We start from the raw sequence: 72,089 nt of genomic DNA, 5'->3' as shown, positions 1-72,089 counted from the left end.
TAAATTTTTCTTTAACTGATTTATATTTATTTCCAGTTTGGGGCTGGAGTTTGAGAGAAACCATTGAATTTTCTGAACTCTACGACTCTTAAAATAAAATTTGTTTTTATTCATTTTATTTTGTAAATATTGTGTTCTTCACATTTCTTCTCCTAGTTGGTCTAAATTACAAGAGAGAGAGAGAGAGAGAGAGAGAGAGAGAGAGAGAGAGAGAGAGAGAGAGAGATTAAATGAGCGAGGATCCAAAGTCATCCTGGTAGCAGCAGTTTGTTCATATTGAGGGAAGCAGAAAAACAGCCTGCCCCTCAGGGTACAAGAGATCGGAAAAGTCATAAGAATGAAAACATTACAGATCTGAAGTGATATCAAGAATGTAAAATTAATGCAGAATGAGGATAGAGCCACACAAGCCACAGTTATCTTTGGTGACCTGCACTGAACAGGTCATAGTAAAGGGATATGTTTTAAAATGTATTGATAACAGGACACACGGGTAGTGATTTTGTTGGCCAAACATGGTTATTGTATGTACTGCATTAAATATATGGGCAAAAAAAAAAATTACCACAGGAATAGCATTTCTTTGATGAAACAAACTAGGAATAGTGCCACCTAGTGACAGAACTATGTTACTAGAGGTTAATTCATAACAGCAGCAATGATGGTACCTACTTAGAAATCATGTCACCCAAAGTAGATTTGGGGAGCAAGAAACTTGCAGTCTCTAAGACAGGGTTCTTACATTAGTGAAGGAGTGTTGGAGCTGCAACAGAATCACTGCTCCTTCTCATGCCACCAAGGTAACATGAGAAAACCCAAAGAGGTCCCAGACCACATAGTATGAGCTGAAGCTCATACTGAAGCTTCTCTTGTACCACCACTTACCTTTTGAAAACAGGGTTATTTGTTATATGAGAACGAGTCATGCCTAGTGTGAAGAACTACAGTTCCTGGAAGCATAACAGCATGGCACATCAGTGTGCCTGCACCCACCTGGCAATCTGGTAGAAAACTATTGGGAAAGATGTGCTGCTTTCCAAATGCTGACTAAGAAACTCATATTTGAATATATCTGCCTATGCTATCCCATTGGACTATGGATCCATCTTGGCTTATCATTTCCTTCTCTAATTGGCAGCAGTGTTCCAGGATCTCAGTCAGAGAAATATCTTTCCCAACACCCACCACCTGATGACATTTAAGTGAAAATTCCTGGGACTGAACCTGGCACTTTATGCATACAGAGAATGCCCTCTCCCACAGAACAAGGTCCCCAGGGTAGATTGGGCTGTTAAAACAGTCTTGGAACAAACTAAGCCAAGTGACCACCATAGGGACTGATCAGCTCAGACTTGAATAGTGATGGTGTGGGAACAATGGAACCGATACCCTTTGTTGCTGCTACTGGCCTATTTAAAGCTGAGTAACCCCTGAGACATTGCTAGCACTTCATCTGCCCCATAGCTACCAGCAGCACTCTATGGCAGAGGCCATAGAAACTTTCTAGTCCACTCCACCCTCCCGACTGACCTGTAAATACTGACTCAACTCACTATTGAACTAAAAGAAGATAGGCCAGTCTGATAGATTATGGCAAAGTAGTGCATATTCAGCATACCATTTGGAAAGCCTCTGTGGCTGCGAGCATAACAAATGAATCGAGAGATAGACCAACTGATCTAATTTTCTCTTCAATGTAAATCCCTGGAGATTGAACACCAAAATGTTAATAGCACAGCAAATAAATCTTACTCTCCTCTTAACTTGGGGATCTCCCTGGAAGGAGGTCAACCATCCTCGCATTTCTCCTCAGCAAATTCCGCAGCAACGCAGAGCCTTCTCCCTTGTGAGATTTAATGTCGTGCCATCTTCAGTTTTGTACAGGAGATTTCAAAATCTACCCCACTCAGCAAGGAATTGCCCTTGTGGGAAGAGCTGTATTGAAACGATTTCACATATGCTCTTCCATTGCTCTTATGATGAAATTTGATCAAAATTTTTAACACCTACCTTGGAAAAACAAGACTGGATTATCTGATCCTGTAAAGGTGTCTTTTGTCCTTTTTCTCCCATCATAATTGAGAAAGTGGCCAAATTCTTTCAGAGTGTCATAAACGTATGACATGACAAAACTCAGGGATGAATATTGTTTACGATTGTAACATTATTTGAGCTACATGTAATATTTTATTGTATAATTTAAGTGAGTATAATTTAAGTGTTGTTTTTTTTAATTCCATTAAACGTTTTGGTATTGGTATTGGTTCAGCATACCCAGGGTTATTGTCCCTAATTTATTATCTCATGAGCCCTAAAGGCTGATGCGTGGCTTGGTAAACAGGTCCCAGGACACAAGCTCGCTGAATGCTGTCCATATATTTATTTCTTCCAATGCCCCTAGTACAGCTGCAAGATGGTTCTGTGCTTGAACAACGTACTCTTGGCAGCCTGTGAAACTGTTTGTCTCTTATAGGCATGTGAAGGATGTAGGGAAACATAGCAAAGGGGCCCTGGCAGGTGGAGATGCTAGGAGGGAAGAGACACAACATGTTGACATCAATGAACATGGGGAATTATGCCAGTGACGAATTTCCCACACACCAGTCTGGCATGTACACAAGAGTAGCAAGGAGGGACCCAGAATGATTCCCTCCTCTAAGATAGCTCTCTACATGGGAGTTGGCACATTCCCTAGCATCAATACAACGACAGGCCCCTGACACTAATGCTCTGAATCAATTAGAAAGATGTGGCAAGCACAGTAAACTCTGAGCACAGAAGCATGTATATGCATGCCTCTTTGCACTCTTATGAGGAAATAATCAGTATAAACAACACACCAACTTCTTTGTCTCAGTAACATCACCAGATTACCAAGTAGCTGTTGGCCACACATTAGCTTTGGTACACAACTGTTTGGAGATTTGAAGGACAGAGAGGTGAAAGAGCAGGCGAAAAAGGTCAAGTCAGATAAGTAAAAGTCCATATTTCATGGAATTACTGATTTACTTATCACTTTTCCTTGTGGTTTGACAGGCATCCAAGTGATTAGGTTAACTCCTTCAAATAGATTTATAGGCTCCGGAGAATTTTTATTCAACTTACCCTTGGGGGAAAGTCTTGGCGTAATGTCTTTATTGCTGGCGGTTGTGATTTTTTAAAGGTCTCAAGGAATAATGAGGGGCAGAAAGCAGTGACAAAGGCATTTGGATACTTTCAGTGTTTCAGCAGCAAATACCTACAGCATTCACATGGGATGCCTGTTGCCTGACGATCCCCAGAATTCTCCTCTCTCAAAATTCAAGAGCATGCCTGAATAGCATTTCAGTCACCAATGCTTCTTTAGTGCAGTATTTCATCATCCACATGCATCCCTGGCAAAGATGTGTAGGTAAACAACTATGGCATGGAGAATCCAATGGGGGGAAAATGGCAACATGTTTTCCCCTGATAAACAGAAGAACATGCTGTCGAGTTGCAACTGATGCATGGCAACCCCACCTATAGGGCATTCCAGTCAAGCGATGAGCAGAGGTGGTTGTCATCGCCTTTCTCCATATAGCAACCCATCTTCCTTGGTGGTCTGCCATCTAAGAAGAGCCTGTGGGCAAGCTTTGACAAGCCTGGGCTAAGCCAGGCTGTTTGGACTACTTCCCCCCAATATGCTTATTATAAATCCATACCATTGTCTCAACACATAGGAAAGAAATGCTAGAAAACCCAGAGAGGGCTTGGAATTCCTCCATGCACTGAGTTTGGAGGAGAATTCACATGTTGTGCCTTTATCATACAACGGGCCATTCAAGGGTGAAAGCAGATATCCCCTCGCCCGCCTGACGCCAGATAACCCGTCACATTCCCTGTCCTCCAGAGACCCATTGGCCAGATTCCTACAATATGTTGCTCTAACTTTGAAATGGAGTTGTTCAAAACAGCCTGCACACTGGCCTTTTTTGGTACCTTTCGTTGCAATGAGCTGATCCCATTTACATCCCACCCTTTCCCTTTTATCCTCAAAACAACCCTTTGTGGAACACAGGCTGACAGTGACTATTCCAAGGTTGCCCTGTAAGGTTTATAGTTGAGTGGGGACTTGAACTCAGGTCTCCCAGATACCACTCCAGCACTCCAACCACTACTCCACAGTCTCTCCAGGGTTCACACTTCACTGCCAACATAACCAGTTTCCCTTAAAGTTACAGGACAGAGGCAGGCACCTCTGTTTGTCTCTTGCTGAGTGTGATGAAAAGTTTCATCTCGTCTCAGCCAATTTGTGATAATTTGGTAGAGTTTTCAAGGCAAGAGACAAATGGAGGTGCCTGTTTCTGTGTAGAAGCCCTGGACTTCCTTGGGGTCTCCCATCCAAATACTAACCCAGGTTGACCCTGCTTAGCTTCCAGTATCTGATAACACTGGGCTAGCCTGAATGATCCAGGTCAGGGCAATGTGTTGCATAGCTCTAAGGAAAGTTAGCTTTGTCCAGACCTGAGGGATGAACTACATGTGGTTCTGTGATTAGAACACCATAAGCATTTTTTATTTTTTTTAAACACCTCTTGGGGCTGAACTTAGTTTCAGATTAATATTAATAATCAGGAGATATAATAATCAGGAGACACAGTCCACAAAACTGTCTTATATCACAGTCACAGTGGCAGGTATGAACTGCAGTACAGTCTCTCCAGGTTGATCCAAAGAGACTGACCATGTGCTAACATTCAGACAATTGGGCTGTTATTAAACCCAAGCCCCCAAGTACCCTCAACAGTGCTTAACGTGAACCACAGCTCCACAGGTAACTACTCAGCAGGAACTAAAGCAATTATGGATAATTTCATTGTAGGAAAGTCCTGTATCAAGGAACTCTGAGTTAACCTCAGGGCTGAAGCTCAGGGGGAGTGGAATGATGATCTTGGGCTTTGAAAAGAAAAGGTCAGGAACTGAACTATGTCATTATGTGATGTGAAATTTGAAATGCTGCAGCCTCGGTTTTGCGGGATCGAGACACTTTGTTTTTGTTTTAGAGTTTTGTTTAGGCTTTTTTTTTTTTTTTTGCTAGTTCAGACTCAAACTTTTCAGGCTTCTTCTAGATAACTTTCATATCCGATGATTGCAGTCATAAGGGAGCAAAAGGCCAGACTAGGAATTACTCTGCCAGCACCCCATCAAAGAATCCTACACAATTCACATTGCTTGCACCATAGGAGGCACCAACAGTATATAATAGCTCTAGGTTACCTATAGTGTCAGGTCAAATACACAGGGAGTTGTACCTGAATCTAAGCTCAGAGAGTATGTTTTACAGTTCAGGGGCTCTGAGCTTTATGGTTTGGGCTGGGAAAGCTGGATTCAGAAGCAAAGCAAGCAAGCAGAAGGCAATTGTGTAATCTTCCAGTGCTCCCACTATTTACATGGGATCTGGCCAATCCATACATCACATCATGATTTTGCTTTTCTGTATTGCTATTCAAGAATGAGATGTGTTGACGCTGTTCTTGGTGGCATTCACATGCCTGGATAAAGAACAGTTATATAATTCAGCACTGGCTTTGTGGACAGCTCCCCTTTGTCTGAGTGGTTAAGTTCACATATTGAGAAAAAAAATGCTGGCGATACCTCCAGCCATGTTCACAGCTGTAAATGACTTGAAGAATAAAATCTGTGCCTCTGTCTCTAAAACACCGGAACAAGCAAAGATTTATTATTATCCAACGTGCAAATTTTAGAATTCCCATCGCTTTATTCATGTTGGATGCTCCTGGATGAGAACACCTGCCGTGGCAGAAAATATCAGGTGTGCGGCATGGCTCCCCTTAGTCGATGTCATCATTTTTCACAGAAACAATACACAGGCCCCCTACCACTAACAAGCTATAATTTAGGACACCGAGTCTGTCTTCAACCTAATCCCCAGAACTCTGCCCCTTCAATTATTTAGTCCTCTGCCAGACAGTTTCATTAACCCCCTCCTGTGCCATAATTTGCTCTGACACATGCAAAGGAATAAAATTTAAAAAAAAAACCACCCTGCACTTCCAGCTGCTCCATAAAGTGACCGCAGTAAATAGAATTAAAAAGGCCTGCGGTAGACCATGGAACTCAACTGGGAAGTGAACTATGAACCTTTGTGCCCTCCGGCTTGCCTCGTTGGTAGCAGAGTATGGGGAAAGGAGAGTGTTCTCCATTTGCTGACTTTCAAGTTGAACAGAGAGGCAAATTAATTGCCAAATGTCACAGAAATAAGGAACAATTCAGCGCCTAAGGCAATTGTAGGACATTAGAGGCCTTCTGGATAACCTTCGTTTACTAAGTGAGCCCTTGACACTTATAGAGGGCTTGGGCTTTAAGATGAACAGTTTAATACATGATATCCAATGCTTAAATAGCATGACTCCCAACACAAGAGTGACATTTTGCTTGTAACTGTAGCATGCTATACATGTTCACTTTCACAAAATCAGTTACTGCTTGGAAAAAATAAACAATTCCTTCCTAATTATTTTTGTGAATATTTCTTCTTTAGAAATGACAGGATCTCATGTTCAGGACACTTACTGACAAAAGCAGATGGACCATTTTTTAAATGAGTGCCGAGGAGGAGGAGGACATTTTTATATGCCGACTTTCTCTACCACTTAAGGAAGAATCAAATTGGCTTACAATCACCTTCCCTTCCTCTCCCCACAACAGACACCTGGTGAGGTAGGTGGGGCTGAGAGAGCTCTAAGAGAACTGTGACTAGCCCAAGGTCACCCAGCTGGCTTCATGTAGAGGAGTGGGGAAACCAACCTAGTTCACCAGATTAATGCCCTCCACCCTTGTGGAGGAGTGCGGAATCAAACTCGGTTCTCCAGATTAGAGTCCAATGCTCCAAACCACCGCTCTTAACCACTGCACCATGCTGGCTCGTTGAAGCACAACAGCAAGCACCTTGGTGCCTACAAGTTCCACAACGGGATCCCTGGGCTAAGATTCATTTGTTTTGGAGAGGCTTTGATGTAAAATTGTTATTATTATTTTAAATCTTTCACTGATGCTGTGGCAGCTACTGCCTGCAAATGTTCATTTGATATGATGCTCGATTGTTCCTGTTGATGTTTGATTGCATTATAACTTCCTGAATGCATGCCAGTAATAATGTCTTCCTAAAGCTGAAAGGCAGGGCACAAATTCTGTAACAAACACATTCATGGACAAACATGAACTAGGAGCTCTTCAATAGGTACATCAATTAGGAAAATGTTCACTGGAAATTAAAAGTTTGAACATGATTGCCCCAACCCATATACTATTTCAGGAGGTGGGAGTGTAAATAAACATTTGTCATTTCATTGTTCATTACCTAACCACATGGGCATTCTTCACAGAATATCCTTCATAGTTGCTACTCCATTACTGATGGAGTAGGAACAGTGACAAAAGTTTATAAGATTATACAGAAGTACAGCTGAAGAATTCATCACTCTAACAAAGTGAGTGGATTTTGCTAATCAGGAAATCACCAAAACCTGGCTACACACAGATAAGTTATGTGGTTCTATGTATTAGGGAGACTAGCAAAGTATGTAGTTGTTGTTGTTTTTTGCCATCAAGTCACAGCTGAGTTATGGAACCATCATAGGGGTTTCAGGGCAAGAGATGTTCAGAGGTGGTCTGCCATTGCCTGCCTCTGTGTCATGACCTTGGTATTCCAGCTTAGAGATTCCTGGAGGAGTGTGGGTGATTTCCACATTGTTTATCCCCCTTCTCCATGACTCCTGGGCTTCCATCTTGTTCCCCAAATGGTAAAGTTGGTGGTCCCTGTGGATCACCACAACCAGGCCATCAACAAAAGACAGATTTTACCCCCAAATCCCATGCATGTTACTTTCACAATGCCATGGAACCCTGGCAGTTTGAGGACAATCACAAGCTACTTCGCTTCCTTTTGGCCCTTAGGCTGTAAGGAAGCATGTGGCTCACTGCTTGCTAGCCTACGTCCTTACAAAGAGAAGGGAATGCAGGACTTTTGCCATTCTCCCAAGCGAAGAGAAGAGCAAGGAAACTCCAGGATCTTGGGTCAAACACTGAAGAAGCTGAGAAAGTAGCAAGGTATCTTTGCCTCTTTCCAAAAGGTTCAGAGGCTATAACTGATGGCGCCTCATCAACACTTCAGAAGCATCTTGAGAGTCAGACTCAGAGATGTTTGGAGAACATCAAGACATCTCATTTGCATTGCTTTCCTTAGAGCAATTAGAGCAAAACGTAGAGGCTTAGCCTGAATCTGATAAAATTCCCCTCTTCTTCAGAGGTGTGGGCCTTTTTTCTTTGGACTGCAGCCATTTCTAATGTATTGGTTGTCCTCTGGATCCATTTGGGATGTTGTGGAGGAAGGAAAATCCAGAAATGACCTGGTAAACACACTGATCCCTTTGAAATTGAGCTTATGTTTACAAACATCTCAAAACTAGTATCCGTGTTCTATGTAATGTTGGGATGATAGTAATTCATTTTTCACTGAATATTGGGGTTCCATTGTAAGAGAGTAGGTAGAGGAAATTTCCAAATAAGATATACTTAGACCTTGCCTTATGTTTGAAAACACTGCAGACAAGTCATGGAAAAAATCTATCTTTCAAAGCAAAATTACTTTTTAAAGCATTTAATTCTGAGAATTTGATATGTTACACCCAATAATGGCCACTGGACCAAAGACTGCACAGTCCTAAGGAGTAACGAATGAAGCATTTAAGCAATTAAAGAAAAACATGAACCATGAGGGACACCACTTGGACACAAATGCCCCAAGCTTTAAAACATGTTTTAACTCCTGTTGTGGAAAGAAATACGAACATTTCAGACTGGCATTCATGTGAGTAATGCTCTGGAAAATATAAAGAGAGACATTCACTAACAGAAGGGGGAAAAGAAAAAAAAACAATGTGTCCTTCAGGGGAGAAAAGTCCCCAAGTCTCTTCCATTTATCTGGAAAGCTAAGACATACATTATTATAGCCTATAGCTGAGGGATGTTTCCTGAAGAGCTGTACAACTGAAAACAAGAGGAGACAGTTGTGCTAAGAAGGAAGGCATGCATGTATCAGTGTACCACATTTGTAACTGACCCTAGTTCCATGAAGATTAGTGCTGTGTGTCTGGCTCCCTTCTTTATCATTTTTATCCTAACAACCTTGTGAGATGAGTTAGGCTGAAAGGGAGTGACTGGTCTAAGGTTAGCAGTACGCTGACTGGGAATGTGAACTAGGATCTCCTCTAACATAGTCTGACACTCTAACCCACATATTATAATCACTCTCAGTGTCCAAGGATTTATCAGAGGGGTGGTGTCAACAATCCTGTTTCCCATGGAATGTTAGGTCACCCTTTGCAGAGGTTCCCAAACTGTGCTCCATGGAACACTTGGTGCTCCACGAAACATCTCCTAGTGCTCCATGAAGACATTAGAAAGAAAAATACTACTGTCATTTAGTTTAGTATATAGGTGCTAGGTAAAAATTAATATCCCATGATGAATTTCTCTAAGTGCTCCATGACTCTAAAAGTTTGGGAACCTCTGCTTTATAGAATTGTCAAGTCTTGGGATGAGTTAAGTTAGCCTCCTATGAAGAACACTCTTTACCAACACAACCAAGCTCAAAAGCAATGCAGCTGTGATTTAACACTTTTGTATCCCTTAAGAACATAAGAAAAGCCATGCTGGATCAGACCAAGGCCCATCAAGTCCAGAAGTCTGTTCACACAGTGGCCAACCAGGTCACTTCCTTACAACAGCTTACTTACAACATGATCAAGGATGTTTTTCATGGGTGATAATTTCTTTCACACATAAACCCAGTGAGGTAGAACAGTCTCCCTGCCATTAAGAGCTGAAAACAGACATTTGAGAATAGATGTGGTTACCACCCAAAGCAACTACCTCCATCTCACCTTCCTTTCTCTCATGGTAATATCCACTAATACAAAATACATGACTGGTCATTACTGTGCTGTATGTTTCCCTGCCCCAGAAGCAGCAGCTAATTAAATGGTGTAGAGCAAGAGAAGTATGCACCATATGTCCTTCTGGGGAGAGAAGGAGGTGCAAGCCTGCTATTTTCAATGGAAGTTATGTGTCTGCCTAATGTCTTCTAGCTTAGCTATGGCCACACAATTTGCCCTTCCATATTCCCTGTTACTATGCATGGGCATGAAAGCTGGACAATAAAGAAAGCTGATAGGAAGAAAGTAGATTCCTTTGAAATGTGTTGGAGGAGAGTGTTACGAATACCGTAGAATGCCCCCCAAAATATCTACCCATAAAGACTCTCATAATTCTCTCTGAAATCAATAGACCTGCTTGCAAGTATGTACATGTATGATTGCACCTGGGGTAAGCTATTACTTGTTCGGCATCAGAGGAAAGCAGAGCTAATAAACCAGGCAATAAGAGCCCCACATTTTAAAAAGAGGGAACTATTTAACCTGTATTTTAATCATTTAAGGAAACAAGCACATGCTGCTGCACCAAAGCTTCACGGCCATAAATTTTATGTTAGAAAGTCTGTAACTTAAGGGGAGGAAAACAAAAGGAAATTCTTCTTCACTGGGGCTACGAAAACATTGGCTGTGCATGTGGTATTGTGGAAAAAATACATTGATATAAATCACTTTTATCTTAATTTTATTGATTATAATTGTGAAATATGTTCCCCAAGAATATGAGCACAGAACAGATGTTGGAGGCTTTATTTTTAGTATTATTGTATTCCATTAAAATCCATTCTTTTGGCAACTCTGCATTGTAACAGGAGTTTAGTGCTATGGGAATTGTTTTATTAACCACTAAGATCCATTATATTAAAAAAAAAGTTCAAACTTTTTGGAGAGAAAATACAAGGTCTCCATGGAGATTTTGTACTTTCTAAAAAAAACACTCTGATAGTTGTCTAGCTCAGGAAGGCTGAAGGGCAGACTTTGTGAGGTGGTTCCCCGCCACTCTATTTGCTAGTTTTTCATTCCATTTTTAATTGGAAATTCATTATAGAACAAGATGAGACCTGAACTTGTTTTTAATTTCCTTTGTCTTTTGTCATCCTAATTTGGGTAATTTTAAATCATGCGACAGTAATCAGGCGTGATAACAAAGGAGCACACAATGACCTAATGCTCTACATGTCAAGATAGAAGAGGAAAATATACAAGAGCGGGACGAAAATTCATGTTTTGACCTGTATGTGATCAGTAGCTTTGCTGTGAGCCAGTTGAATCTTTCCAGTGATCCATTGCAAATGTTGTGACTTTTGTGTGTGTGAGTGTAGATTCACATTTTGGTATTTATGTATGTTATGCATATCTGATACATGTTGCAATCTAGACTTTTGGATTATAAAGCATACCCAATTCTCTCTCTCTCTCTTCCCTCCCCTCCCCATACACACTGATATGCAAAAATGGGCAAAAAATTTGCAGAGCTTGGGGGGGGGGGATGGCAGGAGATACACATCTTAGAATCCTATGCATGATCAAAGATTCTTGTCAATTGCACCATAGCATTAAGATACAAGAGCCCTCCCCTCCCCCAAAAAAAGGTTGGAAATCACATTCCTCTGTAATGCTGCTAGAAGAACTCACTCTACTCCCGATGGCACTGACCCAGGATAAAAACCTATTCCCACAATGAAGTCTATTGATGGTGTTCAAAACTTAAAATAGATTTCCCTATATCTCATGAGAGTATATTAATAGGAAAGAATGGGCAGGAGATATTACAATTTTGTAGGCACTTATGTGTGATGATGTTTGGCCCTTAGATTTGATCCAAAGCCTCCTTTGCTCTAGCAAACTGCACAACCACACTGTCTTCCAGGCAGAAAAACCTCATTTGCTTCAGCTTAGGGAGAAAGTCCTCGTCTACTTGACTTACAGCATATCCCAAATATTTTGCATACCATATTCAGAAAAAGAGTCAAAATAGTTGGCTGCTCCTTGGCTCTCAATGCATTTTCAGTCAACTTTCTTTGCTATTATCGCACACACAAACCCCTAGCTTAGAGATGCCAAGTCACTCTTTGCCACCGGCGGGAGGTTTTTGGAGTGGAGCCTGAGGAGGGTGGGGTTTGGGGAGGGGAGGGACTTCAATGCCATACAGTCCAATTGCCAATGTGGCCATTTTCTCCAGGGGAACTGATCTCTTTCAGCTGGAGATAATTTGTAATAGCAGGATATCTCCACCTGGTACTTGGAGGTTGGCAACCCTACCCTAGCTCAGTTTACACATGGCCTCCAATGTTAGAGGCTAGCCAGGGCTATGCAGCTAGAGCATGTGTTTATTTGACTGTATGCTATTCGGATTATCATAACCAAGATCAGTCTATGACACTGTTCCCCTTGTGCTTGCCTCCGATAGCTGTGGGGACTTTCCTCCACATGAGGCACTGGCTTCCTTTGATGTGAGCCCATCCTCATGTGCAAGAACAGTGTGTTCCAAGGAGCCTTTATGCACACAGTGCTAGTGTCAGAGGAAAGAAGCACTGTAGTGGAGGAAAGCCACTGCAGTAGTCGGAGAGAAGCTTAAGGGGAATGATGTCGTAGGATCTGAGCCTTAATCTTAATTGCATACTCTGGAGCTCGTGCATGGCAAGTTAAAAGATCATTAGTTGAAGTGCTTCTGAAAGTCTGATCTCGTGAACTGACCTACAGTCATTGCCAATACTTGCAGCTGCATTAATAATGTCTTTAGCACAAGACGTCAATTTTGTGCTCGTCAGCCCCACAGAAAAGATGGCAATCAGAAAAGCAGTTCGACTGGTCAAGTGAAAGAGTGGTACCTTATAAGGCTTCCATTAAGGATCATGAAACACTCATTACAACCCTGTAAAGGAATGATCTTTTCTGCCGTGAGCAGCATAGAGGGAGTATTGGGAAAGTTACTGGAATGGCCAGTCATAAATTCTCTTACGCACATTTCTGTGTGTTCTTTTTTCTGGTTCAACACAGTGATTAAGGGGCTTGGGACGAGAAGTCGAACATCAGTTCAAATGTGATGGCCTTTGGACCAGAACTCATCTTCCATTAACAGAGAGGAACCTAGGAGCATGGGTGCACCAAACAACTGCAAAGCAAAAATGAAGGAGCAGGTTACACTGGATACTTAATCTGTTCCCCACCTACCATTTTATCCCTGCAGCATCTACTCCCAGCTGTTTTACGTGCAATGAGGCTAACACACATCTGGAAACCACAGCAGGACAAAAAGTGGTGGGCAGAAAAGGGCTTCCTGAGAAACTATGGGTTTGGCATGATGTCTAAAATGACAAGCTGTGGCTGGCAATAAGATGGCAAACTAAAACTAGAAACCAAGGCCCGCACTGGGCATCCATATTATGATTTGTGCTCATTATGATTGCATCCTGATGTCACAGTCTCACTCCTTCCACCTCCCTCCTCCTCTTATATAGGGAGCCTGATTCATAATCTGCTAATGTGCAGAGGGTCCAAACTCAGTATGCAGAAGGTCCCAGGCATCTCCAGTTAAAGAAAGATGATAGAAGATATGAAAGATGTCTGCCTGTGAACCTGGAGAGTTACTGTCAACCTGAATACACAATGCTGACCTTGACAGACCAAAAGTCTGACTCAGTATAAGGCATCCTAAAGTATGTTCAACTTCCAATCCACCATGATGTCCTAATTCAGGAACCCCAACAATTTTGTTTTATTTATTTTTCCTCCACAAACTGGGATTTTGATCCTCATGTTAATCCCAATTTAGAATTATTTCTTAAATGGAGTAAACCACTTTCTTAAGTGGAGTGCCCAGGCACCTGCCTTCAGATGCCATGGTGAAGAGGAGCGTTGATTGACCTGGGAAACTATGTCTCAAGCCCATGGCCCCAGGCAGGGAGGCAGGGTCAAGAGCAATCCAAAGTCAAAGCCAGGTTACCTGCAGAGTTTGGTCACAAGTAATAAATGTAGTCCAAGAGAATAGTCAATGTTCAATCCAGGGTCATAGGCACACAGAAACAGGTAGCAAAACATGATCCAAGAAGAAGAAGAAGAAGAGTTTTTATATGGTGGCTTTCTCTACCACTTAAGGGAGACTCAAACCAGCTTACAATCACCTTCCCTTCCCCACAACAGACACCCTGTGAGGTAGAAGGAGCTGAGAGAGTGTGACTAGCCCAAGGTCACCCAGCTGGCTTCATGTGTAGGAGTGGGTAAACAAATCCAGTTCACCAGATTTGCCCCCGCTGCTCATGTGGAGGAGTGGGGAATCAAACCTGGTTCTCCAGATCAGAGTCCAAACCACTGCTCTTAACCACCACACCACACTGGCTCTCCAAGAGAATAGTCGGAGTCCAGTCCAGCGTCATAGGCACACAGAGCTCAGAAACCGGTATATTTGCTGCTCACACCCATTGTTCCCACACTGGCCTGAATGCAAGTGCCTGCTTAAATAGGCCTAGGATGAACCAGCTGTTGCTTGTTTCTCTGACTCAGCATTCCCAGCTGGATGCAGCTCATTAGCCTCATTACTGTCAGCAGGGAGTGTTCTTTGCTGGGCCTGCAGTCTACACTTCTATGCTTGTGTACCAAGAATGTGGCAAACCACAGGGAGGGAAGCAACAGTGGTGGTAGATGGGGGAGGCTGGATGGTGGAAAATATTGAACGCAGTGAATGATCGTGCATGTGCAAAAAAGACAATTGTGCCGTTGATCATACACACATTGTTTAAACACAAGTAAACTGTACATTGAACATTTTACTGTGTTCATTGGAACTGGTGAACAGAACATGAGCTGAACCAGCAAGTTATCTTACATTACTACAAGGAGTTTCTGCTTACTAACATCCCTAAATTCTTCCTACCCACCTTTTAAATCAATCAAATGTTCTCCTCCTCATTTTTAAAATTCTGCAACAAAATAGGTTTGCACTGGGGGTTTTCCACCTGAGAAGAGTGTTTTAACTTCATATCATTGTAGAGTTTTCAAAAAAACCTCCTTGTCAGCAGAAGTAGTATTAATGAAACATGAACAGTCAACATTAATTAGTGCTAATGGGAAATTAAAACTTGATTATAATTGCCATGAATCTGCGACACTTTGCCCTCAATAGAAATATATAAGGAAACTAATTAATTAGTTTTAAGTAGTCTTACATTATTTTAAAAATAATTTCATTAAGCATAAAAGTATAAAAATGAAGTAGAATTATATTATACTTTTATTATAATTTGGAGCAAGGACATTTCTTATACAAGCTCAGTCCTTTATGGAATGGCCCTGGCTCAGAGAACTCTGGGAACCCAGGTTCACTTATTTTGATCATCTACAGATTGATGTACTCGGGCAAGATCATACAGACAACCAGTCGTATGGGCAACCTATTAAATTTACCATGTAGTAAATGGGTCCCTTCTGTTAGGAAATGCTTCTAAATTTTCTTCAGCATATGAAATTTGGATCTGAGTTGTTTGTGCTATATATAAAAAGGATTCAGTGTGTATTCTTTGTATCCACTTTCCGTTAGCATCTTAGATTTTGAGGGAGGGGTAGTGACAACATTTGGATATGTATTTATAACTGTGGGATTTTTACAGAACAGCAGATTGCAACACATGCTGGATATAGGTTATAATAAAGATCTAATTGGGCATCATGCACACATCTGCACAAAGTTCACCGAAATACACAGTGGATCACCAGAAAGTAATAGAACAGTTTTGCCACGGCAAACCTGGAGGACGTCTAGAATGGAATGAGGAATATCCATCCAACCATGATTCTATCAGTGCATTCCTGAAGAAGGGGAAAATGCTTCTAGGAGCCAGCGTGACCCCTACGCAGGCATCCGCGCCACTTGCACTGTGTAAACTGGCACGGACGCCGGTTGTCGGGGCACTTACACCTCCTCCCTGGACCGCGGTGGCAGTGCAGCCCTCGGATGCCAGAGCAGCCTCCTATCAGGGTTCACCTGGTGCAAGTCCCCACGTCAGCATCCTGGGAGGAGTTCCCAGGGTATTCCGGGGGCGGATCTGCTGTTAGGCAGCTTCCTAACCCCTTTCATGCTGGGAACACACCCTAATGCAATGCCGTTGCTGTGCCACCATTTTTAGTGGTGCAGCATCGCTGTTTGCAATAGGCCCTTGTCCCCCATTTGGGTTTTTTTCTTCTGAATTAAAAATCCTTTTTTCCCCTGGCAGCCACAAAACTTCTGTGAAGGAGCCGCAGCAGTGCCATGGACATGCCATCCCCGGCCTTTGCAGGTTTCAGCAAACCTGTATGCACCCACTTTTTCCAGACAATGGGCTACCCCTTACTTCTGCATTGTTGAATACCATCCAAGATGTCCATGGATCTCCTAAGAATTACACAACATCAAGAAGTTCATGGTCTGGGTGGCTCCTACCAGCTCAAATACCCATACAGTTTCCATACTTAAGTTCCATCCTCAACTATTGGCAATGTTATTGACCCTTCTTTTGGTTTCAGAAATTTCAGATTTTCTCAACCTTTTAAGGAGAATAAAACTGGCTTAAAATCTCCTTCCCTTCCTCTCCCCACAACAGATACCTGAGAACCAGCGTGGTGTAGTGGTTAAGAGCAGAGGTTTGGAGCGGTGGACTCTGATCTGGAGGTTTGATTCAGGTTTGATTCCTCGCTCCTCCACATGAGTGGCGGAGGCTAATCTGGTGAACTGGATTTGTTTCTCCACTCATACACATGAAGCCAGCTGGGTGACCTTGGGCAAGTTACAGCTCTGTTAGAGCTCTCTCAGCCCCACCTACCTCACAGGCTGTCTGTTGTGGGGAAGGGAAGGTGACTGTAAGCCGGTTTGAGTCTCCCTTAAGTGGTAGAGAAAGTCAGCATATAAAAACCAACTGTTCTTCTTCTTGTGAGGTAGGTGAGGCTGAGAGAGCTCAAAGAGAACTGTGACTAGCCCAAGGTCACCCTGCTGGCTTCATGTGGAGGAGTGGGAAAACAAACCCAGTTCACCAGATTAGAGTGTGCAGCTCGTGTGGAGGAGTGGGGATTCAAACCGGGTTCTCCAGATTCCAGTCCACCACTTGTAACCACAACACCATGCTGGCTCTCATTTAAGTGTTAATAAAGTTTTGGCCTGCTTAACCCATAGAGACTGTGGCTTCTCTCCTTATTTACTGTGTTGCTGTGTGCAATTTATAGCAATCTCACAGACCTGTTTACGTGCGGCTAGACATTTGCTGTGTATGTGCATGGAAGCTGGATGAATTCCTGTAGATAACTCATGACTTAATAAGTGCATCACTGTCAGACCACACAAAGGTGGTCAACGGAATGAATAAAACAGTAGACTGAAAATCTATTAGACGTCTAGGAATATTAATGTCACCATCCGATTCAAATAAAATTCCATGCTCCGGCATATCTCCTCTCAGTGAGGATGTGCTTTAGAATGAGAAGAGGTTGGTTTCATTATAACAGTCATTCACACCATGTATATCATAATAATTTTCCATTCCTATATCCATATCACTTGGGGGGAAAATGGGGATCATGGTGTTTGAGTACACATATGGCATATAAAAAGAATTACGCTCACAGACAATTGTCCCCTATCCAGAACCCCATACCACCACAAGATTTGGTGATGGCCTTTAATTTAGATGGCTGTAAGAAAAGAAAAGACAGTACGCTTTCATGGAGTATTGGCTTTGCAACAACTATTAGACATAATTTAGAAAGAGGTTCTTCATGTTTAGAATCAGTCTGTCTTAAAGTTAACAGCTGTTAAGTCACAAACAACAGAAGATGGCCATTCCCCTTCAAGTTTTCTTTCCAAATTCCCCCATAAACATCTAGGTGGTTGATTTTAGAAACAGAATTCTGAATACATTGGATCTTATGTCTATATTAAGGCAATCCTTTAATTCCATTTATTCTTTCTGGAGCAAGTGAATTAATAAGAACAAAAATAAAAACACAGAAAGGTGTTTTGGGCACAATCAGGTTAGGGATGAGCAGATATCCACCATTTTGTTCCTTTACCAAAATGTCTTTCTGCAGTATTCAAGTCTTTCTAAATTCTGATTTAACTGGGATAAATTCTCAACAGTGTTCTGGAACTGGAACATGCATAGTTTAAAATGGCTTTCAGTTCTTCCACTCTGTTTGCATTTTTTTGCATCTTATGTTACAGATGTGCAATTGTGCATTGATAAAGCACTGCCACAAAATAATTACGCTAGCACTGTAGTCATGATGCTATCAAAATTAGGTATGGCGTTTTCTCATCAGGTACATGCATTAGTCAAACACCATATATGCCAAAATCTTGAATCAACTGTATAATAATCCCAACACATTTGATTTAAAACTGCAAAAAAAGAAAAGGAAAAAAAAGCCTATACATAAGTAACTTAGAAGGGGAAAAGATACAGATAAATTGAAAGAAAGCTGTGACAAATTGTGAATGCACCAGTACCATCGCGGTTAGGGTTGCCAACCTCCAGGTAGTAGCTGGAAATCTCCCACTACTACAACTGATCTCCAGCCAATAGAGATCAGTTCACCTGGAGAAAATGGCACTTTGGCAATTGGGATATATGACACTGAAATCCCTCCCATCCCAAAACCCCACCCTCCTCAGGCTCCGCCCCCAAAATCTCCATGTATTTCCCAACCTGGAGCTGGCAACCCTAATTGTGGTAGAGGGAGGGTCTAAGGTAAGAGGTGATGTACAAGCCTCCATCCACGGATAACAACCTTACCTTGGAAGACCCTACACCAGAGCACACAAATCTACTGGGAATAATTTTCCGTATGTGTGGCTTGATGCTGAAGCTGATAGATAGATAATTTATTTACGGCCCTTAGCCAGATAAAACAAGAAACATGGACTAATATATTCTTACAAACAAAGAATTACAGACTGAGTCTTATAACACTTAAAAAGAGAAATAACAGCCGAGATACATCTGCCTATTGGGCTAAGAGACTGTTCTATGGCGATGAATTTTCATTGCTGCCGAGCCAAATTTCACAACCTGTAAAATGATTGAAGAATTATCCCCTTGTAGGAGCATCTCAATCTTTTCTCCTGCCCTGTCAGGTCCCATTCTCAATAAGAGGGACTCAATAAACTTAGAATGGGGTAATGTGTAAAAATTACAATTCAGGAGGGCATGCTCAATAGTTTCTAAGTCCCCTGATTTACAGGGGCAGAATCTCTCCTCCCAGGGTATCTTCTTAAATTTTCCCTCTAGCATAGCAGAGGGTAAGGCTTCACACCTGGCCAGGGTAAAGGCCCTTCTATAATTATTTATCTCTAAATAGTGGATATAGGCTGCTGGTGCAAGGATGAATTTAGAATGGAGGGGTGCCATAAATAGAGGTGCCCTTGCTAAATCTGATTGTTGCTCAATGTCTTTGATTTTTTGGGTTATAATTAACTTAGCTTGTTCCCACCCTAACTGAAATAGTGCTAGGGGTGTAAATCCCAAATTATTTAATTTGTCTTCAATGGCTATCAACCATTTTGACCTAAAGGTGTCATATAAGATCAGTGGGAGAAGACTCTTAGGGTTCAAATTAATTTTTAGCCAGAGATAAATCAAGGACAAGACAATCCTTGCCTCCACCTTCATCATGCCAGTTTCTAAATGGATCAATGCATTTCATACACATCTTGGCAATTGCAGGGCAGCTCTAAGGAACTTGGATTGCACTGGCTCAATGGGAGTAAGACAAGAGGGTGGAGAATTGAGGTGAGTTCCATATAGCATTGTACTATGGTTTTCACCTGATAAAGTTTAAGTGCGGCTGGAATATAATGTGCCCCTTTGGTCTGGAGGAAATTGATTATTGAATGAGCCGATCTTTCCCCCAAATTTGCTACATGGGTATTATGGGCCGACTTGGAACCAGATGCCTGGATTGTCATTCCAAGATATTTATAATGGGTTACCTGTTCCAACATGTGGCCATTTATGCTCCACTTCCTATATTTAGGACGACTACCAAAGGCCATGACTTTTGTTTTATCATAGTTAATCATCAAGTGTTCCTTCTCACAGAACGATGCCACTCTCACTAGCACCCTCCTTAGACGAACTGGGGCTCTTGAAAAAATACTGCGTCATCGGCATAGAGCAGTATATGAATATGCCTGCCACCAGTTTAGGTTGATGCAAATCTGGTGCGTTCAAAGAGCTAACTAGATTGTTTATATAGTAGGCGAATAGCAGGGGAGCAAGAAGACAACCCTGCCTAACTCCTCTATAGGTGTTTACGGGGACAGTAAGATGTCCTCCTCTATTACACCTGACTCTCAGTGGTGTATGTTCGTGTAAGGCTCGCAGCAGCATCAGGAGCCTTTTGTCTATGTTTGTGGTTTAAGCTTGTCCCAGAGTAAAGGTCTGGAGATCTAATCAAATGCTGCCCTGAAATCAATGAATGCTGCAAATAAAGAGGATTGACCCTTATTAGAATATTTATCTGCTAGATGTTGGAGAACAAGGCAGTGCTCTATCATTGCTCTTCCTTCCCTAAAACCTGCCTGTTCTATTGCCAAAATGTCTTCTTGATTGAGCCAGAGGGTTAATTTATCTAGCAGGTGTCTTGAGTATAGTTTGCTAACAACACTTAAGAGACTAATTGTTGGATGGGTCCTTTCTACTTCTTCTTTTTTATAAAATGGGATAATATTGCCAGCCCCCAATCTGTAGGGGTTCTTCAAGTAGAGTCTATATAGGTAAACAATGCAGATAAAAAGGGGGCCCACCAATCTATATTCTCCTTAAGCAACTCTGGGGGGATATCATCATATAAAGGAGCTTTGCCCTGTCTTAGTTGGTTAATAAGGGATTTGACCTCATTTAACGAGACCGGAGGCCAGAAGGGAGTCTTTGACGGATCAGGATTATATGGAGCCAGAGGATGCACGTCGTCATAAAGACTCTGAAAAAATATGACCCACCTATCCGCTGCCACATGTGAGTCTAAAGGTGAGTTCTCTTTAAAGTTGCTATCAGTAACTAGCCTCTGATCTGATGCTGAAGCTGAACTGGTGTGCCTGGATTGCTGTTTACTGCTCATTTATCAGCTTTGCCAACTGGAGGTGTTCAGAAGACACCAAACAGATGATCAGCAGCTTCATGCTCCACTGTGGTGATGTCCTATCTGCAAAACCCTGAGCCCATGTCTCCTCCTTGGTGAAAGGATCACTTTTCTCCGCAGAGCTCTGCTCTTATAGAGCAGAATATAGTCCATGTTGAAGGGAGAGGACATTTTTCTCTGGCAATCCAAATCCATTTGCACAAGCTAAGGGTTGCATAATTTGGGAGTACATTTTTAAATGTCAATAACTGGATGGTTATTAAACCAGAGTGGTGTAGTGTTTAAGAGTGGTGGTATGGAGCAGACTCTAATCTGGAGAACCGGGTTTGATTCCCCACTCCCCCACATGAAGCCAACTGGGTGACCTTGGGCTAGTCATGCTCTCTCAGCCCCACCTACCTCACAAGGTGTCTGTTCTGGGGAAGGGAAGATGATTGTAAGCTGGTTTGATTCTCCCTTAAGTGGTAGAGAAAGTCGGCATATAAAAGCCAACATTTCTTCTTCTTCTAAAGATGTTTTGGGTACAAAAAACCCTCCCGTGAATGCACAATGCTCTGCACAAAATCCATAACTTTTTAAATGGAGAATTTGTAATACATTTGTTTCAATTTTGAAATAAGACCAGACCACTTGGGACTCTGAGATCCAGGGAGAATTTCAGAATCATGGCTGACAATACTATTCTATGCCGATTAAGTCCTTTGAAATCAATGGACTTGGATAACTGTGCATAGGATTGCACTGTGAATCAGACAAAAAGTGGACTTGAGTCCAGGGCAAAGCTAAAACAGGATCAGCAGCAGAAAAAGTAGAAGTCAGACAGAAATGAGATAGGAAAATATGCAAGATTGAGAAAAATGATTTGGACTGGTTGAGGGCAGAGGCAGTCATTTCAGTTTTAGAAGACAGAACTCCAATCTCAGTTATGTCCCTACTGGCATCTGTCCTTATTGCAAGCTTTGGACTCAGCTACAAACAGTAACCAGACTTTTCATCCAAAGGCCTCAAATGTTGGGACTACAATTTAGTCAGCTTGTGTCATAATATGCAGTTCCAATTTTTTTTAAATGCATATAAGAACCAGAGACCACACACAAAATATCCCTACATTTTTATATAGGGCAATGAGGAAAATTTCATTTGGCATAATGCCTTGCTGGGACAGAAGGCTGGTCATTGATGTGCTACACCAAAGCTTTCCAAAACTAACATGCAGGCTATTAAGCTCAGTGTTCTTTGGCGGAGATGTTTAATTCAGATTCATGGCTGCCATGGAAACTGAAGTTCTTCTGAAATGGGCTGGAAAAGAAAGGCAATGCTGATGTCCAGCATTCCCCCAAGTTTTTTTTTTTTTTAAGCAATGGATACACACCTTCAGAAATCACAAACAGACCGTAGCTATCACTAACACAACTTTAATCTCCATCCATACTGGGGGAAAAACAAAAGCAAAACCTGGTTTCTAATCACTGCTTCCAGGGACTTAACATTTTCCAGGGACTTTACATTTTCTCCTTATGGATCTTCTAAAATTTACTCTACAGTCTGAGTATATCTGGGGAATCTTTCTGACCTGGATCCAAGCAACCTGCTTAGTAGGGTTGCCAACTTCCAGGTACTAGCTGGAGATCTCCTGCTATTACAACTGATCTCCAGCTGGCAGAGATCAGTTCACTTGGAGAAAATGGCTGCTTTGGCAATTGGACTTTACGGCATTGAAGTCCCCCCCTCCCCAAACCCCGCCCTCCTCAGGCACCACCCCATAAAACTCCAGGTATTTCCCAACTCAGAGCTGGCAACCCTTCTGATTAGTGATCTCAATAGAGCGTGAGCATCTTGTAGAAACTCTCTCAAGGACAGGCTGAGTCTTGGAGTGGCTGCACCAGAATCCATGGTTTCTTCAGTCCAAGACTGTTGAAGGCATTGATGAAGCAGGAAATATGGCTGAGGGACTGAAGTGTGTCAAGGCAAGTCAGAAGAAGCCCAGGCCCTGATTAGTTCTACCTTGCTTGGCCAGTCTTAAGGCTTGGTACTGCCTACTAATCACTGGAGATGATTTTGTACACATGTAGGAAGTCCATTAAGACAGCAGCCTATAATGAGGATATATGTGCGTGCTGATTCATAGATTTTGGTACACCCACCCACGTCAAGCATTGCAATGTGCATATGGAACTCTTTTTCCTCCTTTCATTTCAATGGAGGAGAAAGCTTTATTGTATAGAGGTATCAGCTCCACATATACTTCTCCCTTTGCTCACAAAACCATTATCTACATCCTTAAACTTGAAAAGGTGACCGTAAATCTTCTGGTCTCATGCAGAGCGTTCTTTAACTGAATGACTTCCAATTTGCTCCGGGTACATAGGTCCATGACCTCTTACATCAGAGTCATTTGATCACATCCTGGTTTCTGTACCGTCATGGTAACTATCATTCCAACTATGCTGCACTGAAAGTATTGTTAGCAGAATAAGCAATTTTTAATTCTGTTTGTGAATACAAACGTATGAGGAAAGTATGTTTGAGGGGTATTTATAGTGTTTCTGGCCAATACATGCTGAATGGCAGTCACTAGAAATGATACTCCTAGGATAAATATGGGACAGAGACTATAAGGATCCTGGTTCACAACTCCAGGTTCCTGATATACTCGTGGTGCACCTGATCACTGTCAAAATAGCTTTCCATGGCACAGATTGTGTATCAGCTCAGTGGAAAGAATTTTGATTACTGGCTTCACAAATGCAGAAGTCAAGCCACTTCACAAATTCTCATTGAAATCCTTTTCAGAGTGATAGGGGAAACATATGAAATTAATTCACTTCATTTATAGTTCACTTTTCTCATTAAGACTCCAGGAAGATTACACAGGACCATACAACTAGACGTCTCATTACGGTTCAGAAGGGAAAGGGTGGTCATGTTGAAAACTGATTGAGTTTAGGGTTTTGCAAAAAAAAAAATCGGTAAATTTCGGGTTCGGGGTTAATTGGCCCGATTTTTTCGGTAAGCCCGAAATAAGCCAAATATCCATACCGGTACATATGGGTATTGAGCTTGATTCCCCCCCCTCCCAAACAAAATCCAGGTCTATTATAGTCCATGAGGGAAAAGATTCAAAGCTCCTGTGGGGGCATTTTTGGAGGGAGAGTTCCCAAATTTTCAGGGTAGCTTCAAGAGACTCTCCTTGCATGAACCCTAAAGTTTGGTAAAGACTGGGTCCAATTTTATGAGGTCCCGAAAGGGTTGCCCCTCCTCCATAGGGGGACCATCCCAAACTGTAGTGGGGTTGGGGGGGGTCTTCTGCAGGGCATTGCTGGGCAGTTGCCCACCTTCCAGGTTTTCCCTGCTCTTTTCTGCTGTTTCCCATTCGTATGATTGTAAAGATCCTCCTCAAAGTGGGTTTGAGGAGAGTGTGAATGGGAAGCATAGATGTCTGCACTTCCCCACCCACGTGTGGTACCACCCCTTCATTTTCCACACCTGCCATTCGCAGACTTTTTGCTGGGTTTTATCAATACTAAATATATCCATTCCTGATAGTGTCCTAATGCTCCAATCCAATAGCTGTTTCCAGCATAGAAGAATGGTGGCTGCAAGAGCAAAGCATAGATAAAATCTCCACAAGGAAGCTCTGCTGTAGCAGAGAATGCCTTTGCATTCCCAGCAGCAATGAGAGAGAAATAAAGAATCACCCACATGTAGAAGCAAGCACATACTTTTTCTTCTTTTCTGAACATGTTGGGAGAAGGAGATGTAATTTTGAGAAGGTATGAAAGGTCTTTCTAAATCCCCTGCCTTCTATTTTTTATACCTTTAGCAGCTCTTAGACACATAACCATTGATGCTTTTGCGCCACAAATAAATATACTGTAGAACAGCCTTTATGTTTCCTAAGATTTTGTTGTTGTTGTTGGTCATGCTACTGTCTCCCTGCAATTGGAGAAGAACAGCAGCTGCCTGTTCATATACATTCTTGGTGGTGGTTCCCTCCTTGCTGGACCTGAGGAGGTCAAGAAGGTTTCCACTCTTCTGTTATTCCATACAATGGGCAAAACTATAATGTTCAAGAGGGGATTTTTTTAAAAAGAGATTAGAAATGTAGTACAATGAGCAGCCAAGAAGGCACTTTTATAATTGATCAGTCCACTGCAATTATTATTAAAGGTATCACCAGCTTTTAGTGAATTGTCTTTACTTGTAATCCACATTCTGCATTATATATAGTTTACCTGCCTTATTTATTTATTCATTCATTCATTCATTCATTCATTCATTCATTCAGTTTCTATCTCGCTCCTCCCCAACCAGGTCCGGCTCACAGCGGTTTACAACATATTCCAACAAATAAAAGCATAATGTTACAGTTAAATTTTTTCCAACATCTATTAAAATTCTAATGGGGCCCTTAAACCATCAGAATAGATAGTGCATTGTAAACTTTATTCTCTAATTCTGGAATCTAAGCCCTATTGCATTGTTCACTAGTTGGCTTTTGCTGTCTGTCTATGCTGTTTATATTCCGTAATCTGCCCTGACACTCAGGAGGAGGAAGAAGAAGAAGAAGAAAAAATGGTTTTTTACCCGCTTTTCTCTACCTTTAAGGAGTCTCAAAGCAGCTTACAATCACTTTCCCTTACCCTCCCCACAACAGACACCTTGTGAGGTAGGTGGGGCTGAGAGAGTTCTGAGAGAACTGTGACTGGTCCATGGTCACCCAGCAGGCTGCATGTGGAGGAGTGGGTAATCAAACCTAGTTCTCCAGATTAGAGTCCACCGCTCTTAACCACTACACCACGCTCGCTCTCCTATTGGTGGACGATAAAGTAAATAAAATAAAATAAATATACCTTGAGCTACTATGGCAACCTTTCCCTGCAGCATTCTATACTTAATGTGCAAAAACTATATCTGCCTTTCCAAAACTGGGTTTTGAAACAGGAAGACACCTTCTACATCTCCCTGATCCAAGCGAGAGGTAGATAATGGTTAATCTTGAAGGCTGGCTGGAGCAAAGACACAAAGCTTTCAGAATATGCCATCTGAAAGAATTATATTTTACTGCCTCTATTTCCATATCCTGCAAGACATTCATCAGAAGTCGAGCAGTTAGTTTATTACCCTGTTGCCGGCAGGTTCACATTAAACCAATATGTCAGGTCTTCTTTGCCCACCAGGTGCGCTGACTGCTCTGGATTATTTAAATAGGCGATTGTGAATTTAACAGGGAGTGCTGATATAGCCAGATTGCCTTCCCTGTTCCTAGAGAGGTAAAACTGCAATGTTGATGCAACTATTCATGCAGGGTTGACACTTACACAGAAGCAAGTATGCCATCAGAATCTGCTTGTGGAGCTGATGAAATGATGGCTCACCGATTCTTAACAAAAAATGACATTTCTCCCTATTGTTTAGGGTACTTCAGCAGTTCAGGTGCTTGATTAGAAGAGGGACAGAAATTTAATCAGGGCTGAATCTAGAGAACAAGCCAGGAGATTCCGAAGCAGCAATAATAATAAATTAAAATATTTTTTTAAAACAGAGGAGCAAAGAATCTGATTTACTTTGTTCAACCAGGGGGGGAAAGTACTATGATTCAAAAAATAATGCCACATCCTCCTCTACAGCTAACACAAAGTTCTGCAGAAATCTAATGAATTTTAAGAATTCCAGGTATATTTCCTGAAGCATGGGTTCTTCTCCCACATGAAATTTTTAAGCGTGAGAATGCTTCTCCACACATATAATTGGCTCCAGTAAAGTCAGAAGTTTCCTTAGAAGAAGAAGAAGAGTTGGTTTTTATATGCCGACTTTCTCTACCACTCAAGGAAGACTCAAACCGGGTTACAATCACCTTCCCTTCCCCTCCCCACAACAGACACCCAGTGAGGTGGGTGGGGCTGAGAGAGCTCTAAGAGAGCTGTGACTAGCCCGAGGTCACCCGGCTGGTTTCATGTGGAGGAGTAGAGAAACAAATCCAGTTCACCAGATTTGCCCCCGCTGCTCATGTGGAGGAGTGGGGAATCAAACCCGGTTCTCAAGAATCACCCCATAAACATAGTCTGCCTAGTAAACATTGTGATGTGACATCACCCCATGGGTCAGAAATGACCTGGTGCTTGCATAGGGGACTACCTTTACCTTTTCATAAGGCTTTACCCCCCTTAAGTTCAGATGCTGAGTCTCCTCACTACTATTCTCGTCTCATCCATGTCTCACTTTCACCATTAACCAGTCTCCACCTTCTGCCACTGCTATGCAAAACAAAGGCTGTAATGGTTAGAGTATCAGACCTGGATCTGGAAGAGCTAGGTTTGAATTCCCACTCTGTCATGGCAGCTTGCTGGGTGACTTTGGGCCAGTCACACACTCTCAGCCTACTCTACCTCACAGGGTAGTTATAAATAATGTGGAAGAGTAGGGTTACCAATCTCCAGGTGGTGGCTGGAGATCTCTTGCTATTACAACTGATCTCCAGTTGACAAAGATCAATTTCCCCTGGAGAAAATGGCCACTTTGGCAATTGGACGCTATGGGATTGAAGTCCCTCCCCTCTTCAAACTCCACCCTCCTCAGGCTCCACCCCGCCCCCCAATCTCCAGGTATTTCCCAACCCGGAGCTGGCAACCCTATGGAAGAGAGTAGAATGATGTTCACAATAATTGGTTTAAATTATGGGTGGAAAGGTACTGACTGGATATTAGGGTGGGGAATTACAGTAAGAATTGTTCAGCAGTGGAATGAACTGCCTAGAAAGGTGGTGAGGTCTCCTTCATTGGCAGTCTTCCAGTAGCAGTTGGATGAACCCTTGTTAGAGATGCTCTAGGCTGATCCTGCATTGAGCAGGGGTTTGGACTAGATGGCCTGTAAAACCCCTTCCAACTCTATAATTCTATGTAATCCACTTCAAGTCCTCACTGGGGAGAAAGGCAGGGTATAAATGAAGTATATAAATGCATCGATCCTAAGTCCATTGACCTCAATGGAGACTGTAGAGCTCAACTTTGCTCACGATGGTTTTGTGCATGTCATGACCTCTGCTCTTTTCAAAATGAAAGGTAGGGCATAAATATTTTAATTAATAATAAATAAATAAATATATGAACCAACTTTGCTCAGTGGAGTGGTAGGATAGGGGTAGGATCCACCCTGTGCATGTCTTTGTTTCCTCCTCAACAGCCCCTACTATGACACTTCTCTGCTTTAGCCCCTCCATGCCACAACAAGTGTTTAAAACACTAACAGCGTTACACTCATTAAATGTCACAGAAAGAAAGCTCAATCAAGAGCTATTCACACATTTCTGTGCCGAGGATAAATTGTGACTTCCTTCAAAACAGCCCTAGTTAACACAACAATAATTAGCGTCGTGTTCCCGAGCCGGCTAAGTGCTCAAGAAAGGGCAGAGTGTCCTTACCAGCGATTATTCCCTGCAGATGGGAAAGTGCAGCCTTTTAGCCAACAAACATCTTTTGGATCAAAGCGTAGCATTTAAAGAGGTTGAACGATGCCAACGGTGGCACTGCAGTCTCTCTGCCGGTTCTGGCACTGCAGTCAACTCAGCAAAGCTGAAAAGGAGCAGAGCGGCGTGGCAAAAGAGGGGATGAAACCCATTTAACCTTGGAATGGCAGAAGCTCCAGCCTGGAGTTTCTCTTACAGCAACTGGAACGAGGAGGATCTGAATTTAGGGAGAAACATACAAAACCATGCCAACCCAACAGAGGCTTCTAGCATGGCAGGTTGGATTCCCACAAGGAACATCTCCTCCAACCCACCATACACACCAAAGGCTGCCTCTGTTTGTTTTAGCCATATATCCAGGTAGAATGTCCCTTATCCGGACATACCATGTCTGGACTGATTCGAAAACTGGACCCTTCCAGCCGGCATGCAGGCAGATCCACGCTGCCTGCTTTCAATGTTTCCTCTCCCCTAATTTTTTTTTTTTAAAAAATACAGCATACCCTGCATCTTAGATGGAGACTGAAAGCCTGCCATTATTAGTTTGTTTTTCTTGTTGCTCTTGGTTAGCAGCTGGTACAGGTATTCTGGTGAGATAGTTGCACCTTTGCTTCCTGATGGTTCAATGTACACAAAATTATTAAAGATATTGTTTAAAATTACATTCAGGCTATGTGTATAAAGTGTACATAAAACACAAATTAATTGGGGTCCCAACACCAACATATCTCATTATGTATATACAAAAAAATCCAAAATATCCCAATATATGGAAAGATCCGAAATACGGACCACTTCTGGTCCCAAGCAATCTGTAACACTTTCCATTTGTTTAGCCCTTTCAGTGATCAAAGCACATCATATAAGCCATAATTATGCACCTTATCACACTGTACTGCTTAGGCCAGCACTGTTGCTCCCATGTTGCACGGAGGACTCTCCCATTCCTGAGCTGAGGCATACGGGGACGGCGGGGAAGAGGTACACCGGCGCCTCTTCCTAAGCCGATCCCCGTATGCCGTTAAACAACAAAAAAAAGCTGTTTCGCGGCTTGCTTTTTTTTTTTTTTAACTGGGGCATTTCGCCCCATAGGGAATAGTGAGGCTGCGCCTGCTAAACAGCAGGTGCAGCACCGCCATTCCTAGTGCCGGCGGAAGTGGCCGAAAGGGGATAGGGAGCCGCCTAACTGGTGGCTCCTCCCCTCAGCCCGCCCCCAGAATGCCCCCCTGCGCCAGCGTGGCCTCTCCATGCCATTGCCAGCACCATGGAGAGGCCGCACCGGCAGAGGGGAGAGGCACGGTCCTACAGCACTCTGCCACCAGTGGGACCGACCTCGCCGCCAGTGTAAGTGCATGTAAACACACGTTTACATGCACTTACGCTGGCGGCGAGGTCATGCCACCTCCACAAAACCTTTGGCCCAATTCTCAGGAATGGGCTGTTAGGTTGCTAGAATGTGGCTTGCTGAACTCTACCTCACACATTCGTGGCAAAGGCGAGATTGGAACCAGAGATCGCCCAGATCACATTTGCCCCTTCATTTGCAGCTCATGTGCATGCTCTAGTGCTCATGTGCCATTCCTTCATGAGCAGGATGCTTTATTTATGACAACAGAAAGCACAGAGTCATACAAATACAAAACAATTCAAGTGAGCATCTGCTTCTCCTCTTTCAAATGAGCTGGTGTAGCACAGTGATCTGTGAACCTATTCTTATTTATTTTGGGAGTACATTTGCACAACAACCTGATTTTAAAATCATCTCTGTCCAAGTAGAATCCTAATATGTGTACTTCTGTAGGCTGCCCAGGAATTCTTAACAATCTGCTCTGTCCCATGATTCTTTGAAAGATCCCATGACAGTTGATGTGGAACAAAACTGATATACATTTGTGGTGTTGCGCACCCTTGAAGTTGTTTAACTGAACCTAAGCACACAACAAATGTTTTCTGAATAATAAGAGCCAGCAAACCATGCAACTTTACTCAGGATGAACTGGATTATGGATTCAATTTCAGAAATCTTATGGTCACAATCCAAAGAGCCATCTGAGTTTATGCTAACCCATTAACAGTGGGAATGTGCGCTCCCCTATGAGTGCTCCAACAGCTGAGGTCTTCTAACTTGAGAGGTCAGGTAGAAGGCCTGTAGAGATGGGGTCTTTTCTGTGGTGGCACCTGGACTTTGGTACTCATTCTCTACAGCTGTTCGCCTAATGCTTAGCTTTCCTTACCTGTAGTCATAATAGAACTTCTCTTTTCTTCCTTTTTTTCTTACCCCAGCCATTGTTTGACCGCCATAATAATTTAACATTTTGCTTTGGTGAGCATTATATTTGGTACTGTGTGCAGTTCTCATTGTTGAGGATATTTTCTAAGTGACGTTTCGAGCTTCTGCTGATAGTTGCGTTGATTGACAAATGGCTGTATTGTTAATTATTAAGACTGAAAAGCTGCCTTGAGAGCCTCTGACCAAAACTTTGCAGGGTATAAATATTTTAAATAAATCTGACTGTCGTTCTTTGAACCACTGCCCCCCGCAGCTGCTGTATACCCCAAACCACTTTTGCGAAGTCCTTCAGTTTCGATTGCAGTTTGCCAGTTTGCCAAGTGCCTCAGCAGTGGGGGAGGGAATAAAATTTACAGTCCCCTCAGAATCACGGAACGAGTCTCACAATTCTTTTAATCCCACCCTTTGTGTCGGGTGTGAGATAAAACAAAAGACCAAAAGGAGAAAAAAAAAACCCTTGAAAGCCAATTTAAGATGAAGCATCCTAATTAACTACCAATCTCTATTAGCGGTGATGAACTTGTCAGCTATGGGAATAAATATTCCACTGTTTGATGCTGAATGTATTGACGTGAGCAAAAACATCTACAGCCCTTCCCTGGGCAGGTTCGTATTGACCTTGTGACGTGACTTATCTGCTGTCGCCATGTTGGCGAACAGATCGTCTCATCCCGGCTCTCCTCTTTTATATACAAAAAGCAACTAATTTGTCAGTTTGCCAGCTTTAACTAGCCGAGATGGAGCTCAGCTAATTTAATAGGAACTGTTCAATAGCTTTGACCCACCTGACACTGTCAGTTAAGACAACTCGACAGTGCCTTGTCTTTCATTATTTCAAACGGCTCCCGCAGAATGCTTGAACACTAAGTCAAACAACAGGCTTCAGAGTCAATAGGCCTGACTTTTCCTTCAAGGGCATTCTTTTTGATGCCAGGAACTGTCAAGGGGGAAAACATGTCCCATGAAAGGAAGAGGATGCTCACTAAATACACAGTTTGGGCAAAAGACAAACAGGACACATTTGGCATATCAAATGTCTGGGTATTTGCTTGACTGGGACCATGGCCTGCTCTGAAGGTGAGGTAGTGGTATAATTTAATTTAGTATTTTTGAAAACTTTACCCTCCCCTCGGAGGAGAAGGAGAAGAAGAAGGAGGAGGAGAAGGAGGAGGAGGAGGAGAAGAAGAAGAAGAGTTGGTTTGTATATGCTGACTTTCTCTACCACTTAAGGGAGACTCAAACCGGCCTACAATCACCTTCCTATCCCCTCCCTTGAGAAATAATAGCATAGTAACTTGGGAAGGTGACATACCTTCCCTTACGTCTCTTAGTGAATGTGTCCTGGCTACTTATGACGAATAGAGCACCATTTTTATTCAGAAGATACCATCTCTGTTGGACGAGCGAGGCAGTAAACCTGAAAGAGAGCTGACTTTTCTGAGGTGTATCGTTCTTCTGACACCCTCCTCTCCTTATTGTTTTGTCAATACGTCTTTCTCGGTGGCGGTTTGGATGCTGTAGATCCAATAAACCCTGTGAAGTGGGTGGGGCTGAGAGAGTGTGACTGACCCAAGGTTCACGTGTAGGAGTGGGGAAACAAATCCAGTTCACCAGATTAGCCTCCGCCACCCATGTGGAGGAGTGGGGAATCAAACCCGGTTCTCCAGATCAGAATCCACCACTCCAAACCACCGCTCTTAACCACGACACCACGCTGGCTCTCGACTCAAGAGAGAAGAGAGAGTTTATAGGAATCTACAAGCTGTTGTAATATGTAAGGAGGTTCAACAGTAGGGTTGCCAACCTCCAGGAACTAGCTGGAGATCTCCTGCTATTATAACTGATCTCCAGCCAATAGAGATCAGTTCACCCGGAGGAAATGGCTGCTTTGGCAATTGGACTCTATGGCATTGAGTCCCCAAACCCTGCCCTCCTCAGGCTCTGCCCCAAAAGTCACCAGGTATTTCCCAACCAGGAGCTGGCAACATTATTCAACAGGTCCCTTGTGAAAGTTCCAGCCTTATGGGAGAGCATTGCATAGTGGTTTGAGTACCAAATTAGGGAGACCCAGGTTCAAATCCCCACTCTGCCATGGAAGCTTTCTGGGTAACACTGGGCCACTCTCTCTGTATTTCTTTCTCTCACTCACTGTCTCTGCCTGCCTCACAGAGCTGTAAGCATACAAATATTGGTGAGGAGACTGGTGTTTTAAGCCCCATTTTGGGTCCCCCTTGGGGATCAACGTGGAGTATAAATATTTAAATAAATAAATAAATAAATAAATAAATAACATTAATGTTTATTTGAGTGCTCACCTATCCAGTTACTACAGGCTTCTTTTTGGAAATGGATCTGTATCCTGCAGGACTCTGTAGATCCATGTCACTTACGCAGTGACTTGAATTTTACCTCCCGTAACACATCTCAAGGCAAATTTGGAGGTAGAAACAGCCAAATAAAATTGATCAGTGAGGTTTCATACATTGACCAATTTAAGATCACTAAACTCCACAGAATATGTAAATATGTAACTAGGGGGGATTCCGGTAATGAAAAGTGATTGCTACAGAAGAATTTGTTACTGGGAAAAATAATTACAACTCGGTACCGTTGCCCAAGTAAAATGGCGCTACAGTGTCTGCAAGCACCAAGAATCTTCTAGAGGAAAATTTCAACTCTTTGCAAAGACAGTTTTGCAATTAGCTAACCTGAGGGGCTGACCCACTTAGAGGCGGGGAAAGATGACAGATAATCCAAATTTAATTTGAACCCCTTCATCACTTCAGGGCAGGCTGCATGTCAATTCCAGTAAAGTGTTATATAAAAGTATTGGGTAAAGGCCAGCATTATTAATCTTAAAGACAGAAATAGTCCAATTCTCTTTACAACTCAGAAGAATGGTGAAAGAGATGTTCTTCCTTGTGGTAGCTTCTGCTTTTGAGCTCTGGGTAAGTTAGAATGGTGGTTCCCAAAGTGGGCAGTACCACGCCCTGGGGGGCGGTGGGATTACCTAGGGGGGCACTAAGAGGCAAGAGGGCAGCAGGGGGCCCTGGAGGTGGGTTCCTTCCAGTATTTCCCCCCCCCCCACTAATTTACAATAGCTCAAGCTATGGCACCATGCTGGCAAATTTGGTGGAAACTATCAGAATTTTTTTCTAGACTTTGAAGAGTTAGTACCACTGCATCAAGTTAAGCAGTTTTGTTGAATAAATTTCAACTAAAAGGTTTTAATTTGATTTTGAATAGATGTGCATTTGTTACTGTTTTGAAATTCAATTGCTATTATCTTCTTTGGTGAGTCATGCAAACTCCTATTTCAAATACTACTTTATAGGATATGGTAGGGGGCACTGAGGTTGAGTTTGTGGAACCAAGGAGGCAGTGGCTTGAAAAGTTTGGAAGCCACTGGGGGGGGGGGGGAGGAGAAGAAGAAGAAGAAGAAGAGTTGGCTTTTATATGCTGACTTTCTCTACCACTTAAGGGAGACTCAAACAGGCCTACAATCACCTTCCTATCCCCTCCCCACAACAGACACCCTGTGAGGTAGGTGGGGCTGAGAGAGCTCTCAGAGAGCCATGACTAGCCCAAAGTCACCCAGCTGGCTTCATGTGTAGGAGTGGGGAAACAAATCCAGTTCACCAGATTAGCCTCCTCTGCTCATGGGGAGGAGTGGGGAATCAAACCCGGGTCTCCAGATCAGAGTCCAGATCAGATAGGTACTAGAATTTTAAAACAAATATGAATGTTATAAGAAACTGGGAATATGTAGATTGAAACTGCAGTTATTCAGGTAGCCTATTCCCCATCAGACCAGATATTGTCCTGTTTAGCAGACAGCCAGGGCCTGGGAACTAAGGAAGCTTAAACATCCACTGGTTCAGTTTACATCTTGTTTGCAGTCATGAAATGGACTCGGGAGCCACTTTTTTGATGGATGGTTCACCTGGTCATTGACCCACTCATGGCTGTTCAGTAGGTTGCTTCACCATATTCCTTCCTAACTGTACAATTGTATTTTTGTGCCAGCGTGGCATAGTGGTTAAGAATGGTGGACTCTGATCTGGAGAGCCGGGTTTGATTCCCCACTCCTCCACATGAAGCCTGCTGGGTGACCTTGGGCTAGTCACAGTTCTCTCCAAACTCTCTCAGCCCCACCTACCTCTCAAGGTGTCTGTTGTGGGGAGGGAAAGGGAAGGAGATTGTAAACTGGTTTGATTCTCCAATTTGATGGTTTTCAATGTTGTTACCTGCCTTGAACCGGCTGTGGCCAGGGAGGGTGGGTTAGAAATATGAAAAATGAATAAATGGTAGAGAAAGGCAGCATACAAAAACCAACTCTACTTCTTCTTCATGTGTGATTTCACATAGACCAATTAAGTTCTATTTCTCTTCCTTCTCGCTGTGCTGATATTTTGCTCAGTGGACACTTACTTAAATAGGTTGACACACACACACCCATGCTGCCAGAGGGCTTATAGGCTTATACATTGTTAGATTGCTAAAGTGTAATAATGTCATTAGAGATGTGCACCTGAAAAAAATTCAGTTTTTTTTCATATTTGGATTAAGGAAGGGGCATAAATACTAGTATTATGAATTATTTGCATCCCCAATACAAATATTTTGATTTTTATTTATTTATTTATTTTGGCATTCCAATTCTTGGGGGTCCATTATTCTGGAGGTCTGAAGTTGCTGTTTCTCAAGCAAACTACACCACAATCACAGGGGCCCTAGTCCTGCTTGTCCACTGAAGACTCCCCCCCGGCAAGGGTTAAGTAGATTGGATCAAGGGGTCCAATTCTATGGGATGCTGGAAAAGGTACCCCAGCCATCCTACTTGTCATCATAGTTCCCTATGGGAGGAATTCCATGCTTTCTGTGGGGCAAAAAAAACAACAGCCACACACAAAAGAGCGAGCAAAACACAGCCCAAAAGCTAGAACCAGCAAGGCCAGCAGAACCAATTTCAAACCAGAAAATTGAAGGGAAAACAAATGAAGCAAAGGTCACTGTTGCAAGACCAACAGAACCAAGCGCATGAACACATGAAGCTGCCTTATACTGAATCAGACCCTTGGTCCATCAAAGTCAGTATTGTCTACATCTTTCACATCAACTACCTGCCTAGTTCCTTTAACTTGAGATGCCTGGGATTGAACCTGGGGCCTTCTGCATGCCAAGCAGATGTTCCACCACTGAGCCACAGCCCCTTCCATACCAACCTGGAAAGCCAGTACCAAGACCTAGCAAGAAGATAATGACACAGGCACTGTAAAATTGAAGAAACACAGTCCCGGAAGCCCTGAAATGCTAGCCTTGAATATTTCTGTATATTCCCAAATACTTCTGAAATTTTTAGGACCAATTTACCAGAATCCTGAAAAATCCCTAATGCCATCTAGACATCTGAAAATAAATATGAATAATTTATTTTTCAGGTATACATTCAGATTGGAAATATCGGAAAGCACCTCCCAAGACTGTGTCAGCCTTGCTTTAATGTATTTAATTCGTGTTTCACTTGCTGCTCATTTTACTTAAATCTTAAGGGGAAACGAGTCCAGTTTCCTAAATCTCCAAAGGTCACCATGCTCATAATCAAGTATTATTGTTTATATGGGGGAAAGTGCTTTTCAAACTTTGTTCAAAATGGGGTCACAGACCATAATCATTCTGGCCAATACCTCTGCCTGGTTAACATTAATGGTGTTTTTCTTGGGGGAGGGGCCACCCTCACATTAAAAATCAGTTCATTCCTGTTCATTTGCAGAAATGTTCTTGTTTTTCCACACTTCTTCAGACGCTGCATTGTTAGCATAATTCATGTAATTGCATCTAATTATGTAATTATTGTAAATACATGTAATTGGTAATTATAAAGTGTAATTATATAATTCTGATGTTTACTGATGTAAAAATCCTTACAAAGCTTCGGGGAGGGAAAAAAAACTGGCATGTGTTGTGCACAATTATAGACGTTTAATATGTTCTGATACCACACTCCACCCCCCTTTCCACATGCCAAAAGGAAATTAGTTTACATTATGAACTAATTGGCTACCAAAAAGTGACTTCAAAAAAAGCCCCAAGTAAATTATTTAATTAGAGGAACCCTGTGTTTTTCTTTTACACCTTTCTTAGATGAGAGTTCTAATAGATGACTGGTTTAACCAAGGAGCTAAATCTTTAATTGGCAAATTGAACAAGGGAACACATTCTGAGAAGAAGGTGTCCAGCACTAAGCAGTAACAATGCTTCCAAAATTGTCTGTGTCCAAAGTTCTGTACAGCCTGGTCTTGTGTCTGGAGGGCAGTGGAAGGTGATTGTAAGCTGGTTTGATTCTTCCTTAAGTGGTAGAGAAAGTCAGCATATAAAAATCAATTCTTCTTCTTCCCACCTCAAATAAGTGGTAAATATCTCACCTCTTTATGAAAGGGTAATCCCTCTTTCTGCTTCATGCTGATGCTCTTTTACATGGGTATCTAACATTCATAGGCATGACTATCTCAAGACCTTTTAGTGCCTCAAGAGACTCACATGGCTATCTTTCGGAATGCCAATGATTTATTCTTTATTTATTTTATTAATGTTATATCCTACCCTTCCCAGCAGACCCAGGCTCAGGGCAGCTTACGAATCCTAAATGACAAATTCCATAAAATTCCAATGAAATCATGTTAAAACAATGCTTATAATAGATCAGGCTCCATAAGCATAATCAATAAAACATCCACAGTAAATGTATGAGATGGTGCTCCCATAATAGCATGTAAGCCACAGCAAGGTAGGGCTACCAGTTCCCTCTTTGCAACTGGTGGGAGATTTTTGGGGTGGAGCCTGAGGAGGATAGGATTTGGAGAGGGGAGGGACTTCAATGCCATAGAGTCCAATTGCCAAAGCAGCCATTTTCTCTAGGTGAACTGATCTCTATTGGATGGAGATCAGTTGTAATAGCAGGAGATCTTCAGCTAGTACCTGGAGGTTGGCAACCCTACAGTAGGGCCTGTGGGCAGGCAGGTCCCCCCACATAGTTCAGATGGAGATGTGGGGGGGGGGGAGTAGGGAGGCCAGCATTGGTGGAAAACCGTAGCTGGCCTCATCCATAGGTCAACCAAACAGCAAGCTAAACTCATCTGGCCTAAGACGTTTGTTTTCAACTACCCAGACTTAGCAAAATTTAAAAATATTCACTCAGTATGCAACACCATCACCTCTTACCAATCCAGTTACATAAAACTTAAACTTCCTTAATTATACTGTTCCGTTTCTCTGTTTTATTTAGCAGGCAACAGAGCCATTGAAGGTTTAATGAACTGTGAATGACTATACAAAATGTATGGGACTTCAGATCACACTCTGGAAAATGTACATGAGCAGTTGTACTTAAGTGTCATGTCTGCATCATGATCCCTTGAAGTATTTCTCTGTGTGACCGCGCTAACAGAAAAACCCAGTTGGGACAACATTAGTTTCAAATCAGATCTTTAAACAAAACTTGTCTGTTCCAGTTTTTGTATGGCTGAATGGTCCTTTGGTTCTCAGGGAGAGAACCGCTCAGAATGAATGTCATTAAACTACCAATGTTCAGCTTGTCAGGTAGTTTGTTACTGGAATATCCGTTCATGAACAGGGTGTTAACACAATGAGTTTGGTCGTTTATGCATGCGAGTTTTACCTGAGGTTCGTTGCTCGCTGGACCCACACTTTCCTGTTGGGAGTCTATGCACCAGCAGTCCCCAAGCCCAAATCAGGAAGTATCTGTATCCCCACCCCTTTAAACGCTGCTTTGTAATTGGCTGTAGTGAGAGAAAAGTTCTCTCCCCGCAACCCAAATGCCGCATAAAAAAAGCATTTTAAGAACAAAAAACAAAACAAAAAATGGAGCAATCAGAAAAGAAAGGGGAGTGAAAAATCCAAGCCTCAGTTTTAAAAGGCTTTCTTCTGCTCAGAAAGAGCTCTTAGGAAGTAGGAAGCAGGACATGCTGCTTTGCAATTGGCAGTGAGCGAAACTAACCACTTTGCCTTAGCCACAGGGTGGATTTCACCCGGGCTAAGCTCAAAGGAGAGGGAAGAACTAGGTTAACAGAGGAATGGGATGTCCCAGGATTTGTGAGGGCTGGCAACGAGGTCATCGCTAATGGAGAGATAACTGATCCATTACTCCAAGGAACAACCAAGACAGACAGGGGGTGAACGTGAGTGAAAGTACCCATGCATAAATGACCCATGTCTCCAGAAATAAAATAGAATGTTACAACTTTAAAAGTGAGTTGGGTCCAATGGTCTGACAACACAGGTTGTTTCCATCGTGATCCTCCCCGACTACTTTGGGGCTTTGTTTTCAATATGCACGTCTTTTCTGACCTTTAGAGGTCACTTTGCTCTCTCCCTGCATTTCCCCTGCATTTTCTGGATGCTGATTCTGGTGGCATCCAGAAAACATGGGGAGAAACACAGGAAGAGAGCAAAGTGACTTCTAAAGGTCAGAAAAGACATGCATAATGAAAATGAAGCCCCAAAGTAGTCGGGGGGGGGGATGATTGCCATGCATAACCCGTGAATAAAAGGCCTAAGTTTCCGATATACTCTCATCCAAAAGATAGTAAACTCAGCAGAGCTCCCCGTGGAATGTCTTTCAGGAAAGTGAGGTTCACATAACAATATTGTCCTTAAACCTACCAGCCTTCACATTCAATCTCAAATAATTTTCCTTCTCACTGTAGCCTCCCATCTGGCTTTTGTCCATGGGAATCCCCCAATCACAAGCAGAGGCTTTTGAGTGGCCAAAAAGGGACTTCTCTCTTTTTTTGCAAGTGAAAAGGTGTTAGGATCCAACCCATTATCTGTTCAATTTAATCTCAGTATAATTGCAATACTAGGTTTTATTACCACTAATTTCTTTTGTATTTTAACATTAATAGGAACCTTTTTTTTTTTAAAAGGGTGATATAGGGGGCTTTGTCATTTTACAATTCATACATAGCCTGGCAGTTCTAATTAAGGAGGCACCCTATTGCTTCCATTCCATTTCATATATTAGGAAGTGAGGTTCTTATCCAAAAAAGCAATTTGCACAAGCTTTTCTTCCCTCATTGTTAATGCCGGGAATATTGATGGAATTTGTATTTAATTCAGTAATTGACAAAATTAGAGATTAGTCAGCAGGCAGGAGGATGTTTCTCCATGTATAGTATGACTTCAGCATAACCTCACACACATACTCTCCCTCTCCCTCATTACTGGTATTAAGAGATTTTGGGCTGAAGTCAACATCCCAGCGTGTATTGATGCACAACAGCAATTACTATGCACTACTTGCTACCCAAGTTTAACCAACAAGGCCGCCATCTTGATCCCAACAGACCAGTGATACAAAAAACTGAGAATGATGTCTTATGTTGGGCTAACAAGATGATTAATCAGAAACAAAGTTTCAGAGTTCAGTGGGGTTTAGTCACAAGTAAAAGCAAAAATCCTAGTTAGATTGCTGTAGAGGTCTGTCTTGAATCTACTGTTAATTATGGCTGAGTTCTTGTATTTTTCAGTTGTTGTTATTGATATTTACATCTTGTCTTTCCTTCGCTCTGGAGACATAGGTTCAATATAAGGGCTTCCAAAGAGGTCTCCTACCTAGGAAATAACCAATCCATACATTATTAGCCAAGCGGCTGTACAAAGTGATCTCCAGCCATATCTTGGGACCACTTCTACCACCATGTGTAAACGTCTAACATGACCTTTTAAACATTTTCCCCTACACTAAAAAACCCAAAATACTTTAAAGTCTCTCCTTACAAATCCCTTGTTTTTGAATTTATCACACAAGCAAAAAGACACAACCATGTAGCACTAATTTCATGTGCACTCTAGCACCAATTTACATAGGCATGTAGAGTTTGTCATGTGGAACAGAATTCCTGGTGCTATATTCATGCTTCAATGCTCCCTCATGGAAACTACCTCAAGAAGGGAAGGTCACAAAAGAGGGAGAAAATTAACCCTATATTTCTATTAATCTGTATTTCCACAGGTAGGGGGGGGGAATGTGATGCGGTGGAGTCGGTGAGAGTGGGATATAAAAAGTTACCCCTCGTTTGCACTCTGAAATAGAACAGACCCAGGAGTTCTGAACTGGCAGTGATTCAGATTTGACTTGAAGACACACAACTAGCAATATTTTAATTTAAAGCAACACAGGCAGGATCTGGATGAGAAAACAAAAGCCTCCAGATCCACTTATCACTCATGTATCAGCTAGGCCTCTAACTTCGGAGAAATAACACATTGCTAATTAACATAATACAACTGCTAATGAGAATGCCACTTCAAAAATTCGCAGGATGATTTACAAACTCTGCATAATTTAACCAGGTGGTTTAGTAAGGACATGACAATCACCTCTGCTTCTGCAGTTACTGGATATGGGCCAAAATACCATGATTTCCATAGTTAGGAAGGAGTATTGATAGTGTTTCACAAATGAGATGTTCAGACATTGAACTTACCTTGCTCTCAGTGTCATACAACTCATATGGTGGTTCATATATACAATGAAAATTACACTGAGTGGTTTTGTATCTGTGCAGTTGGCGACATTTAGTATAGTGCCTGGTGGGTGTTTATGCTCAAAAATTACTGACTTGCTTGGATGATATATGCCCCAGAGTAATTCTGGGCACATGATGCTCTGGAAACCAGTACAGTTTGAGTGCACGTGTCATATTTCATCCTGAGTGATTCATTGATGGCATTCATAATGTTGGTAGATGCCCAAAATTTACTGGATTGAACTACAGTTCATTGTGGCAGTCTATGTGCTAAGCGTTTGTGATCCAGTTTAGAACACTTGATAAATATAGTTTCAGATGCTTACCCATGTTAGTCTGGAGTAGTAGAACAAAATTTGAGTCTAATAGCAGAAGAAGAAGAAGAAGAAGGTGGTGGTGGAGGAGGAGGAGTTGGTTTTTATATGTCGACTTTCCCCTACCTTTTAAGGAGAATCAAACCGACGTACAGTCTCCTTCCCTTCCTCTCCCCACAACAGACATCTTGTGGGATAGTGGGGCTGAAAGAGTTTTGAGAGAACTGTAACTAGCCCATAGGGTTGCCAACCTCCAGGTACTAGCAGGAGATGTTCTGCTATTCACCTGGAGAACACGGCCGCTTTGGCAATTGGACTGTATGACATTGAAGTCCCTCCCCAAACCCTGCTCTTTTCAGGCTCCACCCCTAAACCTCCCGCTGTTGGCGAAGAGGGATCTGGCAACCCTACTAGCCCAAGGTCACCCAGCAGGCTTCATGTGTAGGACTGAGGAAACCAACCCAGTTAACCAGATTAGTGTCTGCCACTCATGTGGAGGAGTAGGGAATCAAACCCAGTTCTCTAGATTAGAGTCCACTGCTCTTAACCACTACATCACTCCGGCTCTCCACCAAGATGTTCTAAGGTGTAAGCTTTCAGGAGTCAAAGCTCACTTCATTAGACCCCAGATATTTTGTCAGTTATCTGGCAAAATGAATTTTGACTCACAAAAGTCTATTCCTTGGGAAATTGTGTTGGTCTTTAAGGTGCTACTAGACTTGAATTTCAATAAATATACTTAGCTTTAAGAGTCAGGCAGGCAAAATACAATACAATACATACAACAGTATGCATCTTTAGCTACTTTGAGGCATAGAGAAAGGTGAGATGTTAATGTTACAATAAAATAAATAAAATAGGCCAGGCTGAAATATTGAAACCATGCAGCTTCTTTAAGTAAAAGGTAAAGGTCCCCTATGCAAGCACCAGGTCATTCCTGACCCATGGGGTGACGTCACATCCCGATGTTTACTAGGCAGACTGTTTACGGGGTGGTTTGCCTGCCAGTGCCTTCCCCAGTCATCTTCCCTTTACCCCCAGCAAGCTGGGTACTCAGCAGCTTCTTTACCACATCCCAAAACAGGCTTTAGACAAATCAAGTCAAGGTGAGTTCTACAACAGTGAATGGTATAGAGGTTCAGGGACAGCTACAGGAAAGCAGTATGAGAAACATGCACATACAAAACACTTTTGACAACACTTAGAAAAAAAAAACTTTGATTTTTCAATAAAAAGCAAACACTTAGGTGGGTGCCCAAGGATGCTGCTTGCAATTTGCAATGAAATTATGATACCAAGAGGGGTGTTTGCCCATTGCTGCTAGGAAGTCATTAAATTTGATACAAGTTATTAAGGGCCAAACTAGGCGAGACATTTAGAGATCTGTAATTTGATTCTCTTGTCTTGATTCTCTTTTTAGTGACAAACAATTGCTGCTGGGGGGGGGAGGGTTCAGACCGAATTACCACCCGAGGGAGTTAACTCTTTCCTTAATGATCAAATGCTTCCCCACAATTGAAATTTGCACTGTTGGGAAAGCACACAGGCAGCTTACTGCACAGCTGTGCCTACAGTTCTCCTTCTAAACACCAGTCCAGAAATATATTATTTACAGTTAATTCATTCAAGGCTCTGCTTGGGCCATGGATGTCATTGGGCCCTGTAGCTCAAATGCAGCATGAGGTCTCACTGGCTGAGCTCGACTGGTGCCTGGCCAATGGATGGCAGTGTTCAAAGAGATGCTTCTAAGCAGGCTCCACCCTTCCTGTGCAGGCAGCAACTGTGTGTTGTTTCACCACCGAATTTCTCCTAAATGGAAACCATGGGCTGAAATGGCAGATCTGGTTCAGTGTTAATGTTTGAGGGAAGGAAATTTTCTCTGAGCTGCATCGCTGGATTGCAGGTGGGGATTCATGTGAAGGAATAAGTCCATGTCACCTAGTAAACTGTGTGTGTGTGTAAAGTGCCGTCAAGTTGCATCCAACTTTTGGTGACCCCAGCAATGAGCTTTCAAGGCAGGTGATAAGCAGAGGTGGTTTGTTACTGCCTTCCTCTGCAGAGTCTTCCTTGGTGCTCTCCCTTCCAAGTAACAACCCTGCTTAGTTTCTGAGTTCTGACAAGATTGGGCAATAGCATGCCGCCTTTCTTCCCACGTAGATGTCAGAAATAAGGAGACAAAATCAACTGAAAAATGTGTTACACATTAATGAATGTTAGGAACAAAGTATCAACAAGCAACTGTGTAATGGGCACAATGAAGTAAACTGCCAAACAGAGGATGATAAAATGTATTATTGCATCTTTAATGACGTCAATGTATCAAAGGTATATTTCTCGAATCTTCAGGATAAGTTACATGAATAACAGGTCTCCCACATTAGAGAACCCTACACAAACATACAAACTGTTATAACAAATACAACTGAAGCCAGGAGATACAATGTTATGATAAACATGAGAGTTTCTAAAGCTGAATGGAAAGAAAACGGAAGGCACTATCTTCTTGTTTCATGTGTCTTTGTCAAGTGGGTTTATGGCATATTGTACAGCTGTCAGAAACCACTTTGAGCTGAAAAGAAAAGTGCCATACAAATGTCTCTAATAAATCACCAGTGGATTGTGTCCTACTAGCTTTTCTGGTGGAGGAGGAGATGCCCTTTTGGTCCCTGAAAAGGCTGTGTCAGACATAGGGGGATCTGCATGGACAAAAAGCCACATGAGATAAGACACCAGTGAAGAAAGGAACTGAGGAGGACATCGCTACTCCCTATTTTCTGACTGAACAAGCTGGTAGGATCCAACACTGCATTTCTCAGGGGATTTTGAGAATCCTTATCATAGGATTTTGTGGATACTTATCATCCACCTTTATCCCTTTATAGGCCACACACATTCCCAGAGATATAAAAAGGCACAGACGATAGGCATTTGGAATTCCATCAAGGTCACAACTGGCCAGAGGTCCTTTGCGCTGAACAGGCCTACCCAACCATATGCTTTTTGCTGTAAGTGTCATGCTAGAACATGGATGCAATTCCTATCCTTGACCTTAACATCTAGCATAGTAAAAAATAAGTATGTTATCTGGAAGTTTTATGGAACCAGAATCTTGTGATGCCTGGCAACAAACAAACCTACAGATGTCTTCTCCACAAGTGTGTTCACTATAAAATGCATAAATATATTTCATATCCAATGTAACAGCTATATAAAAGATATAATTCCTACTGACACATCTTGGGGGGGGGGAGCTCAATGGGAGAGAGACACTTTGGGGTTTCTTAGACAACAGGGCAGTATAGAATAATCAATGAGATCAAAACAACAAATGAACGTGCATTACATTTCCTAAGATTTAATGAACAGCCAAATAGAGGTGCCCTCAACTATAAAATTAAAAATACAAAGAGGGGCTACCAAGAAACAGTTTTTTAAAAAATTCAACCAACAGTGATGCAAGAACTTTACAGCTGAAACTCTATATAGGAAACTCGACTCCCTATTTTCTGACTGAACAAGCTGGTAGGATCCAACACTGCATTTCTCAGGGGATTTTGTGGATCCTTATCATAGAAAAAACAATCCGAATGTGACAATATAAATTCCTCTAATGCACCGAGTGTAAACAATGATGAGCTTGAGTCAGGGGCAAGTGGACAAGCCTGTTTGGATGCATTTAAAAAGATAACAATTTATATAAAGATGCATTGCCTCTTCTGCTCTGTGCCCTCCTATGGACCTGTTTTGCTGTTTAAGGTCACGGTGCCAAAATCAGTCTTAGAACAATTAGGCTACAGAGGAGAATTGAGACTTCATGCCTGCAAGTCATTACCAAAGGTTTTCTCCTTAGACTGCAATATCAAAACATAAAATAAAGGCAAAATGCAACACATGACTCCACTCGAACTCTTGAGAGGTGTCAAACTAAGCCTTTCTACCTGCCTTCACAGTTGAAAGAGGAGGTCAGAGAAGGAGTCACCAATTTAACAACTCTCCAAGGAAAATGGAAAGGGATTTGCTTTCAGGCATTAACAATTAGATAAACTTTAACTCAGTCATTGTGACAGCTGCCGCTCATGATGCGTACGGCTCTGCTCCAGACAAGGACGAAGGGAAGAGTGCAAAGACTAGGCCCATCATATTGTTTTTTTCTACCAGGTGGCCAGAGACAAATCAAGTGGCAAGAGAAAGCACCCTCTCCCTTTGTTTCAAATACCAAGACATTGTCTTATGCCTTTGTTCACCAGGCGTTATCTAGCAATGCTCCCGAAACGAGACTACAAACACCTCCCATACCTCTTTGTCCTACAGGAGCTTAAATTCATATGACTGCTACTTGCAATTAATTCAGGGCATATTCCAGGGCTTAATTTGGTCCAAGGCTGATGGGAGCTTCACCCTGGAGCCTATTTCTAATACCAGAATGACATAGTAAAATATATGACACAATGATAGTGTAGTTTACAGAGTAATCCTAAGAAGCATTACACTCTTGGAAGTCTATTGACTTCAATGGACGCAGAAGGGAGTCAATCTGTTTAGGACTGCAATGTTTGGTTACTTCATTTTACAAAATTTACACCCCACTTTTCTGCCCTCATGAGGGCCACTGAGGCAGCGGTCAAATTAAAATGTGCATAATAAAACCACATCTTAAAGACTGTTTAAACACATCATTCAGACAATTAAAACCAGAGCTAAGATACTTCAAAAACATAAAACAATTAAAACACACCGCAGGAATGAGGGATCACTGAAAGAATGTGATACAAAAAAAATAATAATGTCTTCATCTATTGGCAGAAGATGGCAACAGAAGGGGACAGATGAGTCTCCCTGGGGACAGAATTCCAGATTTTGGGGGCCACTACCAAGAAGGCCCTCCCTCAGGTTGCAACCCACCTAAACTTAGAACACAGGGGCACCTGAAGCAGGGCTACTATTGGGTGGGTCATTGGGTGGGTTCATAGTGGAGTTAATGGACCAGACTAAGGGTAACTAATCAGTGCTGAATCAGCCACTTTCAATGGTGGGATAGCCAGTGTTGTATGCTGGTTTGATTAGGATTGCAGAGAGCCAAACTCAAGGATAAAGCTTACCATGTGACTTTGGACCACTCCATCTCTGTAAGAGTTCTTGTTAAGTACAAAACAGATGAGGGAAGAAGCATGTATCAAATCCCAAGATCTCTGAAGATGGATAAAACTGTGAGAGACAAATAGACCATGGTTTCAGTGCTGCCATCAAGAAGGCCCTACCATATGTAGACATCCATTTCAAACACTCAGGAAAAGCACTATCAAACTTTTCTAGTCTCTCCCCCCCGCTTGCCAGGACTCTCCAGATGATCCAAGTACATACAAGCAGATTCATATTGGAGCAGGCAGACTTTCAGGTATCCTGCTCCCAAACTCTTTAGAAATTTACAGTGAACACCTCAAAGTGACCCAGAAATAAATTGGCAGCCAAAGCAGTAAAGCAACTGGTGTAATACAATCAAAACAGATGGTTCTAGCTAACAATCAGTTGGCCTCTTTTCAGTTTCTGGGAACTTTTCAAAGGCAGCTCCAGGTTGACAATATTACAATAGTCCAGACTGGATGTCATTACATGAATGCCATCAGTTATGTACCTAAACAGGAGATCAGAAATTCGGTATCTTAAATTTCAGAAATCAGATGCTGTTCTACTCAAGCACCAAAGCATTCCTTTTTTACAGGGCTGGAGTCTTAATCTGACCAATCCTTGTATAGTTTTACTTCAAGGTCATCTTGGCAAGCATTAAAGCTATAAAACCCAGCTTTGTCCAGCTTTTAATATCCACAAAGTTTTACACAGGAGAGGAATTTTATCAGTCCAGGATGAAGGGTTTGGAGTCCCAAGTTAACTTTGGGTGGGAGATATGATGGAGATTGCTTCCTGTCCCACTTTTGTCCCCTGCTGAGCAGCTGCAAGGGGGACAAGTTGAACAGGCAGTAAAGGTGGTTCAGCTGCAAGACTCTCATAATGCTGCAACAACTGTACATCTTTTTCTTCATCTGAAAAAAGTTCACTGTGGATCCATATAACCTGTATTCTGTTGATCTGAGAGTGTGAGGCTCAATTCTCAAGAGCACCTGTGGCCCGGACCGCTCATTCCTGAGCCTTTCGGCAGCTGGAGACAATCTGGCGGAAGCATTGCAACATTGTCTCCAGAACAGTTCCCCGGCCATTGAAAGGCTTAAAAAAGCCTTTTAATATTTTCCCCCCGTTGAAAACAACAAGGATGTGCCACGAAAAACCTGGGACAGCAACACTGTTGTTGGAGGGGCCGCTCCCTGCCTGAAAGGGGTCAGGAAACTGCCTACTGGCAGCTCCACCCCCCGGAATGCCCCCAGAATGCCCCCTGGGGTGACAGCATGGGGATTTGTGCCATTGGGATGCTGGCAAGAGGCCGGGCCAGGGTCCTAGGGCTGCGCTGCCGTGCCAGCACAGGGAGGCCAGCATGAGCACCCCAATACTGGCGTCCCTGTGTCTCTCAGCAGCGCAAGTGGCCCGGGCGCTGGTGCAAGCAGCCCGGAGGTTGGTGCGGACACTTGCACACCTCCTGAGCTCTTTTGGCCCTGAGGTCACTCATTCTGCTGCTTAGCAGTCCTTGCTGCCAAACACTGAGGTTGTTGCATGCAGGATGACAATGTATTCAGAACTCTGAGCACATGTTCCTAAAGTATACAGCTGAGAGCCCTGTGAACAGCAGCATATTAAAAACCAACTAGGGATGACTTCAAATTTCACATCCCTGCTGTTTCAACCTCAAAATGTCCATTACTATTTTACTTCTCCTTGGTGTGAACCAAACCTGGCAATTCTTCATTTTAACACCATTTTCCGTTTCCTCTTATTAAACATTTCCTATAAAATGCATGTCTTTTTCAATGTTATTGGTAGGGTTGCCAACCTCCAGGTACTCTAAATAAAGATCAGCATGTAGGCTCAATATACTATAACCAATGCAAAGTTCAACCAGTACAAATTCTCAACACATTATAAATACCAGATAAATCATTTACTCCTTATATCAATCAATATATTCAGTCATTAACCACATGCCTAAACTTATCTAAATCCCACACAATACACAAAATACACAACTTCACAATTATACATAAGCTTAACTAAGCTATTTCACACTAAACCCAAGCAGAATACAGCCATCAATCTGGAACGTAAATGCAACTGCATCTAATCCACAATTCCGTGATAATACATTCAGGCGCACACTTTGTCAGGTAAAGTCTACAGTCTTCTGCTGAGCAACAGCACCATCTGTAGTTTACAAGGCAAGGACGTGTAATCAATCCCAAAATCACATTTCATATGCTTCATCAGCTTGCCAAAATGCAAGTATTTTTGAGGCCATTCATTCACAAATTGTTAATGATGCTCCTGGTCAGGCACCATTCTCACACATTATGTCCGTAGTAGCATCTGAAATTGACCAACTTCAGGTGTCCTTCTTTCCATAGATATAGAGCAGTTTACCTGGAGACAATGACTGCTTTGCCAATTGGACTCTATGGTATTGAAGTCCCTTCCCTCCCCAAACCCCGGCCTCCTCAGGCTCCACCCCAAAAACCTCCTGCCAGTGACAAAGAGGGACCTGGAAGCCCTAGTTATTGGTGCATCAATAAATCAGCATTATGCATCATATGTGTGTGATATGTATAAACCAGACACACTGTAAGTATAAATTGCTTATAAAAACAAAACAACATTTGACACAATACAAGCAAATCCACAAAATCAACAGCAAAAAAGATAAAAGAATCCAAAATGACAAGAATCACAAAAAGAGAAAGGACATTCATGATGGTACAACAGATCACACACACATATACATAAAGGTATTCAATGGATTATACCAATGCAGAAAGGGGAAAAAAATCTGTAGCACTCTGCATTGTTTGCAGAGTGTAAATGGTACAGTTAAACACCTTTGAGAACTGCAGTTTGCAGATGATACTTAGGCAACCTTCACTGCAGAGCCTTAAGAGTTTACAACTGTGTCTGCAGCTGCTAGTTCGCTCAGATGCCAGCAACTTTTTTTTTAACTGGATCATTTACTGAACTGGATCATTTACTGAATGCATTCTAAGGAACTGAGCAGTGACGCTGATGTAGAATAAACCTGAAGTTAGCACACTGGTTAAATGATAGCTCTTTCATACATAAACTAGCTTTTGGAACAGCTACAAGAGGGCATTCCATGCAATTTCCAAAAATACCGGAATGACATTTTTAAACAGCTTAGGTCATGAATCCTAAAAAAAAAAAAAAAAATACTTGTGAAATTTTGCATTTCTCTGTTGTGACCAGAAAAAAATGCTGCCAGTAAATCAAAACAGGGAGATAAATTTATTTAGCTGTATTTAACATCTAGAGTCTGGTGGTTAGAGAAAAAAAAATCAAACTAAAAAAATCATGGTATAAGTCTTCTGTTCTCATGTTAAATGCCTAGAACCATATCATCCTATGTACTATGTCAAATAGAATCTGTTTTTCCTAAAACTTTTTCAGACCAGACCATGGGTCTATCTAGCTCAGCATAGCCTAATCTGACTGGCAGATGCTCTCAAGGTTCTCAGGCTTATTGAGGTCTTCACCAACATCTGCTACCTGAGAGTCTCAACCTCTCCCTAAGAAGCTCTCCAAGGTCTCAGGAAGAGGTAGATTTCCCCCAAGACCCAGTACCTGAGATACATGGGACCTTCTTCATGAAAAACAGGTGCTCTACTAATTAAATAATGGCCCCTCCCTTAACCCGTGTAGTACAACCATGTAATGAGGGAGAGAACATGATTCGGAGCGCAATACTGAAGGTATGCGTGTGAATCGGCATAAGAGCCGGCGTGACCCCACACCAACATATGTGCCTATTTATACTGGCGAAAGATTTATATGATCTGAAGAGAAACCAGAGTATATGCCCACGGAGCTACTTGCAGGCCATTAAAAAAAAAAAAAAAATCTGGCTCAATGCATTTGTATATGTGGTGGTTCAGTGGAAGATCTTCCCCATTATATCCTGGCCTGTCCTTTATACACTGAGCCCCGGAACAAGTTTTTGGCAAACATTCTTTCAGCTTCACAATTATCATCTGATGCTGACAGATTAATCTATTGGTTATCCGATATAGACCCTTATATTCCCTGATATATGGCACTGTTTGGCCTGGCAGCCAAGAAAATCAGGGCAAAGCAAATCTCAAAGGTGGTAAAGCTGAATAGAGCCGAATGGGCATATTTTAATTTCTTAATTTCTGTATTCTTTTAACCATTCTGATTGTGTACATTTTAACATGTTGTTAGATTGTTTTAGATTGTAACAGCCTATGGCCTTAGAAAATCAACTTGACATGACATATTTATACTGAGATAAGGGGCACTTAAGAGCCCCGTGGGGCAGAAAGGTAAGCTGCAGTACTGCAGTCCAAGCTCTGCTCACGACCTGAGTTTGATCCCAACGGAAGTTGGTTTCAGGTGGCCGGCTCAAGGTTGATTCAGCCTTCCATCCTCCCGAGGTCGGTAAAATGAGTACCCAGCTTGCTGGGGGTAAAGGGAAGAAGACCGGGGAAGGCACTGGCAAACTACCCCGTAAACATAGTCTGCCTAGGAAATGTCAGGATGTGATGTCACCCATGGGTCAGGAATGACCCGGTGCTTGCACAGGGGACCTTTACCTTTACCTTTACCTTTAAGGGGCACTTATGCTGGTATGGGGGTATATATCACATCAGCACTGGTAACCCACATGAAATCCTGGAAGTGGGAGCCCCTGCCAGTGTGTGTGGGGCGCTCCAGGGGGAGGAGCTACCTTTAGGCAACTTCCGAACCCCTTTCGTCCCAGGAATCCCCCCTCGAATTGCAGCATTGACACAACACCTTTTTTGATGGTGTAGCCTCACTGTTTTATATGGGAGCATTTCCCCCATTTTACATTTGAAATGGTTTTATTTTCTCTGCGGTGGCTGGGAGAAGCACAACCACAGTTCCTCCACAGGGGCTTCCCGCCCTGCTGCGAAGAAAATAAAACACCCACACCTCACCCTTCAGGAATGGGCTGGCCGGGTCTCAGGCTTTCTAGGCAATTCTCTACTTGATTTTGGAATTCAACCTTTACTTGTTGAATTTGGATTAAAAAAAAAATAGTCCACATGGAAGATTTCCATCCATCACAGTATACTCCCACTGTAGGGCTGTTGAAAAAAAAAAATTCGGTACAGTTTGGCTTCGGCAAAATTCGGCCCTTTTAAATTCGGGCCGTGCTGAAGTCTGAACTCCCCCGCTTCGGATCCGCGAAATTCGGCGCAAGATCCGGAGTTTGGGGGAAAATTCGCCCCCGTGCGCCTTCACAGGGCTTCCCTGAAGGCGCGCGGGGGGGGCATTAAACAGATCTGTGCCTAACAGCTGTTAGGCGCAGATCTGTTCCCCCCCCCGCGCGCCTTCAGGGAAGCCCCGTGAAGGCGTGCGCGCGCGCGCGCGGGGGGAGCCTGACAGTTATGCTGCTGCGCCGAACCCTGAATTTGCCGAATTTATTTGCTGAACACCCTGAAGTCGGGGAATTCATCTCCCCCGTTTCCCGCCTTTTTTGGAATTCGGGGGAAATTCGGTGGTTTTTCGGTTCAGGACGAACCGAATCGACAGCCCTATCCCACTGAGCTTCTCATAGTGCCTCTTTTAGTTGAGATGTCATCGTGGTTCAGGAGGTAGTCAACCAACAGACTTATAAACACACCATGTTATCTGTTCTATGTGATATTTAGAAGGATGCTGATGAAAGCTTGGGTCACAGCAAGCCAACTGGTCTCCAAGGTACACCAGCAAATGTTTTTTTCATCCTCACGAAACCGCTAGAACGTTTCTCTTTTCTTTTTGATAAAATGCTCATGCTCTCCCTAGAAATGGATGATTATTGTAACACCAATTTGGACAATCTCATCTGCTGCTTGAGCGGAATTCCAAGAGTAGCAAACATCACAACAGGAAGCAAAATACGATGAACGGTGCAGGGCAAAAAACACTTCATCAACCAGCCAGGCAGAAGACAATAGCCATTCCTTCCCTTCTCAGCCATGCACTAATTAAATACAGCTGGAGACAGCGCGCACTCACACAAAGAATTTCAATTAATTAATTGGCAACCTGCTGACACTGTAATTAAGTTACGAAAATGCAACTCCCTTACACCAGATATTAAAAATTAGTCAATTACGTTCATTGGGAAAGTGCATACTTTATCACAAGCTACAAGAGAGAAGATTTGGTGTGTGTATCATCATCCCCGCCCCAGGTATGTTGTAGAGAATGAGATTTAGGACAATTGGAACAAAATAATAGTTCAAAATAAGATATCCTTTTAGCTTAGGGTTGCCAGGTCCCTCTTTGCCACCTGCAGGAGGTTTTGGGGCGGAGCCTGAGGAGGGCAATGTTTGGGGAGGGGAAAGACTTCAATGCCGTACAGTCCAATTGTCAAAGCAGCCATTTTCTCCAGGTGAACTGATCTCTATTGGCTGGAGATCAGTTGTAATAGCAGGAGATCTCCAGCTAGTACCTGGAGGTTGGCAACCCTAATTTAGCTGCAACAAAAAGTAAAATATGCTTAGGATGGCACTGCATGAGGCTACATCCAGTATGAAAGCAGGATGCCATATTTTATTGCTTTACTCTGCTCTGGTTAGACCTCACCTAGTGTACTGTGTTCAGTTTTGGGCACCACAATTTAAGAAGGATGTAGACAAGCAGGAACGTGTCCAGAGGAAAGCAACAAAGATGGTGAGGGGTCTGGAGACCAAGTCCTATGAGGAAAAGTTGAAGGAGCTGGGTATGTTTAGCCTGGAGAGGAGAAGACTAAGAGGTGATATGAGAACCACCTTCAAGTACTTGAAGGGCTATCATATACAGGATGGTGCTGAGTTGTTTTCTGTTGCCCCAGAAGGTCGGACCATAACCAACAGGTTGAAATTAAATCAAAAGACTTTCCGTCTAAACATTGGGAAGAACTTTCTAACAGTTAGAGCAGTTCCTCAGTGGAACAGGCTTCCTCAGGAGGTGGTGAGTGCTCCTTCCCTGGAGATTTTTAAGCAGAGACTAGATGGCCATCTATCAGCAATGCTGATTCTATGACCTTAGGCAGCTCATGAGAGGGAGGACATCTTGGCCATCTTCTGGGCATGGAGTAGGGGTCACTGTGTGTGTGTGTGTGGGGGGGGAGAGGTAGTTATGGATTTCCTGCATTGAACAAGGGGTTGGGCTAGATGATCCTGGTGTTTCCTCCGAACTCTATGTTTCTATGATTCTATATCAACTGTAGTTTAGGAGTTGAAGAAGCATATTCCATTCCAAAAAAGGAATGTGTAACTAAAATGAAAGCACTCCTAGCAACATCATTCCTTGTTCTTTACATTAACAAGGATAGGCTCAGGAGTATTCCCAAGTTCTTGACAGAGTCCAGTGTCATGAGGCATCCCCATGTAAAGGTGCAAAAAGTAATACCCTCCATGTTATTGGTCATATTAACCAAATCACCACTGTTTTATCTGGATTTTGTTTTAGCTTGTTCTTCTACAACCACCTGACAACAGCATCCAGGTATCAGTTCAGAGACAACTGCCTCTGGAGGCTTAGAGAAAGATATAGCTAGGTGTCTTCAGCATATTGATGACATCCAACTCCAAAGTTATGGATGGTCTGGCTAAGCAGATTTATACAGCTTTTAAATAACAGATACCAGTACCTTGGGACAGCTGACTGGAAGGATGCAAGACAGTGTTGACAAGCATGCAGAAATGCATATATTTTCTCAAACTACAGCATACTGCAAGCAGAAATTATGTGAACTGCAAGAAATGAGAAGAAGAGCTGGTTTTTATACCTCACTTTTCTGTACCTGTAAGGAGTCTCAAAGCCACTTACAATCACCTTCCCTTCACAATTGCCCAGGCCCATTGCAAGCATTCATGGGAAATACATTCATGGGAACATAGCTGAATTTTGAGCCATGCTGGTATTGCCCAGAATTACAGGCAGTCACCAAAATTGTAAGTAAGGGATAAGTTGCGCTAAAAGCAGGGTTGCCAGCTCCGGGTTGGGAAATACCTGGAGATTTTGGGGGTGGAGCCTGAGGTTTGCAGAGGGGAGGGACTTCAATGTCATGGAGTTCAATTGCCAAAGCAGCCATTTTCCCCAGGGGAACTGATCTCTGTCACCTGGAGAGCAGTTCTAATAACGGGAGATCTCCAGCCACCACCTGGAGGTTGGTAACCCAAACTAAAAGAAATTCTTAATCCTGTGCAGATCAGCTATGAATAACACTTAATTTGAACCCATATTTGGTGGCAAGTGTCTTCATTTTGAGCAATGGGGACAATGCTCTTGTAGGGTCATTCTAAATTGATGAATGGTTTTAGAATTGTATACATTGGGTTTAAATCTGTTTCAGGCTGCCTTGAGCTATTTTCTGGAAAGGTGTCAAAGAAATAATTTAAATAAATATTGTCTTGCTTCATTGATTCATAAGAAGGGCATGACAAAACTTACGCATGTGTAGGATTGCCAACTTCCAGGTACTAGCTGGAGATCTCCTGCTATTACAACTGCAGCTAGTACCTGAAGAAAACGGCTGTGTTGGCAATTGGACTCTATGGCATTTAAGTCCCTCCCCTCCCCTCCCCAAACCCCACCCTCCTCAGGCTCCACCCCCAAAAAAACTCACCGGTGGTGAAGAGGGACCTGGCAACCCTACATATTTGGCACTTTGGCAAGGAATGGAGGTAAGTAATGTTTAAATAAATACACTCCCCCCCCCGTTTTGAGCTACTTTTTCCAAGCACTTATTGAGAGAGTCAGAATAAATGCCCACTTCATGTTCTGACAGTTAAAACAAGTTCTAACAAGAGGAATTTGTACTTTCTTCATGTTTCACTGCCTAATGGAGCACTACCAGTGCTTCAGCTGAGTGGACATTAATGGCAGCCATCTGGCGCTCTCACATTGCCTTTTGCAAAGCCGTTTCCCCCTCTCTTCCTCTCATGGCATCCCTTGAAACACCCCGTTGCAAATAATGATTTAATAGGTTTCCTCTAAGTTTTGAGAAATTATACAGAACTTACGTTGACTCTAGCTGGCCCAAAGATCCCTTGTTAAGCGTGTGCACAAACCAGATGCAACACAGTGAAAGCGAAGATGTCAAAGGGAGGCTGCCTCTTAAAACATCTCGCTAAGTGGGTGAAAGTAATACGGTCAGTCTAGAATGAAATATATTCTTGCAGCAATAGCTCAAGACGAATACTAAATACTTCAGATAAATTTAGAAGGAAGCCTTCAGATAAATTCTGAAGGAAGCCGAAAGAAAACAAGCAATGTATTTTGGGGTTGCCACTTGGGATGTTGCAGATGTCACTGGGAATGCACTGAATGGTCAGAAGTACCATGTTTGAAGTATCAAACCGATCAGTTAAGAATCAGGTCTTTGTTCTCAACTGACAAACAGGATGCAAGCTGAATGGATGGGTGTTCATGTATCCCCAGTTGCATCCTTCTTTTCTCCTTTTCACGTCATGTCTATTGAACTGCTTGACAGGAGGTCACACGGCATCAGAGTCACATGACAGGAAAAGGACGAGACCGTTATTACCTTATTGGTGGGAGGGGGAACTCTGTGCTACAAGAATGCTCAGAATATGGGGGCCTAACTGGTGGTATGGGGGTGGCTTGGCCAGGGAATAAAAAGAAGGCAAAGGAGAGGTTATTTGAGGAAGAGAGTTCTCTGAATCTGCCTTTGCGAAAGAGGAACCTTCTGAACCCTGGAGTGACTTCGCCTCACTGACTCACTCTTCGTTTGAGTGTGTGTGCCATGAGAGGAGGAAAACATGGCACCTTTCCTCTCTACAAATGTGCACTAGTAGCAGACCCTCCAAAAAGCAGCAATAATACAGCTGTTCCACAGGGTTTCAGCATGGTGTAGTGGTTAAGAGCAGTGGTTTGGAGTGGTGGACTCTAATCTGGAGAACTGGGTTTGTTTCCCCCTCCTCCATATGAACAGCAGACGCTAATCTGGTGAACCAGGTTGGTTTCCCCACTCCTACCCATGGAGCCAGCTGGGTGACCTTGGGCTAGTCACAGGTCTCTTAGAGCTCTCTCGGCCCCACCTACCTCACAAGGTGTCTGTTGTGGGGAGAGGAAGGGAAGGAGATTGTAAGCTGGCTTGATTCTCCTTAAAAGGTAGAGAAAGTCGGCATATAAAAACCAATTCTTCTTCTTCTTTATGATCCAGCAGATTGGGCTCTGGGATCCTCTTAAGGATCCTGATCATAGTTTGAAGAGCCCTGCACTAGACGGTAAGTCATTCTGACAGGGACCTATCTACACTTATTCTCTGAATGGTGTTTAATGGAATTCTAAACTAATTTTTTTATACTGAACTAACAAATAATCAACAAGAATCACCATCAATGACAACATGATGTAAGCCCAGCCAGGATGTGCTCAGAATTGTTTCCACTCTGATGCCAATTTCATGCACTTTTTGAGACATTCTCCAAAGGTTAATGAATTCTGGAGGAAAGAAAAATATTTTCTGTATACTACAATTGATGATGTGCTATATGATACGATTATGATCCCTAGTCATTCTGTTGGGTTACTTCAATGGTTACATTCTCAAGGATCATTATAAATTAGTATAGAACTTCTTTATGAATGGGAGAAAAATCCTTCTTGGTTTAGAATAGTAAAGCAAAAGACACCATCTTTTAGAGAATGGCCTGCTAGAACTTGATAACAGCCCATTCCTGAAGGGGGGAGCAAAGGTCCTTTGGAGCCGGCGGGACTGCACGCCGGCATAGGTGCCAACTTATCACAGATGGCACCTACACCGGCGTGGGGGAAAACATGCTGGTGTCCAGACACTGGCCGGCGCAGCAACGCCGGCATGAGAGGTGCATCCCCGGGGTGTCCCTGGGGGTGGAGCTGCCTTTAGGCAGCCTCCACAGCCCTTTCGGCCCGGGAATACCCCCTTGAGCAGCGGTGGGGCTATGCCACCTTTTGGAGTGGTGCAGCCTCACTGTTTCAAAGGGGCATTTCTCCATTTTTTCTCCCCGTTTTTAATTTTCAAAAATACTATTTTTTCTCTAGTGGTGGCTAGGAAGCCTCTGAGGAGGCGGTGCGGCTCCGTCGTGGATCTATCCCCCCTTTCAGGACTGTGTTCTTAGCAAATATGTGCAGTTGAAAATAAAGGCCAAACTAGACCTGACAGCATCCATGGGTCTCACCCGTGGATGCCACTACCTTTTCAAATCCAAATGAGGCAATTTAAAAGAGAGCCAGCATGGCGTAGTGGTTCACAGTGGTGGTTTGGAGCGGTGGACTCTAATCTGGAGAACTGGGTTGGTTTCCCCACTCCTCCACATAAAGCCAGCTGTGTGACCTTGGGCTATTCACAGCTCTGTTAAAGTTCTCTCAGCCCTGCCTACCTCACAGGCTGTCTGTTGTGGGGAGGGGGAGGGAAGGTGATTGTAAGCCGGTTTGATTCTTCTTTAAGTGGTAGAGAAAGTCAGCGTATAAAGACTAGCTCTTCTTCTAAAAATGCAGCAAAGGTCTTTTCCTGATTGTGCCCACAGCCCACTGGGATGAAGTGCTCTTGTCCCCCCTGTGTTTTGAACTGCCAAAATAGCTGTCTGTTTGTGTGTGTGTGGGGGGGGGGGTTGTAGCCCTTTCAGCAGTTGATAAGGCATAGGGAGGGACTAGAATGCCCCATCCAGCTGTGTTGTGGGCCTGATCAGCATTTTAAAATTGCCTCATTATTCTTTCAAATGAGGATGTCATCCATGGGCTCACGGACTCCATCATGTCTAGTTGGGCCCCGTGTGAACGTGTGCAGTTGAGAAACAGAATTTTTTTAAAAAATACAGACACTTGTGTGTGATACTGGATTGATTCCATGTTTTTTTAGGTAGAATTTAAATTTCCAAATGTGTAGGGTATTTTATATTGGGAGACTTGACCCAAAAGCCTGCTGCCAGTGGCAAAGAGGGACCTGGAACCCTATGATAATTGGGTAGATAATTCAAGTGCATTCTCTAAGGTCTGATCCCATTGGCTGAGAGAGCTGCTTCACTCCCCCCAGGAGTCCTGTAAACTTGAAGAACAACAACAACAACAACAAAGCCTGGGAACCTTAAAATTGCAACTCCAAATATTCCTGGATATGTCCTAATAGTTCCAGATTTTTCAGGAGCCTGTTAATCAGTACCTTGAAGAATCCCAAATATTGCGAGAAACAAGAAAAATACCCATAAGTTTTTTTCTTTTTTGGTGTGTGTGTGTGTGTGTGTGTGTGTGTGTGTGTGTATAAATATTCAGACTGGATATATCCAAGTGTACATGGACAAGTGGAAACAACTAAAAGGGGGCTGCTTTTGTTTCATCTGACTATATTGTTGTTTTCTTTGGCCAAGCTTTCAACACCTCTGCATGAGACAACACTTAACATCTCGTAAGCTGGTACACATATGCTAATGATTGCTCTTGCGCACCTGTTTACACCTTCCCTGCTGTTTAGACCTCTCACAGCCACCATGTCAGATTTGTTTACATCTTTCTCTGCAGTACTTAAAGACCTGCTCAGAATAAGTTGCACTGGCTGCCTTTTTGCTCAAGGTGTTTGCTCTCAGATCCTCACTGACTCTGTGAAAATCAATAAGATGCAGAGTAGGGGGGGGAAGTATTTGCAAGATGAGAGCAGACACATTTTAACTCTGTATGCTTTCATTTTAGCTTCTTAGGCTTACCAATTAAATTCAGGGATTTGGAGAAATTACAATCATCCATTCTGGCAGGAAATCATGCTTTGGTATTATAATACCTTTTTTTTAACACCATTGATGTAGTATTTATACGTATCTAGGGCTGTTGAATTAAAAAAAATTCGGTATAGTTCGGAATCGGCCGAATTCAGCCCATTTAGATTCGGGATATGCCGAAGTCCGAACTCCCCCACTTCGGATCCGTTCAATTCGGCGGGAATTCAAAGTTCGGAAAAAAAATTTGGCCGAATAAAGCCATTAAAAACACAATCGCGCCTTTCCGCGGCTCTGGGGGGGCATTTTTGGGGTTAGAGGTCCCAAACTTTCAGCAGAGCTTCAAAGGACGTTTATTGAAAGACTCCCCAAGTTTTGTAAAGATTGGGTCAGGGGGGGCTGAGATATGGACCCCGAAAGGGGTCCCCCCACCCTTAATGTGCATCTCTCAGCAGAGCTTGCCGCCCACGCACAAAGTTCCCAGCCCCGACAACAGCTGAGAAATTTTCAAAGCAACTGCAAAACAACTGCAAAACAACACAACCTTGTAAAACAACACCTTTGCAACACACAACTGAAACCTCCCCCCTCAAACCAGGGAGCGAGAGACTCGAGGGGGAACACACACCCCAGGCAGAACCGACGAAAGCCCCCTTTGGCTTCCCACCCACCCACAGAAACTGCTCCCTCCCCACACACACACAGACTCTGCTTTCCCCCCCCACACACACACATACACAGGAGAAAAATTATAGATTAAAGCCCCCAAAGGGGTCTTACTGTGGCTGTCTTCTGTTCCATCAGGAGGGGCTGGGGAGGACTTGTAATCCAAGATGATTCCAATTAGGCACGGTACGTTTTGCTCTGGAGATGCACACAGGATCGGCTGATCCATTCATCCCAATAGGGAAAAGGGGAAAGGGGAAAGCCCATATCTCGGGACCCCCTGACCCAATGTTCACAAAACTTGGTGGTCTTTTAAGAACACTGGTCTGAAACTCCGCTCAAAGTTTGGGATCTGCACCCCCAAAAATGCGCCCCCTGCAGCCATGGAAAGAGAAAAGGGGGGGAGGCGATATTTCTGCCCCCACTGAACCCATCTTTACAAAACTTGGGTAGTATCTTAAGAATAATTGTCTGAAGCTATGCTGAAAGTTTCGGGGCTATATCCCCAAAAAAGCGCCCCCTGCAGCCACATAAATGGAAAAAGGGGGGAGGGAAAAGGGGGAGAGCCCATATCTCGAGACCCCCTGACCCAATGTTTACAAAACTTGGGGGGTATCTTAAGAAGCTTCATCTGAAGCTCCACTGAAAGTTTGGGGTCTGTACCCCCAAAAATGCGCCCCCTGCAGCCATGGAAAGAAAAGGGGGGAGCCCATATCTCCGGACCCCCTGACCCAATGTTTACAAAACTTGGGGGGTATCTTAAGAAGCTTCATCTGAAGCTCCAGTGAAAGTTTTGTGTCTGTACCCCAAAAAATACGCCCCCTGCAGCCACAGAAAGGAGCGAATGTGCACAAGCACCCCACACACACACACACGAGGATTTCGCTCTCTCTCTCTCTCTCTCTCTCCCTGGCCAGGCCGCACATCAGCTGATTCCTCCAGTACTCAATCCTGACTGATTGGCCAGAAGAAGACCCAGCTTGGCCACCGATTAGCCGGGGGAGGAGAATGCTGCTTACTGACGGTTATGCTGCTTACTGACAGCCCCGAATTTGCCGAATTTATTCGCGAACTCCCGAACTCGCTGAATTCGGCCCCCCCAGTTGCCCGCCAGTTTTGAGTTCAGTTCCTCCCGAACTAAAAACCACCGAATCAGGGGAAATTCGGCTGATTTTCAGTTCTGGCTGAACCGAATCAACAGCCCTATACGTATCTATATAACTATTTGTTTTTATTTAGAACATTTCTGTCTTTCTCTTCAGAGGAATAGGGCCATGGACAGACCAGACAGATATTTCTACAAACCTGAGAAAATCTCCGGGTTTGCAGAAAAAATAAAGATAAAATAAAAAAATGGAGAGTTAAAACCCTCCAGAATGATAAAAGAAGCACCTGTAGCTTTAAAAAATAAATACCCTCAGTGGCTGTTGCTAGACAACCACAACAGTATTGTGAGTCTTCAAACCTTGGTTTCTGTCAGTAAAAGGCAGGGAAGGCAGGGCTATTTCCAGGGCAGTTTTGGCCTTTGAGGAAGGACCCACAGGGGTCAGACCCAGCAGCAACCACCAAGCAACTTGGTACCACGTTACTTCCATTACTTACCCATGCCTGTCTGCTTTCTACTGTTCCACAGCAGCCACCCATGAAAGCCAGTGTGGTGTAGTGGCTAAAGGTCCATGTCAGGATCTGGGAATCCCAGATTTGAATCCCCATTCTGCTGTGGAAGCTCACTGGGAGACTTTGGGTCAGTCAAACACTTTCACCTAACTTACTTCACAGGCTTGTTGTAAGGTTAAAATGGAGAAGAGAATGATATAAACAGCTTTGGATCCCCACTGTAGGGAAAGTCATGGTATAAATGAACGAAATACATAATAAATACAGCTAAATAAATAATGAGGGGAAGATTGAAAGAGATTGGCTGGTGAGTGGGAAGGAGAGAAGTAAGCAAATCAGGGGGGATGGCTATGGGGGGTTTCAAAAAAGGCAAAGAGGAAATAGTGGGGGAGGGGAAATGATATGCCCCCCACAGGTCCTTGTAGGTCCTCTGCTTATATATGTAGTGAACAGAGCCCATCCACAGATACTTGAATCTGTGGATTGGGGCCATGTACACTACAGACATTTTCCTGCAAACTTGGGTGGGGGGCACTCAGGTTTGCAGAAAAATTGGAAATGCAACAAAAATGGAAAAAGCCAGTCACCAAGTGTCAGCTGGGTCTGATGCAAAAAAGACAGCATTGCCAATTCTCCCTTCTCCTTCCCTGGTGAGCCTCCATCCAAGCAATCAGGGGAGGTGGGCAAGCAGATCGGTGAGGAGGGAGGTGGACAGAATGGTGAGAGGGAGGGTTGGCCAACAGAGCAGTGAAGAGAAGGGGTTGGTGAGTGATGGGTAGAGTGGTGAGGAGAGGGCTGGGTGGCAAGAAGTTCAGACTGTGGAAAGGGGAAGCAGCAGGAAGGCAAGGGGAAGGTGAGGATCAGTGTTGGTAAGGGGGAGGAGAAATAGGGAGTGGAAGGAAGAGATGAGAGAAGGAGGTGGCAAAGAGAGGGGTGAAGACATGAGCACATGAAGCTGCCTTAGTCTGAATCGGACCCTTGGCCCATCAAAATCAATATTGTCTACTCAGACTGGCAGCGGATCTCCAAGGTCTCAGGCAGGGGTCTTTCACATCACTTACCTGCCTAGTCCCTTTAACTGGAGATGCCAGGGATTGAACCTGGGACCTTCTGCATGCCAAGCAGATTCTCTACCACTGGGCCCATCCCCTCCCCAATAGTGTGGAGGAATGGGTGTGTATGTGTATATATATATATATATACACACACACAGGAAGAGAAAGCAGGGATCCAAGGGAATTTTCCTGTGAGTTTCCCTTGGGTTCCTTTATGTATTTATATAGATGTAACAGAGAAGACACAAATGTGTGTCCCCCTTTCCCTTTGGATACATACACATCTTTTATGACTACCTCCAATTGTTTCAAATTGACAACAGGATTACAAATCAAAAGCCTGCAGAAGGCCAACATACATAAAATAAGCACTGATGAAACTACCCATTGATTACCTGCTGAGTTTCCATTGATTGGTGGGTTATCTCAATAGTAGGTTTTATTTGTTTTGTTTTACACAATTGTGAGAAAGCACTTCTCCTCATTGGCTGTATTGAATTAAGGGCAAAACAGGGGCCGCACTGGGAGTTTCATGCATTGAGCTTCAAAGTTTTTTCCCCTGTAATAGCAGGCACAGCAGAGTCCAGTTAGGTCTGGGATTGTGATGCAAAGAGAGGTGGATTAAGTTTAACACCCCTCCACCATAGTGTTTTCCTGATCTGAATGACAGTCCCACCGATGTTTAAAAGAGACAAAAATCACATGGGATTATAACATCACATCAGTTAGACAACCACAAGGGTTGGTTCTCGCTTTGGGGGATGGGAGCCATTGTTTGGTCACTCCTCAATGCCATAAATACATGGCCATTTGGTGTGGGGACTGGGCACCTTAATGGCCTAGCCATTACGTTAGCAGGCTATATAAAGCCTGCACATGCTTGAGCCATTGTTCTTGGCAGGCAAGTCATGCCAACAGCAGGTTCGCCACGATGCTCCACATGCACCAGAGCTCTGGAACATTCTCCCCAGGGAAATTTGTCTGTCCCTTTCTGTTGCCTTCTTCAGCTAGCGGGTGAAAACTTTTTTGTTTTGTTTGGCTCTTCTCAGTGATCCCTCCTTTCTAACCAATGTTTTATGTATTTTAATTGTTTTGTAAGTATTTTAGAAAGAAAGAAAGAAAGAAAGAAAGAAAGAAAGAAAGAAAGAAAGAAAGAAAGAAAGAAAGAAAGAAAGAAAGAAAGAAAGAAAGAAAGAAAGAAAGAGGAATTTATTTTAATGGTGTTATAATGTATTTTATCAATTATGTTTTAAATTGTTAGCTGCCTTGGTGGCCCTTGTAAGGGCAGAAAGGTGGGATAATTTTTTTTACAAATCAATCCATCTCTTGTTCAGCAGCCAAGGGGTTAAACCTGACATTTATCCAAATCCTGACTTTCTTTGACTTTTTAATAGCTTACTCAACATAGTTTTTATATTATATTTATGCTTTAGTAATGCAACAGCAGGGAGAAAATAAACAGACGCTCTTAACAAATATTATATATGGACCTTTCATTAGGTCTGACAATGTTTTGACTTGCTGGGGTTTCATAGCCTTCTGTCAGCCCATAAAGCACACCAAGTGTTCCTACTTAAGGTGGCTGAGACGATCACCTAGAGAATAGGCTGTTTACAAATAGCACATCCTCAGACAAAACTTAACATAATCTGTTGACATATGTGGGGCTCGGCTAGCCATGAAATGTCCATAGGATATTTAGGGATGATACAGAATTCCCTTCCCTTGTTGTTCTTTTTGTTCCCTTCCCTAATCTCCATTTTGATTTGACTTAAGATTTTGCATTTCTGTGCTTTGTTCTTGCATTTTTCATAAATCAGCATTATATATCAGTATGTACCATATCTACCCAAAAGGAGGATAACCCTGAATGTAAGACCACACCCCAGGGGGGGGGGGAGTTTTACACACAAAAGTTTATTACTATACATACTTGTAAATTACATTTAAGATAAACTGTTTTTCTTGGTGACTCTCCTGGGAAGGAAAATGCTAGTCTTCCTTTCAGATAAATAGGGTGCATTATAAGTGGATGACCCACAAGGAGTTGTGGAGGGCATGCCATTCCCCCCCCCCACACAACTATATCCTCTTTCCCTTCCCTGAAAGACTCCTCAAGCTCTCCCCCTTTCCTGCTTCCTTCTTTCCTTCCCACCCACCAGGCAACTTAGCTTTATCTGCCTCACATCTTTAGCTTTCCCTTCTTCCCTCCCTCTGGCAACCTCTACTCATGAAAAAGTTAAGCCAAGTTGTTTGTTGCCAGATCTATGGCACTGAAGTCCCTCCCCTCTCCAAACCCCACCCTCCTCAGGCTGTGCCCCAAAAACCTCCTGCTGGTGGCGAAGAGGGACCTACCCAGTTGTGTGCTGCCAGCCAGGCTGGGCCCAGATGTACAATGGGAACCTGCAAGGACTAGCAAGGAGCACCTAACTTTCCCTGTATTACCCTCTCCACACTATTTCCTCTTTTCCTCTTCCTGGCAGCCCCATATCATCAATTTTCCATAGGTGAATCATGCAAGTTGGGTAGCAGCAATTAACATAGTGTTGCTGCCAAGCCTGGCCCTGACGAATCCTTCCTTATAGGTCAAAAGAGCCTTAGAAGGACCTTGCCCCCACTCACCCCACCACCCTTTATTTATAGAAACCTAGGTTTAAAGGGCACTGAGGGCGACATTTCTTAAAGGTGCAGGTGCTGCTTCTTTTTGGGGGGAGATTAAGCCTAAGATCATAAATAACATAAAATCTGCTTGTTTTCCTTTCCCTTGGTGGGGAGGAGGAGACGGAGGAGAGGGAGAAAAATTGAGATGAATCATTTGCTGAATAATGCAATGCCAGTTTTCAGGCAGCCTTCCGTTGGCTGTCCCATCTCTTAGGATGGCCTGTCTGGCAGCAACCAGAACCTGGCCCTTCTCCATCGTGGCTCCTGCTTTGCAGAATGGGCTCCTGGAACAGTCGAGGGAAGCTCTTCAGAAGGTGCTGCAAAGTGTGCCTGTTTGCAGGGCATTTCAGGTGGTGTGAATGGCAGGCATCTTTTAAGGGGGGAGGGATGGAGACATCTGGGGTCTGTTTTAATCTGCCTTGAACCACAAGGAAAAGCCAGGCAAAAAAATGTTTTAATAAATAAATAATAAAAAGAACCTATCCATCTCCAAGTCTTAAATGCATGTACAGAAAGAGACAACCACAGCTAGGGATGTGCACTTGGGGAAAAATGGAATTTTTAAAATATGGATTATGGGAAGGGTATCCATATTTGTATTACATATTATCCAGATCCCCAATACCATTTTGGAATTCAGATTTTTTTTTTTTGGGGGGGGGTGATTCTAAAACTTTTCGGGTCCACTGTCCTCTACGGGGAACTCATTCTGGTGGACTGGACTGGAAGTTTTTCAAGCAAAAGACACCAAAACTGCAGGAAATATTATACTGCCTGTCCACTAAAGATGCCCCACGTTTCAATCTCATTGAATCAAGGGGTCCAATTCTATAGATACCTGAACAAGGTGCCCCAGTCATCTTATGTGTCGCCATTATTTCCTATTGTTTCTGTTTTCTCCAGAGCAAAGACACCAACAGCTGAACACACAAGAGCAGCCACTGGCCAAAAAACCTCCAAATACAACCAGAATCAACAAGCCCAACAGAACCAACATCAAACTAGAGAATCCCAGCAGAACCATGGGTCAATGTGGCAAGCCCAACATAACCAATGTCAAACCAGAGAGTCCAAGTCAAACCAACTTAAGCAAGGCACACTGTCTCAAGTCCAACAGAACTAATATCAAACCAGATACTCAGGTTGGACCCCCCCTCCCAGATATCAAAAATTCTTTAAAATTAAAAACTGTTTAGAAACCAAGAAAATGCAAAAACAGTGAAAAATTCTAAAACAAGCCAGGTGAACGCAAACCGCAGCACAAGTCCTTTAAACCCCTTTAAAAACTGCACAAAACAAAACCAAGGAAAACTATTTTAAAAGAACCAGCAAGGGGGAAAAGGCTCCCAGCCTCCAACTGCAATCCCCCAGACAAAAACTAAAAACACAGGAAAACTTGAAATGATATTTTCAAACAAAGTCCTCTGTGGGAAAACCAGTCCTGAAGATGACCAAGCACAGAACACATATGTCCTCCCAGGTAGCCAGCAGCAGGCAGCAGGAATCCAAGTAAGAGACCAGAGCAACAGCAACAAACAGCAGCACTCCAAAAGATCTAGCCCTGAAAAGGAGCCATACTGCAGGCCTGCTTTTTATCCTCTCTGCCCAAGCTTAGAGGGCAGTAAAACAGTAAAAAACAAACAAACAAACAAACAAAATCATCATCAATTGCAAAATCTTGCTAAAATGTAGCACCAGGTCTACCAGAATGCCCAGTTATCAACACTGGTTTTGAAAATGGCAGTGAAACACATCTAATTTTCAATTTCAATGTTGGGGAAGAATAGAAGGTTTGATACCTGCAGAAGTCAGGGTGTGTGACTGTGACAGTACAATATCAGGATCCTAAATGAATTAATGACAGAAGTAATTGATATAAATAGTCACCAACTGTTGACTTAAATCTGGGGACATATGGAGTGTTGTAACAGAGGGATGGACATCTTGTTCAGCAGCAAAGCCACGTTGGAAATACATTATGAGGCAGAGCAACGTAGCTAATCGCCTACTGAGCTGCCCATAATTAACAACATTTGCAGAGCATTTTCATAAATCTGGCAGATGCCAAACTACATTTCAGAAACACTTTGTTCTTAATTTTCACAAGATTCTTCATCAGACACTGGTATCATCGGATGTGAGAAGCTCTGAGGCAGGCCCTGAGTATTTTGATACATGGACTTGGTGGGGGGGGGGACAGATTTCACAAGAGATAAATTCCACCCCCTTTCAACATTGTCTGTTTGCAATCCTTTAGCAGTTCTTGCTGCCATGTTTCCAAATGTATCTTGGCAATCATGAGGAAGGGAGACCATACTGTATTTTATCTGGTTTGTCAGGATGCTAACAAGAGCTTTTTGGTGTCTTCAGACTGGCTGTGCACTTATTTACTACACTTATAAACTTCTTTTCTTCTGTGGTGCTCTAAACAAGTTATCGGTCCTCCTTACAAGCAAAATACAGGGGCAGACTTGCTTAGTTTCAGCAGTGGATTGTGTTTTTTAAAAAGTCCACTTTAATTGTTAATTTATTCAGAAAGAATAACCGTCACAATTATCCCGAATATCATACAGTCCTCACTTTCAACATTACTTAATTCTTAACTCCCTTCCTATTTCTAATTCATACCATGTTTGTCACATTTGTGAGCTATCATATTCTGTATAGGTTTTAATTGGAGTGAACCAAGCCCTTTGAGGAAAGGCAAAGGGAGTTGGGAATGTCCAGCCTGGAGAAGAGGAGGCTGAGGGGGGACATGATTACTCTCTTTAAATATTTGAAGAGCTGTCACTTAGAGGAGGGCAGGGAGCTGTTACTGTTGGCAAAAGAGGATAGGACTCGCAATAATGGGTTTAAATTGCGGGTGGAAAGGTACTGGCTGGATATTAGGAAAAAAATGTTTTACAGTAAGAGTTGTTCAACAGTGGAATCAGCTACCTAGGGAGGTGGTGAGCTTCCCCTCACTGGCGGTCTTTAAGCAGAGGCTGGACAAGCACTTGTCAGGGATGTTCTAGGCTAATCCTGCATTAAGCAGGGGGTTGGACTAGATGGCCTGTATGGCCCTTTCCAACTTAATGATTCTACGATTCTACAGTCAGTATTGTCTACTTCAGTGACATTTCCATTTATGTATATGCTAAATACTTATAACTTTTTTTCTAGATCTATATCACATCCCTTCATAACATTCTGCGTTGCCAAGTACATCTTAATTTTGAGAGGAAAACTTCTATGTCCTACGAATTCTTTGTACTATTAAAAGTATGGATGTGTCAAGGCCTACCAGGATGGCAATACAGACTGAATACCTATCAAAATGTGCCTTGTCTGCACAACCATACAACATTTACCGAAAAGTGCCATGGATCATCAGGAGGACACGCAATGACGCGTTTGATGCAGCAAAATGAAGGACTGAATAGAGAACAGAATGAATAATATTCATTCAACTGTAAGCCAAATAATTAACTCACGAGAAAAGAGAAAATGATTGTGTGGCTTTGCATAGGAGGAACTGCATCTAATTTTAGCCAACCTTTATCAGAAAATGTTGGAATTATAGGCATGTGTTACATAATAGGTCTTTCATGTAACAGGGAAAAATGAGCTTATTCTAGGCATCTTAGTCACCTGTTCTGATTTGCCGAAAAAGGCTACCATCGACAATGGTACAATGTAATCAGATGATTAATCGGAATCCTAAAATAAGTCCATGAGACATCTATAATTCAGTACTACTTTCCCTACTGAGAGCTTGCCACAAAACTAGAAATTAGAGAAGAAATGCAAAGTGGCAGGCCACCTCTGCTATGCTATTTATTCTGAATAATATCAAATTCAGCTTGACACCCCCACATGCCTGCAATCACAGAACATTCAGCATTGAAATACCAGTGGTCCAATGTAGCAGCTATAGTGTGTGCACAGGTGGACTGATGTGCGCATAGACTTTTGCACAAACATTTCCTTTATTGTCAGTTCTATGTGTGAAATAATGGTACAAGAACTGGGCCTAACTGACAGGTCCTGCCCCTTGGGAGCTTCAAATCACCATCAAATGTTGGTTCCCGATGCAAAAATAAAATCCTTGTCACACCACAATCAAACAAACTTCCCATAGACCTTGTAAAAGCTAAATTTTCTCTCCAGTTACGAGAATTTGCCAAAGAATATGTGAAGGCTTCTCAAGTGAACAGCAACTTAATTATGCTTGTCCCGTCATCAATGATGCATGTAACTAAGTTGTGCATATCTTTTTAACCCCCTTCCCTCAATAAAAATAAGGTTTGCCATGGTAATTTTCATGTTAGAAGAAGGAGAGTTGGTTTTTATATGTCGACTTTCTCAACCTTCAAGGAGTCTCAAAGCAGCTGATAATCACTTTCCCTTCCCCTCCTCACAACAAACACCTTGTGAGATAGGTACGGCTGAGAGAGTTCGGAGAGAACTGTGACTAGCCCAAGGTCACCCAGCTGGCTTCATGTGTAGGAAAGGAGAAAGAAATCTGGTTCTCCAGATTAGAGTCCACCACTCATGTGGAGGACTGAGGAATCAAACCCGGTTCTCCAGATTAGAGTACGCCACTCTTAACCACTATATCACACTTGCTCTTAGTATGGTGTATTGCCTAAAGGTGAAATTGTATCGTCCATCATTATTGAACTATGCCATGAATTTCCACCATAAAATAAAGTCCACTTGGAGAGAATATTCAAGCAGGTATAGATTAAGGAATAAGCACAGAGGTTGTGTTCCATGCCTGTAATCCACAAGGAATAGGGGTTGCTGGAAGCAAAAAGAAGAGCAGGAAGAAGATTGGAAAATCTATGACTGAAAGGTCCAGGCAGAGCAGAGAAGGAAGTGGATTACAGGCAAGGCAAGAAATACATTTTCAAATCTGGCCATTATAGTCTCAAGTAGCGATTCCCTGAAAGGGTGCCCACACTTGCAGCTAATACATTGCCCTGTTTGCTGTCTGATTAATGTGAGTGTAGACAATGGTATAATTTTGCTTAAAGTGATGAATGGTTGGAACTAAGATGTGGGGGGAGCTATCTTGTATATTCAATCCACCTGCAGGGGTGGAGTCTAAGGCAGGTGTTTGGCAAATCTCATCTCAGAAACAGCAGTGGAGAGTTCAATTTGGAGACAGGGGCCGTTACGGCACCAAATATTTACAACGTTTATAAAAACATCTTATCTTTGTGTGCTCACACCCAAAACCTCCCGTTTGGTCTTGGAAATGATTTCAAAGCATCAAATGTCCATGTTTTCAAAAAATGCTTATATGACTATGTGTTTCCTTACCCCGTTTCAAAGACGGTAATCCAAGGGATGCAGACAAGTTGCAGACACTATTCATTTCACCCCTCTGTTGCCAACACCCACCTCTATCTTGGGAGGTGCAAACTGAAAATAAACCTTCTTGGGAGCTATCATAACACTGGCAAAATAGGCACGGTGTGATCAGGAATTACGAATATGTATCCAAAAAAGGAAGCCACAGCCTTCAATTTGCAAGATCTGAGCAAGGCTGTCAAAGATATGACATTTTGGAGGACTTTCATTCATAGGGTTGCCATGAGTTGAGAGCGACTTGATGGCACTTAACACACACACATCCAAAACTCACACACCGAACATGTTGTTAATATGCTGTAAATTGTTGGTGCGGTAACAGCCAGAGAGTGGCAAGTCAGCTGAAGATAAAACATCTTCTGCTATTGCTCACTCTTTCTGAGACCCTATCAGAAGTAACAGGTCTTCTGCCTTGTAAGAGGGGCTCTACTTGAAGCTGTGGTCTCCTTATATTTTTTTGTACATACTGTTTATATTGTGAAGACATCTCCCATTTGCTATCATCTCAAGTAAACAAAATCTGGTCAGCACTGGAATCTCTTACCATTTGGGCAAGTGTGGGAAAACAGTATTTCAGTATTTATATTAGCAACAGACTCTTAGAACAGACCTGCATGGCTGATTTTGATGTGAACATAAGACGAGCCTGCTAGAACCACATACTGTGGTAAACATGAATTTCTACACCCATGGTTTCATCCATTGTTAGGGTTGCCAACCTCCAGGTTGTCGCAAAAATCAGGTTAGCCTGCTGTATCGTGTGTTCAACCAATTAACAACAGTCACAAAAAAGTGCCAAATTACTATAGAAAATATAAGTGTAATAACAATTCAACATGACAGGACATATGAAGACATATAACTACAACATGATACACAACTACAAAAATGTTCCAAAGTCCAGACAACTACAAAGTCCAGATACTCTTGAGATCCAAATCCAGAGCTCTAGGTCTTCTGGAGTAGAAATAAAGGTAAAGTTCTCATAAGGTGCAATAGCTGTGCAGTAGAACTGTAGTTCCTTTATATCTTCAAGAAATAAGCTTAAGGTCTCCCGAACCCTTCAAACGAGCTGACAGGGATCCGGATATTTCGACTGTTTTGACTGCGTCTTCCTCAGGGATCAACATCGACAGCTATGTAGCCTGTTCATATGTTGAACAGAACACAAGGTTCTCCCTCCAGGTGGTGGCAGGAGATCT

Source organism: Euleptes europaea, chromosome 13 (assembly GCF_029931775.1).
Source record: "Euleptes europaea isolate rEulEur1 chromosome 13, rEulEur1.hap1, whole genome shotgun sequence".
Taxonomy (NCBI): Eukaryota; Metazoa; Chordata; class Lepidosauria; order Squamata; family Sphaerodactylidae; genus Euleptes; species Euleptes europaea.
Note: the sequence above shows the minus strand (reverse complement) of the source record.